The sequence below is a fragment of the Patiria miniata genome, unplaced genomic scaffold (genome assembly GCF_015706575.1).
Source record: "Patiria miniata isolate m_02_andy unplaced genomic scaffold, ASM1570657v1 HiC_scaffold_19, whole genome shotgun sequence".
Classification (NCBI taxonomy): Eukaryota; Metazoa; Echinodermata; class Asteroidea; order Valvatida; family Asterinidae; genus Patiria; species Patiria miniata.
In genome coordinates this window covers 4,229,283-4,301,371 of record NW_024037057.1, presented here as the reverse complement: position 1 = coordinate 4,301,371, position 72,089 = coordinate 4,229,283, and the positions used below count along the sequence as shown (strand labels likewise).

Below are 72,089 nucleotides of genomic sequence, written 5' to 3'. Positions count from 1 at the left end.
CTAAGCACATGCAAAGTCTCAAGTTAATTGCCTTTCAAACCAAAAAGGCAGCAACAAGTTCATACTTATAATTACATACTGAAGAAAAAGTGTTTATTTTTGTTTGGCAGACAAACACCCTCTTGATGATCAGCTCTTCCGCGTCTTGGCTTGGGAAATTGTATCTTCCTGGGAAGAATTGGCAAAATTACTAGGATATGAAGAAGCAGAAATCAAAGAAATCCAAACCACTTCCCAAGAAAACAGAGAAAGGAGCCTACAGATGCTGCTTTCTTGGTGGAGAAAGCAAACAAATCGAGAGAAAGGATTTCAGGGTTTGAGAGATGCGTTCAACTCAATCGGGCGTGCTGAGCTTGCCTCAATGATTCCTGAGCAACAGGAGCTGAAACAGGAAGAACAATGTTGCAGACCTCAACCAGAGAACAGAGCAAAGAGCAAAGAAAAAGGAACTACATCATTTGAAGACCAAACACCAGAACAGAGGGGAGTTGGCCACCGGGACAAACGTAAGAAAACGTCACAAATGGGAGGGGCTAAGAAACGAAGACAACAGAAGGACACTTCATCATCTGAGGGCCAAAGACAAAGACAGGAGGACGTTGCTGAGCAAAGCAAACGTCAAACACCGGGACAGGGAATAGTTGTTAAAGACCAGGACAGGCAGAAGCGGGCAAGACCGTCTAATGAGGAACATAGTCCGAGTCAGGGGCTCCTACAGAAAAAACAAAAGCTTGGTCAATTCGAGAAGACTGCTCAAAAGGGGATGACGTCACCTGAAGTACCTGAATCGAGACATGGGCAATTAGAGTGTCATCGAGACCAACCTCGACCAGAGGTTCAGGTAGGAGGGGCCAAAGAACAAAGCAAACAGGAAGAGACTACATCATCTAAAGACCTAATACCGAGACAGGAAGAAGTGGCCCATCGAGACAAACCTCGACCAGAGGTTCAAGTGGGAGGGGCCAAAAAACAAAGCAAACAGGAAGAGACTACATCATCTAAAGACCTAATACCGAGACAGGAGGTAGTGGCCCATCGAGACAAACCTGACCTGGATAAAGAGGAGGAACGGGCAAAAGAACAGAGTAAGCAGAAAGGGACTACATCATCTGAGGGACAAAGACAAGGCCAGCAGGAGTCATTACAAAGCCAGCAAGAAGCAACCGGAACAGATCCTAGAATTCAGATGTTGCAATCATCCGAGGACCAGGGACTAAAATGGTCGACACTTCAGAAACAAGGGGGTGTTGCACCAAGAAATCCTTCAGCGATCCAAGAGACAGTGGTCGGAGAAGGGACATCACAAGACCGACAGATAATGCAGGGTCCAAGCTCAGTTCAAGACATTGCACCTGTAGGACTCCAACTTGAAGCCTCATCCCCATCACCTGCTGTCCTCAGATGTGGACCTCTGCAACAGGTGTCAGTGGGATCCATGCATATTGGCGGTACAAATAATCCGATCTTCTTGGGACCTGTTTATGAACCAACTGTGATTTTCAATCAGAGCGTGGGTACGACAGAAAGCAGTCCAGGTAAATAATTGTACACAGAGTCCAATATTTCGTATCTTTCTCTCGCTTGCTATTTTCACTCTTTTCCCCCTCTTTATCAGAGTCGAAAATTGTTTTGAAGATGCACTGTCCGTGCCCAACAAAATGTTCTCCTTTTCTACCACCGAATACTCAACTAAAATTCTATAGATATATTTTAAAAATGCTATAATTATAGATAACACAGCTGCGTAGCCAGGACATTTTGATTTTGAATATCCCCGAATGCTACGCCACTCCACTACAAAAAACTACTTTATGTCTATTTGGTCAGCTGCAATCCTCCGGGAAAAAAAATCCTTTTTTTGGTGGAGGGGGGGGGGGGTTCTTGCAAATAGACTTGTTTCCGGTCCCTACATTATCGACACCTAAATCATTTTTTTAGTTGAAGGTGGGATCTTGTTTTGATGTCAAAAACTACTGTTTTTATTGCAAGAAAATATTTAAAAATAAAGTGAATTATATGGGGTTTAACTGGCAAATATGACATCTTTAAATAATAGGCTACAAAAAGTGACGAAGACACCAATTGTGCCACTAACTGATAATATGGCTGAAAAACGGCTTTTACGAGTCAAAAACATGAAGTGCGATTGTATACTGTTTGCTTCAAAAGAACTGGTTTTAATGGGATTCATTTAATGTTTATAATGGTGGGGACACTAAATTTTAGTGAATCATTAAATTTTGTTTACGCCGGTGCCGCTGCAAGATACACCAGTAATGTTGCCTCTTTTATTTCAACAGCCGATACGGGAAGAGCTATATCCAGAGCGGGTGATGCTGCTGATCAGTGCAGGAGTGAATTAAAAGACCGGTATACTACCACAGGTAGCTACGTCCAGTTAATACCCTGGGTCGATGACGACATGAAACATATTAGGAATATATATACAGAGTTGCAATTAGAAAAGGGTGACCAGGATGATATAGCGGGGCATGTCAAAGAGTATGGGGACATTTTCCTCATTAAAACTACAGATGGGAATGTGATTAATCGCGCCGTTTTGTGTGGGTCAGCTGGGATGGGGAAGTCAACCATTATTGACAAAATTGCGTACGACTGGGCCACAGGTGTTGCAATCGGACAGTTTTCCCTTTTATTTGTCTTGAAAATGTCCGCTCTCAAACAAACGTCGGATCTTGTTGAGTCAGTGTTTGATCAACTTTTACCAGATGATACAGCTGTAGATAAGGATGATTTGAAAGCATTCATTAAAGACAATGGTGGTAGAGTGCTCATTCTGATAGATGGTTTTGATGAATTTGGGACAACTAACCTCGAACCAGAGAAATTTGGTCCCATTCTAAGAATGCTCAATCGAAAATATGGCAAAAAATGTTTTGTAGTTGTAACAACACGGCCTTCACACTTTGCTAAATTGAAAAGCAAATCACTCATTGAGAAACCTTTCACCCATGTGAAGGTTTTGGGATTTAGGATGGAAGATATTGGGCAGTATGTGAGAAAGTTCTTTCCTGCAAAGCTTGATGTGGCTGAGGGACTTCTTGATAGGATTCAGTCATCGAATGTCATATCTGATTTGGCAAGGAGTCCTATGCTACTTCTGCTAATATGCTTGCTGTGGAGAGAAGAGGGAACACTACCCGATTCTCTATCAAGATTGTTCAGTGAGGCAATTAGATACATATTTCGGAGAAAAATGCCTGAATTATCAGAAGAAGCAATATCGGAAGTGGTGATTTCAATCGGCAAAGTTGCTTTAGATGGGCTTGTTTCCCCAGAGCAAAGACTTTCATTTCAAGAGGGAGAGTTTGAGAAGAGTGTACTTGATAAAGCAATACAAGCAGGTATTCTCACTAGCCAGAGGGTCATGAAGTGGCGCGGCACGCACAATAACGTGCAGTTCATTCATAAGACACTTCAAGAGTACTGCGCAGCTATGTACTGTCAGAATATTTTAAGCCAAGGCGATGGGGAATTTGGGAAGATTCTTGATAAACTTGGCGACCCTGTGAATTTTGAGTACATGTTGCGCTTCTGTTGCAGCAATAATCAACAATGCACCAGGCATATATTGCGGATGCTGCACGAGAAGAATCTGGGTTGGCCTATCGAAAGCAAGCCAATGAAGGAATTGGCCTTAAATTGCTACTTTGAAAGTCAAGCAAGAGATTTGTTTGATGAATCGGTAGATTTCATTGAGTCTTTCTTGACTGGAGACATACAAATAAGTAGCAACGACTGCGTAAACTCACTCGTGTGGTTGCTGCAGCAAGTTGCCGAGCGGACAGAGCTCTCGGGAGTAGATTACTTCTCTAAAGTAAGCGAAATTCACTTACAGTGGTGTAATCTGTCAGGGTTGAGTGACATCGTAGCTTTGCATTTGCCAACAATGAACAACTTGCGTGTATTGCATTTCGATGGTTGCACACTAACTGGTAGCAATGCTAATACACTTTTGTCATCATTTCGAAATGGCGGTAGCTTGACTGAAATAAGTCTTGAAGGAAATAATTTTGGCGGCTCAGCCAAAGACTGGGCGGTCCACTTACGAGGGATGAAATATCTCAAGACACTCAGTTTAGATGGATGTTGCTTAGACCCGCACGATGTGATAGACATTGCATCATCGGTGGGGGAGATGCCAAACTTGGCCAAACTTGGCCTTTCAGACAATGAGGGATTGGGTGGTAACGCCGAAACGTGGGCGGCAAGTTTGCAGTCGATGATTCACCTAAAGAACCTTGACATGAAAAAATGTAGCATTAACAGTCGCGATTTGAAATATATCGCTGAATCAGTAAGTCGCATGCGGAATCTGGTGGATTGTGATTTCAGCAGTTACCCTAAGGAGTGGTGTGTACAGTCATGGGGTAATGGCATAAAGTTGAGCATCAGGAGGTTCTCACTTACTGTCAAGGATTTGGCGGATGTACTGCAGTCATTGGATAATCGGAGAGATTTAGCCATTTTGACCCTTGATGGTGTTTGCGGTTTGGATGGTTCCGGAAGTGTCTGGACTCCACTCTTGCAAAACCTGACGGTACTTCAGAAGTTAGATTTACGTGATTGCTCACTGCAAAGCGCTGACATTGAACACCTTGCTGCAGCATTAGGTCAAGTACCAAATTTGGCCGATCTCAACCTTTCACAGAATTCGAACTTGGGTGGTAAAGAAGGAACGTGGGCAGCTAGTTTGCAGTCGATGATTCACTTGAAATCACTCGATTTATCGGAATGTGGTATAAACGAACAAGATATACAACATGTTGCATCATCGATTGGGGAGATGCCAAACTTGGCTAACCTGAAACTTTCGGGAAATATTAACTTGGGTAGCAATGCCGAAACGTGGGCGGCTAGTTTGAAGGGGATGATTCACTTGAAATCACTCGGTTTAGCTTCATGCCACATAAATGAACAAGATCTACCAAATATTGCATCATCCGTTGGGGAGATACCGAACTTGGTCGATCTTAACCTTTCATGCAATAAGGATTTGGGTGGTAACGCCAACACGTGGGCGGCTTGTTTGCAGAAGATGATTCACCTGAAAACACTCAATTTTTCGGTATGTGCCATAACGGAGCAAGATCTATCACATATTGCATCATCAGTTGGGGACATGCCAAACTTGGCTGATCTTAACCTTTCGTTCAATGAGAGATTGAGTGGTAACGCAAGAATGTGGGCAGCTTGTTTGCAGAAGATGATTCACCTGAAATCACTCCAATTATGGGAATGCGACATAAACAAACAAGATATATCACACATTGCATCATCAGTTGGGGACATGCCCAACTTGGCCGATCTTGACCTTTCAGGCAATGAGGGATTGGGCGGTAACACCAAGACGTGGGCGGCCAGTTTGCAGCAGATGATTCACCTAAAATCACTCAAATTATGGGAATGCGGCATAACTGAACAAGATCTACCACATATAGCATCGTCTGTTGGGGAGATGCCGAACTTGACCGATCTTAACCTTTCAAGAAATTTGGACTTGGGCCTTAGCGCAAAAACGTTTGTGGCACGTCTCTTTAAGAAGTTTGTACGTGTTCCGAGAAATTATGGCATTGACAGTCGCGATAGGTCCGATAAAGAGTGTCGTGTTGAGCAATTCGATAACGGCATACGGCTAAGTATTCAGAGGCTCTCACTTACCGGCGAGGGTATGGCGGATATATTACAGTCATTTAGTAATCGGAGAGATTTAGTCAGGTTGACCCTTTGTGACATTGATGGGTTGGGTGGTTCCGCAGAAATATGGACTCCACCCTTACAAAACATGACGGAACTTCAGGAGCTGGATTTGAATAAATGCTCACTGCAGAGTACTGACATTGAGCACCTTGCTGCAGCAGTAAGTCGAATGCCATCCCTAGAATCCCTCAGCCTTGAGGGAAATGAGTCTTTGAGTGGCTCTGCACAAACATGGGCTCGCTGCCTAAAACAGATGAAACATGTTAGAAGCCTGAAATCGGGCGATTGTTCGTTGACAGAAGAAGATAAGAGACACATATCTGAGACATGGGGAAGTGGAGTTTTTTGTGGGTCTTCTGAAGATGACTAGATGTCCAATGAATATCTGTTATGCGCATGCCCAAATAGCCTATAAGATGAATGCGCAAGAGTATATGATGCAATTTAAATGTCATTTGGATCGAGTCAGTCTCGAACTCACGTCTGTAATTCAAGTAAATCCCAAGTGACACGTAGTCTAGCTGGAGTCAGAGTCACAGATAGGGGTCACTTGAATCGATCCCTGGGCCAATTCACGAATCACCTGGATCGAGTCAGGCTCCAAGTCACGAGTAACGTCTCGAGTCACACGTCATCCAGTTGGAGTCATAGTCACGGATAGGAGTCACTTAAATCGATCCCATAGCCAATTCACGAATCACCTGGATCGAGTCAGGCTCCGAGTCACGAGTAAGGTTCCGAGTCACAGGTCATCTAGTTGGAGTCAGATTCACTGATACGAGTCACTTGAATCGATCCCTGGGTCAATTCACGAATCACCTGGATCGAGTCAGACACCATGTCACGAGTAAGGTCCTGATTTACACGTCATCCAGTTGGAGTCAGAGTCACGGATACGAGTCACTTGAATAGATCCCATGGCCTATTCACGAATCACCTGGATCGAGTCAGGCTCCAAGTCACGAGTAATGTCCCGAGTCACACGTCATCCAGTTGGAGTCATAGTCACCGTACGGAAACGACGAGTCACTTGAATCGATCAAACAATCCCAGGAAACGAAGCACTCTATTGGATCCAGTAATTTTGTAGGAGCGATGTTATTTACATAATAATTGAAACGCGCGGGGAAACAAGCTAAGAAATGACGCAATATTCTTTCGAAATCAAGCTACCCAATATCTCACAATAATTAATAGGTAAAATATAAAGCGGGTATTCTTATTGATATAAAAATACGCTTTAATGAAATTCACGCTAATCTGAAAGCGCTTCTCCTTATTTTTCAATGATTTGTAGAATTTTGGAAATAGTTGTTGCATCGGATCATTGAAAATTGTTCAGAGTTGATCATGTAGTTACTGAATCATCATAGCAATATTCAACTTCATAAGTCAAAATATTGAAACCTGTCATCCACGGGTGAAGCATTTTTTTTCCAAAAAAAATTAACAAAATACAAGTAACAGTGAAAAGAGATTCTGCTTCTTGAATGGGCAAAGCCTTGTTGGTGAACAGCCTAATAGAAATACTTTCAGCTGAATAAATGTATATGCATGTGTATCTCATCACCGGGTCATGTCCCCGCTGAAATGTTGTAAGCCTGGTAAGATTTGACTCAGTATGAAATATAAGGTAAGATTTGACTCAGTAGGGAATATGTTAGAATATTCACCCGTGGAACAATGAGAGTATGGCATGGAATCAGTAACAAAGCTCAAGATTTTTTTTCATGAGAAATCGAACTGCAAGATGGAAGTGTACGTATTTTTGTACATTATGTTTATAACTTGTACATATTTTTGTGTCACCCATTTTTTTTTCATGAGAAATCGAACTGCAAGTTTGAAGTGTACATATTTTTACCTTTTATATTAGTTTTAATACCTCAACCGTTTATTTTTGTATGCGACTGATTCTAACTAAGAAAAGTCTCTCTGATTTAAATATTTACATACCATTCAATGTGTATTTTTATTTATTGGACAGAGGCCGACTGATTAATGCGGTCGGTCTTCAATGTATTATTAGTCAACTCCCTTTGACAGTATCCCATTGCAGCCAGTCATTTTGATGCGTAAACCGCGCATGTCCTGTTTACCTGTGCCTTCGCCTCGAAAGTTATATACTACAATGCTTATATCAGATATTTAATATTGATACCAAATATGTTTTCTGAAACATCTACTGTTAAAGTTCCACAGTTTCTGTTATAGTAACCAATTGTGTTGTTTAAGTGCATCTGATGTCACTGAGATGTCATTTTTACTTCAGAACAAGTCCGATTTTGTTTGGTTGACACCAGGTTTTGTGAGAAATCAATAATGAAGAAGGTGACATTGATTTTGTTAAAGGGAATATACATCATTTGCTTTTGCTGTAGTTTTCAGAAATGGGTGGAATGGGGAGTTGGAAATATATAGCAAATATAGTTACACTGACTTTTTTGAGGTTTTGGGTTCGAAAATGCTATAAAAACCAAGAAAAACGATCATTTTCCTGTAGTCTGGTTCCCTGACTCCATATAAGAAGAAACAGAGCAGTTTACATACATTGGGGAATTGTAAGGCCACGGAACCAGTCTAGCTGGCTCGTACCCGTTCGTAGGTTTGTAATCGATTGCAAACAAGTGCAATGGTCAATTGGGGCCAGTTTTTGAAAAAAAGCCAGTTGTTTCCAACGCTGATCGACCAATCAGCGTTGGATATTGATATAAAAATACCACTTTTCTTGAAAATGACAGTATACCAGGTGCCATGATTTTACAGGATGCTTTACACTGTCATTCACTAACAGTCCAGCAAGGTATTTCAAAATGATTTGGTATTTTTATTTTTTGATGTTTGCAAATGTTGTATTTTCCCTTTAAGCTGTTACAAGTTATGCAATTTCTATAAGATTTCAACGGAGCTGTGTCAGGGTTAAATTATTTTTTTCATGGAAGTTGATTCAAACAAAAACACTTGTGCGAATATATCGAAATCTTTCTGTAAGCTTTACTAAATACACGTATTGAACATGATATTATATTAATCATTTGACTTGTCTGATAGTGATCATATTTTCATTCACACAACTTTTGATATATATATATATATATATATATATATATATATATCCAATGAAATCGTCTTCTATCACAATTCACAGTGCTCGATACATCTCTGTAGAGCTATAAACATGCAATAAATTCAGAATATTCTCTTTCTGAACAGACTGTTTCGTACCATAAGGCACTCATCAATACTGATGAATTCTGCTGATGAGTGCCTTATGGTACGAAACAGTCTGTTCAGAAAGAGAATATTCTGAATTTATTGCATATATATATATATATATATATATATATATATATATATATATATATATATATATATATTATCAATCACTAAACTCCATCCATATTCAAAGTTATTGAGAAGACGAATGATGATGATAACTGAATAAGAAGCACGAACCACGTGAACGTTTAGTCATGATTGTAAGAGTCTTAAGTCCAACAACGCTAAGCAAGGTTAGATTGTGTGATGACATGGGTAATATCTGTGATCGCTTTAACCACGAAATACTGGGTTTATCGAGTTAAATTAACATGTATTGACGAGACAAAGACATTGGAAGTGTACTTTTGACAGGTTAATTGTTGTAACTTTTTGCAGTAGGAAATAATTGTTTTTCCTCCTTTTATCTGACACAAATGACAAAGTGTAAAAAGGTTCGATCCAGTTTAATACTGAAAATCATCAAAAAAAGTTGATTTTAATTTGTTTAAAACAAAATAATGTGTGAATATATCGCAAACGTTCTGTAAGCCTTGCTACTTTTACACATATTGAACTATTTGAACATGATGTTGTATTTATCATAATTTTATCATGACTTGCATGATAGTGATCGTATTTTCATTCACACAACTTTAAATATATAAATATATTTTTATCAATCACTAAACTCCATTCATACTCAAGGTTATTAAGGGGACGAATGATGGTGATAACTAAATACAAGGCACAAACCACGTAAACGGTGAGTGATAATTGAAGAGTCAGTAGATCCTCCAAAATCACTGAACAAGGTTAGATGGTGTGATACATGGGTAATACATGTAATTGTAACTGTTTTAAGTACGAAATACTGGGTTTGTTGAGTCTAAGTAATACATGAATTGACGTGAAAACAATGGACGTTTACTTTTAACAGGTCTGATAAATTGTCACTTTATTTTCAATGGTGGGAAATAATTGTTCTTTTTCCCCCTTTATTCGCAAATAGCAAAGTGAAAACCGTTTTACTGAAAATCATCAGGTAATGTTGATTTTCATTTGATTACAAATGTGTCTTTTTATTTGTCACGCCGAGCTTTTCTCTCCCGAGAATCTGGGAGTAATTGTTACAACAGGTTTATTCGTTAGTTTGATATATCATTTATAACAGACATCCGTTTGGGTTTTGAAATAAACTTTTAGTTATACCGTACCCACGTGTTCTCTTCTTTGTTGTATTTCTACTGTCACCACGTTTTGTCGTCTCGCTTGTTTATACATTAGTTGGTCGTTGAAATGGGGTGGTTGAGCTTTTAGTATTCGTCATTTCTAGTTATTATGATTAATGATTACATCTTTCTTAACCCTTCATCCATATTCAGAGTTTGGTTTAACAACTGGTAACAGTCGTCTGCATCAGAGTGGAAACTTGATTGGACAGTCCGCGGTCACATGAACAACATTCCACATGTCAATACGCGTTATTTTTGGATAATTCCCCCGGTAAATTCACAGAAAGTATTACTGATCACGACAATTATACTGACTATGAGAACTTGTAGTCTGTGCAACAAAACCCGGGTCAACGACTCTGTTTGGCTGCTACGGCAACGAGGTGACAGGTAGACTGGTTTCCGCTCCGTTGGAGGTAAGAATCGTTGATGGGGGGCTTGGGAACTAGTCTAATTGAAAGGCCCGTACAACCCACGAGCACTGTGACGTTGCCCCTATTGTTAAACTATTAGTATTTCAACAGGTGAACTCTAACAGCGGTATGCGGAAATATTAAATTTGGCCCTTGCACTTATACCCGTCCAGGATTTCGTGAGTTTTTCATGACTGTTTTTTTTTCTCTCTGCGATCTCCTTCGTGCAGTCTTGATAAATGTGTTTCTTCTGAATAATGTAATTTGGATGAAGTCAACTCGCCAAGTCTGGTAGAGGTAGAATGGAGATGGAACTTTACAAGACATGACGAGGATTTGTCGTTACACAGTGAAGGGTGCAGTATTGCCGTGAACCTGGCCGAAAGAGAGATAACAGGTAAGAGATATTAACAGGGGTACATCAGTTCCGGGTTGGGATTGTGGTGGGGGCCGGGTGGATGAGGTAGACACTGCGCTTCTGAAGGGATTTTTCTGAAGTATTACTCGGACAGCTTCGAGTATACAATGATCATGAAATAGCGGCACTGAAGGACAGACCCAATGTTAAATTTGCTGAATTACGTGCCGTTAGAAATGTACATGAGAATGGAAATGCAAACATATGTTAATAGATGTATTTATATCGGTTTAACATAATGCCAATTTGCAAACGTTTGTTTTGATTGACATACCGAGGAAGCCAGCCGAAAGGGTTGGGGATTGTGAAACTCCTAGATTAAAGTTTATGGTCATAATACGTAGTTATAAGAATAGAAATGGTTTCAGAAGAATATCTCTATAATAACTGAGCATATCAACCTCATTTTTTTCTAAGTATAATGTTTAACCATTTTAGAGGGTATTCTGGTACTTTGTTTTTTTTTATGCTCATGTGAATGTTCATATCCAGGAACAAAATTGTAATGTCATTTCAGGTACAAAACTTACGGTAACAGCTATTTCAGCTCCAAAAGTTGCCACAATTTTGGAAATGTATTTTGATGTCATACATTTTTTTCTTTAGTGATTCATCGTTGTGTCAGTATAGTACATGGCAGTAAGCCAGTGACCAAACATTTCTCACAAACATTTTTAACAACCATTTTTTTGGTTTATAATTTCAAGAGAAAACCCTAAACTGGACATTGTCTTACTAAAAAAAATGACACCACAGCAATAGCGCCCTTTGTTGTATGGTAAAACAGGTACAATTTTGAATGATTGAAGAACTTACTTTTCAATAAAATTAACCAAAAGGAATGTTAAATACTTTTCATAAATTTAAAACGAGTAAAAGTTTGCACAAAATATGCTCCAGACCTAGCTACGACAAATTTACTTCATGGAGCCTTGAAACAATATAAATGGTTCAACAGAATAATTTTAGAATAATTTGGCATAATTGTTTTGTATGTATTGGGGTTGGTCTTGGTCTTCCAAAGATATTGAGTTTTGACCCCTTGGTCTAATGTCAAGTTCATTATGGTTCAAACAATACAGATTCTTTGACCAAGAAATCTGAGGAACTACCTTGTATAGCAACTCATATTGTTTGCCTAAAGTGACAGAAAGTATTATTAATAAAGAATATTTCACTATTATGAGAGCTTGCAGTCTGTGCAACAATCGGGTCAACGAGTCTGTTGGACCGTAACGATCAGGAGGTGAACAGGTAGACTGGTTCCCGAGCTGTTCGAAGTCATAATCGACAATGGAGGGCCCGGTAACCAGTCAAGTTGACAGGACGGTACAGCGCACGCGCACTGTGACGTCGCCCCATTGTAAAAATGTATTAATAGTAGTATTACATCAGGGGAATTTTGAAATCGATATGCGGAAATATGGAACTAGGCGTAGTAGGGTACTACGTTGCACTTGCAGCATCGTGTCATTCCAGGATTTTGTGACTTTTTCCACGACTGTTTCTTCCCTTCCTCGGTCTCGATTGTGAAGTCTTGATAATGTGTTTCTTCTGATTAATTTACTTTGGAGCAGTTAACTCGCACGGAGATGGGAGTTTTACAAGACATGATGAGGATTTGACGTCACAAAGTGTAGAGTGCATGTTCACCGTGAAGCTGAACCGAAAAAGAAATGACAGGTAAAAGTTATGAACGGCGGTATTTTAGTTCAGGGTTGGGGAACACCTCGCTCTTAAAGAGGATTGTTTTCTCTGAATTATTACTTTGACAGCTCTGAGCATACAGTACTCGTGTGATAACGGCAGTAAAGGCCAAACCCAAATGCTGAATTTTCCGAATTACCTGTCCTTTGAAATAGATGTACATAATATGATGTATTTTCCAAAATGCCGGTGTAGAGTGAATTTTGGTTTTGTGAAATACGGACTCATTTGTGGTATTGCGCATGCTCACTCAAAGGCAGAGATAATTATGAGAGGGTGCGGTCACGTGAGAGGGATTCACCAATAAAAGAGAAAAAGAGTCCGATTACTACACGAGTCCGATGCAAATTTTGAAATGAATGTCGGTAATTTGCTGGGTAAAATTCAATATTTGTTTTCTTTTGAAAGTGCGCCATATGATGTAAACAGTAGAGTTTCATTTTATTTTGAGTGGAACATTTCCCGGGACATAAGGGCTGGATGACACTCTTTTGTGTGTGATCCCAGAAGTCATAGATTTGACAGTCAGTTGGTCGTTTGAGTAAATATCGTTTTCACGGTCGTTTGGATAAAAATGAAGCAAAGGCTTTTACTGAAAAGCATGAATTAAATAGAGTGAGTGCTTCAGACGGCAATAAGGAACTGAACGAAATGACATAAACGTCCACTTTATTCAATAATACAATAAAAAAAAATTTTTCAACATCACATTTTTTTGTATGATTTTAACGAGCTGAAATATATTTCTGGGTGAACAAATATAGGCAAGTGTAACTTCATGTACACTGCACTTTACGTTTGTTTTAAGAAAGTACATTCTGCACTCTGTAAATTGTGAAAAAATATATCATTTGGGTAACACCTTGTTGATGTGGGCTCAGTCGTTTACCCCACATGTTGAGCCTGTGTGTGCGTATTCATTCACACCCACAAGAGACCCTATTGTTGACAACCATTTGTCCATGCATACTATCCAATAAGTTAGCGTTTGAACCTGCTACCTGGATGCTAAACAGCAAAAGAAATTGTACTCATATGTAAATGCTTCTCATAGGCGTAGCCAGCGGGGGGGGGGGGGGAATTTACCCCCCAATATTTTGTAAAGACTGCCTTTTTCCATTCAAATGCCCTTTTTTCAAGGGGCTTATCCCCAATAATTTGTATAGAGTGCCCTTTTCTACAAAGTGCCCTTTTTCTGAACAAGTGCCCTTTTAAAAAAGAAATGTTGCCCTTTTTGTGGCATCTGCCGTTTTGGGTGCCTCTTTCTGAATTTTGCACATATCGCCCTAAAAACACCACATAATGGCCCTTTGTGTGCATAATTGTCGGTTTTGAACAGCGCTCCCATCGACAGATGGTCCGTCACAGTTCCATCACAGTCCATCCCAAGTCCATCACAGGTCCATCACAAGTCCAACACATTTCTATCACAAGTCCATCCTAAATCGATTGCAAGTCCATCCAAAGTCCATCACAAGTCTATCACAATTCCATCCCAAGTCCATGACAAGTCCATCCCATTTCCATCCCAAGTCCATCACAAGTCTATCACAAGTCCATCACACGTCCACCACAAGTCCATCCTAAATCCGTCCTAAGTCCATCACAAGTCAATCGCAAGTCCATCACAAGTCAATCCAAAGTCCATCACAAGTCCATCACAAGTCCATCCCATTTCCATCCCAAGTCTATCACAAGTCCACCACAAGTCCATCATAAGTCCCTCATAATCAGTCCATCATAAGTCTATCAGAAGTCCATTACAAGTCCATCAAAAGTGCATCACCAGTCCATCACAAGCCCTGCAGTCTCAAGTCAACTCATTTGCTCGTCAAAGTCGCAAGCATGCCGTGTACATGTAGTGTCATCTACGTGCTGGGACGTGATTGAATTGCCCACTGAACACAAATTTAAAGATGGTGGTATCAGTGAAACGGCTTATGTCCAGCAATTTAAAAACGGTGGATAGCATTGCTCCGGTTGTAACAGTGATCTTTTTTTTATGTTCTTTCAGTAAGGATACCTTAACTGGTGCTGATTACTACCAAGATGCCGCGAAAGACCGTTCAGCAGTTGGATGCATACATTAAGGCAACAGCCGTCGTGTACGACCACTCCAACACCAAACTCCTCAGCAGGAAGACTAAAGTCAAACCAAGGAGGAAACAAGCTTTCCTGTCTGTACTGCATTACATGAAAACGTCTTCTGATGATTGCTGTGCAAAGAGGAGACCATCGAAACGATGGATTCGAAGACAATCAAAGCAGACACATGAAAGTCAGAGGTAAACAGCAATGACATTATTCATGTAAAATGAGAGTTATATGATAATTGTAACTTATCGAAGGATTTGTTGTATCATTTACTCTTTCCAGATTCTTGTGTAAAAGTTGAGCAAACGTGTGCAACACTTTTACTAGACTCATGACAGTGGATCCTTTGACTATAGTTTCCAGGTGAATTGTTCACAGATCCCGTTCTTTTTTAGAATAATGCATTTCTAAAACTAGGCAAGATTTCTCCCTATTTTCACAGTAATATCAAAGACGTAAAACAGAAACTGCAGGTCTTTGTCCGGACTCCCACCTCACTTAGACCCAAGACACTTTATTTCGAACTCCACCCCGAAACATCCGTCTCATCTCTGAAAGAGGTAATCCAGAAGAAGATCGATGTGGAGGCACGACATCAGCGTCTGTACATCAGGGAAAACGTCCAGGTAGGTATACTTTCATTAATAATACCAGTACTCCGTTCAATTTGAAATATCCAAACCTAAATTGTCACATTGTAGGAGTTTTAAAAAAATGGTAATATAAAATGCAAAATCTTACGTTTTCCCGTTTTAGGCCTAATCAATAATTTGTTTATTTATATGAGACACTCAGAATCCATTCATTCCGACCAAGGTTTAAACAAACGTAATTTGCTAGATGTTTGAACAACAAACAACTAAAATCCTTTCTGTTTTTGTCCTGATCAGGTAATTTTTTTCATATATAATTCACTTTAATTTGTTAGCTCTGTGACTTGCTTACACTTGAGGAGAATGGCGTCGACAAGGATGAAATCATCTCTCTCCAGCTTTCAGTAGAAGACACAAATGATGACGATGTACCAAAAGGTAAATCATAGAGTTTAGGAAGAAATGCTTAAGTAAATAAGCAATCTAAATTTGAGCTATTGATAAAGAACAAGACCAGCCTGCACACGATTTTATTTCAATGTTAAATATTGGCTGAAATAATGTCTTGACGTCGAAATACCACAAAAAAGTTCTATTTCAGCGTCGCTTTGCGACGTTCGGATTTTTTGTTACAGTTGACGTTGTTTTAACGTTGGATAACTGTTTGAATTGCGCCGCCTTTCAACCTAAATTCAATGTATATCCAACGTCGGTTTGGTAACGTTGTTACAACGTCCACATTTCGACATTAATCCAACGTTGAATGTTGGTTGAAATTGCGCCGCGATACTAACAAGTTACAACCTAAATTCAATGACTATCCCCCGTCGGTTTGGTAACGTTGTTTCAACGTACAGGTTTCAGCATTAATCTGACGTCGAATACAAGTTTAATCTGCGTCACGATATTAACAACCGAAATTCCATGTCTATTCGACATCAGTTTGGTAACGTTGTTCCAACATACAGATGTCGACATTAGAATCTGATGATGAATAAAAGTTCGAATTGCGTCGCAAAATTAACAACCTAAATTCCATGTACATTGTATATCCATTGTCAGTTTTGTAATGTTGCTCCAACGTATTTTGAAATTATTCTAATGTTAAAAATAGCGTTGTCGTTGATAACTTATACCGTTGTGGACGCATTTGAAAATGTTTCACTGAAGTTAAAATGTTTTGACAGACAAAGCCAGCATTGACGATGAGTACCTCAAGGACTTGTCATCAAAAATCGAATCATCATGGAAGGAATTGGCCAAACACCTAGGATGTGAAGAATCGGAAATTGCAGACATCCAAACCACCAACGATGGCAGCACTGAAGAGAGCCGTCACATGCTACTCACTTGGTGGGAAAAGACGACAGATCGCGACGAAGCAGCTCAGAAGCTGAGACGAGCATTGGAGGCCGTCGGAATGACTGATTTGGCCCAAAATGTACCGGGTGAGCTAAAATGTGGACAAGCAGATTTGTTATGAATGGGAGACTGACAGTAACACAATGTGAATATCTCTTGATATTTTTTGTGGTTTTAAGAAGATCCAGATATTATTCAGGAGTGATTTTAGACAAAACTCACATTAGACGCTCTATTGTCAGGACAAAATATGATTCACTCAGTCTGTTTTCATTCTTTCATCAGTAACGAGCGAATCGAGAGACGAAGCAGCTGGACCCGAGCCAGAAAAGCGTCCAGATGCAGGAGTAGACGAGAAGAGCAAACAAAACGGGGTGGCATCAACCGAGGAAGAGAAACTGAAAAAGGAACAAGTTGGCGATCGAGACAAACCTCGGCTAATCTGGTAAAACATGTTTGAAATATTTGTGAAGAGTTATAAACATCAATTCTTTTTATTGTGGACAGCTTCAGTCGCTTGGAAAACAGTCTTTTCCCACCTTACCTTCACTCTTATACTCAAATTTATATATATTTAAATTATATACTTATATTATCAAATTATTAAAAGTGCCTTAACGCGTAAAGCTCCTTTTTGACAGTTTCAGAAACGTGCAACTCTTCATCCGATGCCACTTGGCACACAGACCAAAGATACTATGTTTACAAATGGATCCAGAGACATCTGTCACAACCTTGAAACAGATAATAAGTGAGAAAATGTATATCCAGCCTCAACACCAACGACTGTACATCCGAAGAAACTTTCGTAATTTTGAGGTAAAGATGGCTTCAAATGTTACATTTTGTAAAGTACCATTCAACGTCCCATCAAATGAAAGGCCATCATTGGAGGTTTTAGTGACAACCTCTTCCGTTTCAAAATTACACGTTTATCAAAATATTGCAGCTTCTGATGCAGGTTCATACAATATTCTTTTAGCACTTAAGTTCAAGAAACGATAGACGATTTATTGTTGTAAGATAATGACATGACGGTGGCATCATGTGACAAATCTCTTTGTTTCTTCGTGAGGTTCTAAAATAGATTAGTTGGTTTTAGCCCCACTGTTTTATTCTCAGGGTAAAAAAATACACCACGGAAAAAGTTGTGTAATCCCAACCACCAAACCTTACTTTTGAAAACCTTTGTTCCCAAAAGTGTGTGTTATATCAGGATCTTTACATTGTTTTGGCAGCTCTGCAACTTGCTGACACTTCACGACTGTGGAATTCATCAGGACGAGAACATCTCACTCCGTCTGTGTACTGATGGCCTACTGGGCGGTGGAATAAAAGGTAAATGCTTATGGGAATCATTACCTTTGAAGGTGGGACAAACCGTAGGGTGTATACCCTCACAATAAACCTCTGTACTGATGACGTCACAAATTGTATACACATGTGCTTTCTTATGGGAGCCTGGCGGGGACGACGGTTTCGTAGTCCCATGGAAAAGCGCACAAGTAAACAAAGTGTGACGTCATCAGGCTTATTCAATCATTCGGCAACAACATCAAACACAACAAAATGACGGAGACACAAGTGTGCCACAAACTGATAATATAAGTTTAAAACTAACCACCAAAGAATAATTCCATAGGAAAATCAAACATAGTGTATAGTACGATTACACAGCGATCTTAAGGAGAACAACCATATTATTTCGCTGGGCACGTCTTTTGCGATACAGTTGGAACATAATAATCGGTATATCGTCAGGGATATCCACATTATAAACGCAGTTATTCCCAATGTATACATTGTTACAATACTTATGGCCTCAAATAAACTGTACCGCTTTATTTATAAGGCCATCAGCCTGGGGGTTTGGTCAGTATCAAATCAGGGCATAAATGATTCAAGTCCGCAAGGTATACCGCCCCTAGAGTGGTAACAAGCATTTCGATGGACATTTGGGAAAAAACAGTGATAGCACCCAAAAAGCTGCCACCGCTGCAATGCTATCACATCTTCCAACTCTGGAGGTGTAAACTTTGCCAAAAATCGCTATGGCGATTATCCCCCCCCCCCCCCCCCATTTGATACCGGTGGCCAACATTTTGGACCGAGACTGATGGCCTATATGGTGAAATTACATGTTATTCATTTATAGATACTCGACCTGCCGACAGATCCATTTTGAGACAATCTAAGAAGATTGGAAGACACTGGGAGGAATTGGCCGTATTCTTAAATTTTTCTAAAGAAGATATTGGTGTAATTAAGGCTAATCGTCCCAACAATATCGTATGGCAGTGCTTTGAGATGTTAAGCACATGGTGGAGAAAGCAGCAAAATTACCCACAAGCATGGCGGACGTTGGATAAAGCTCTGATTGACTTGGGCAGAAGCGACTTAGTTCAGGGCACATCAGGTATGCTTAGTAACTGAAGAAAATGTGTTAAGTCGTACACTTACATTTCACACAAATTCACAAATGATTCATTGTACGAAAAAAATACATGGTTTTCATTACACAGTAACGCAGCCTTATCAAGTGTAAAAATAACCAATGAAACCCAAGTTGCAAGGGGGAATTCAAATGTTTCTCATCAGGGATATCCCCTATTGTTATGGTTTGAAATGCAGAATTAATGCGGTTTTTGTGTAAGAATTGTGCGTGACGATGTTTTATATAATAAATTAATATTCAATTGCAACATGAAACAAGACACAAACTTTGCAGAAAATTTACATTATTTTACAGTCAAGATTTTTTTTGTATGAACCTTTTAATTAAGAACATCATTGGGCATTTTCGCTATTGGTTTTACATGGAACCACCACCTCTAAACGTGTATTAATTTGTTAACAGGCGAAATAGGCACTGGAAACTCTAGTCTACAAACTACAGGCTAAAACTGCAGTGTTGTTCCTTCCTTTGACTTGTTTTTATTTTGTCTGGGTGCCACCACGACACACATGATTCAGCAAAATGTCGTGTCCTCTATCCTACAAGGAAAATACCCCAAAGAATCGCAGACAAAATTCATTGTTTACGATCAAATTCATGGGTTCGCGGCATCGTTCCTGCATGCAACAAGAAACTGTAGTTGTTATGATTTACATTTTTAGCAAGCGACTTGGAAAAGAGATACTTAGTTCGCAAAATTGTTCTAGTCAGTGCAAGATTATAATAACATTAAAACTTTAATGGATGAACTAAACAGAACCTTTGCATAGCAGCCATCTTAAAGGTGCATTAATTTCTTGCTCAGCAACGCGCCGGGGTATATACCTCTTGGTGATTGCTACTGAACTAGAGTATAACACAAAGACAAGCAAGTGGGTGCATACTTCAAGCCTTAAGTTCTGTTAAACGATTGCTATGACGTCACGCTATTGTTAAAAGTGTGGATTCGGATCTACGAATCTCTTACACTGGTCACAAAGTGTGGATTCGGAATGATGAATCTTTAGTAAAGTGTGGATTCGGAATTACGAATCCACACTTTGAACGTCGGACAATTGTCTCCATAATAAGCATGAATAGGACCGGCTGCGTGCAAATTAGCTTTCCGAAAATTTTCACTTTGCAATTTGCATCTTCACAGTCAGATTCTCTGCCGTCACTGCAAAAACTACTTTAGTCAGAAAGAAATCGTCGTCTGAACTATCCATTTTGACTTGAGGAGCCTGTACACAAAAAATGACTTGGTTGTACGGTTGTGGCGAAAAATGTTGCAACCTGACGCCACTTCCGAGCTTTTGTACAAAGTCTATGGAGAGTCATTTCAAGTATTTCCTAACAAAATTGGAAACATTTCTCAGTCCAAGATTCATGACTTATCATCATTTTTGCAACGAATGACCTACATTGAGATGATATATGAAAAAAAAGTGGCGTCAGGTTGCAACATTCTTCCAAAACCTCTATTGATGCAATGGTTTAAGTCGAAGAATACACTCGCAAGTGTGGATTCTCAATTAACGAATTCACTCGGCGCTTCGCGCCTCGTGAATTCTTAAATTACGAATCCACACTTTCTCGTGTATTCTCCTTAACCTAGCCTCCTGTTATTTATGTTAGTGGATGATACTCAATTGAGGACTCGCTCCCAATCGTGGAACCTATTGTCCTCTATATATTCACGGTATGCGTACATACTTTACAACAAAGGGTCTATTACTGCTTGTAGATGACCCAAACGTCTGCATTCTTTCACCTTTTACCAACAGACAAAGTTCTATATAGATCAAAGGCAAACTCATTTCTGGATAGACCACCCTCGAACTTTACTGAATTTACATGCAAAGGCACTGATCGGAAAGAAATACTCACCAAGAGCGTTTCTCGGAAAAGATATCAAAGACTTAATATTTTAGCACAGCAACAATGTTAACAAATGACGTTTTACAAAAGAGACAAATCAAGCCATTAAAATACCCTAAAGAAACTTCAAAAGGTGAAAAATCATGAAATCTTTTTTACGCCATTGCCAATGTAAAATACGTTACTGATAGTACATCTTCTTTTTACAGCAAGGATGGGAAGAGCAAAATCCAGTCTGAGTGATGCTACCAGCACGGGCAGGAGTAAATTAAAAACCCAGAGTACTAAGACAGGTATGTATATACATCACGAGAAGCCATAATTCCCCTCATAAAAGAGGCATCGCACCAAAAGCTCGAATACGCACAACTATCTGGTGAGCACTGTTTCATTTTGATATTTCACATTTTCTATATACAGGGTGACCCACAACAAAAGCAACTCTAAAACATTTGCCTTTAAAAAAAAAAAGGATCGGTGGATTTTTATGTTTTGGATATTTTCAGATATAAAGCAAAGAGATTTTTATTCCAAATACTGAAGAAAAAAATCAAGAAAATAGTTGCTGAGAAAATTCCAATTATGTACAAGTAGTCATTTTTTATCCTGTACACAAATACTTCAAGCAGTGAAACATTTTACTGCAAGCCTACTGTGCAATTATCCTTCTCTTGTGCAATGTCTTTAATTTTTCGATTAATATGTATGATGCTGCAAAGATTTAAAAACGTTTAAAAGGACTATAAAGGATAAGATACCTGTTCAGGTGGAAAATAAAAAGGTATTTCCATATTTGTACTCTTGTCATATCATGTGCCGTGTTGTTTGTAAGGATTAAGACATGCATAAATAGGTACATAGTGGAAATCCCTTACTGTGGTTATTTTTGTGTGCAGTGGATAAAAAATGACTAAAACATTTACATTTACATCAATGATTGCCGATGTAAAATACGTCGCCGATGTTGCCTCTTTTCTTTTTACAGTCGAGATGGGAAAAGCGAAGTCCAGTAGGGGTGATGCTGCCAGAGCGTGCAGACGTAAATTAAAAAAAAAATAAGAAAATAGCATTTTGGGTTGTTGAGAAAATGACAATTATGTAAAATAGTCATTTTTCATCCTGTAAACAGCCTAGTGTAAGCCTACTGTGCAATTATCCTTCTCTTGCGGATTGACATATTTATGATGCTGAAGAGGTTTAAAATAGAACTAAAAAGGACAAAATACCTGTTCAGGTGAACAAAAAAAGGCATTTCCATCAAGTTCATTTGCACTCTTGTCATTTAATGTGCCGTGTTGTTTGTAAGGATTAAGGATAACTTCTGCTAGCCTCCTGTTATTAAATGTTTGTGGAATATACTCAATTGAGGACTTGCACCCAATCAATGAACCTATGGTCCTTTATATTCACGGTATATACGTATAATTATACTTTACAACGTGGTTGTTATGCAAAGGGTCTATTATTGCTTGTAGATGACCAAACGTCTGCATTCTTTCATCTGTTACCTTGCGACAAAGTTCTATATAGATCAAAGGCAAACCCATTTCTTGGTAGACCACCCCCGAACTTGAATAAAATTACATGCAAAGGTACTGATAGGAAAGAAATACTCACCAAGAGCACTTCTCGGAAGGGATACCGAAGACTTAACATTTTAGCACAGCGCCATTGCCAAACGACGTTTTTACAAAAGAGACAGTTCAAGCCATTAAAATACCCCAAAAAACTTCAAAAGGTGAAAAAAATCATGAACCATTTTTACGCCAAGGCCGATGTAAAATACGTTGCCGATGTTGCCTCTTTTCTTTTTACAGCCAAGATGGGAAGAGCGAAGTCCAGTAGGGGTGATGCTGCCAGAGCGTGCAGGCGTAAATTAAAAACCCCGTATTCTAAGACAGGTATGTGAATGTGCATCGCACCGAAAGCTCGAATACTATCTGGTGAGCACTGTTTCACTTTTGCAATTCACATTTTCTATAAACATGTATATCATATAAATACACACAAACGTTTGTTTATGGTTTAAATAGAGGATTTTCTATTGCTCCTCCTCGTCGATATTTTGTTCAAACTTAATTAATGCAACAGCTCCAATTGGTTTTGTACACGTTTTCCAATCGAGTACGTCCTCGATTTGACTACTGTCCTCAATTATACAAGAATAATAATAATAAATAATAATAATCGGTATTTAAGAACGCTCTTATTAGTAAACTAAATCTCAGCGCTTACAGTATTATTATTACCCCTGATCATTGGGCCAATTAAACATTCCAAATACCATCTCAGCTCCCTTGGGAGTATACAGCTCGATGCTGCATGCTTAGGCGCAAGCAAGGTAATTCAATCACAATAACCATCTCTGCCCTCAGGTACCAATTTACTCCTGGGTGGAGAGAAGCAATGAGTGACAAAGTGCCTTGCCCAAGGGCACACGCACCATAACCCCTGGCTGGACTGGAACCCACAACCCGCAGAATTACCCGCAGACCACGAATTCAATGCCCTTAACCACGAGGCCACGGCACTCCACAAACCTCCTCATGTCTCCTTGTATGGTGTAAATACTAGTAGAGATGAGGAAGTTTGTAACTGAGACAAACCTCAACCAGATAGTCAAGTAGGAGGGGCTAAGGCTAGGGACGGAGTAAGCAGAAAGCAAATTCTTCATTTAGGGACAGAGACCGAGACGGGTGACAGTCGGTCATCGAGACAAACCTCAAACAGACTTACTAAAGATTAGAGCAAGCAGAAAGGGACTGCATATATACATAATCTGAAAGACAGAAACCGAGACGGGAGGAAGTTGGTCGTCGAGACAAGCCTACAGCCAAGGTACTAGTGGGAGGGGCTAAAGAACAGAGCAAACACAAAGGGACTACAACATCTGAAGGACACAGACATAACCAAGAAGACGGCGTAAGAGATCCGAACGTTCAGAATGAGAAGACAGAGTCATATGAGGATCATACACTTAAAAGGTTGAACACATTATAAACCAGGTCAATGACAAAGGGCTATTTCTGCCAAAAATTAGTTAGATATAAATGACATCACCAGACCAACAGATCATGCGTGGTCTTGGTTCTTGGTTCTTGGTTGGTTCTTCTCCTAAATACTCCACGTGGGAGTTCATACAGGAGGCCAGAAACAACGGGGCAAACCCCTTCTCTTAGCGATAAGTGTTTACTGGGTTCTTCTACGTGCATTGTATAACACAAGGGACCTACGACTTTACGTCCCATTCGAAGGACGAAGCAATAATGGTTAAGTGCCTTGCTTAAGAGCACAAGTGTCCGCCGTCGAGCTCGAACCCACGTCACTGTTGCCTCTGAAACACCAGCTCTGGTCCAAGCTCTTGTCAAGACATGGTACCTGTAGGACTTCAACTGGAAACCTCATCCCCATCACCTGCTGTACTTAGACGTGGACCTGCGCAACTAGTTTCTGTGGGTTCCACGACTTTCGGTGGAGATTGTCTTGATTTCCTAACTGTAAACCAATCAACTTTTAACTTTACTTTCAAAGCTTGAAAGTGACATAAAGCTGTTCCGGTAAACCCTGTTCACAAAATCAATGCGTCATGTCTTTCTCACTGCCTATTCAGTAGAAAACAATCACTTAAAGAACCGTAGACAAAATTCATTTGTAACGATCAAATTCTTGGGAATGGTGTATTTTCGCGGCATCATTCCTACTGGAAAAAAATGTAGTTTCAATGATTTATATCGATTTCCCTTTTGCTTTTCAGCAAGCGACTTGAAAAAGAGTTACTTACAGATCCTTTGCATAGCACCCATCTTGGAGGTGCATTAATTTCTTTCTTAGGGATGCGCAGTGGTTCTTCCTTAGGGATGCGCAGTGGTATGGAACGCTTGGTGATTGTTACTGAACTAGAGTATAGCACACAGACAAGTGAATGCATACTTCAATCGCTAAGTTTTGCCAACCTTTTTTTATTAAATGTCCGTGGATGACACCCAATTGAGGAATCGCACCCAATCATGCAACCTTTGGTCCTTTATATTCACGATATGCACATCTACTTTACAACATGGTTGTTATGCAAATGGTATATTACTGCTTGTAGATGACGAAAACGTCTGCCTTCTTTCATCTTTTATCTGAAGACAAAGTTCGATAAAAGGCGAACACATTTCTTGGTAGACCACCCTCGCATTTTAATGAAATTTACACGCGAAGGCACTGATCCGAAAGAAATACTCACCAAAAGCACTTCTCGGAAAGGATATCAAAGACTTAACATTTTAGCACAGCGCCAATGCCATCAAATGACGTTTTACAAAAGAGACAGTTCAAGCCATTAAAATACCCCAAAGAAACTTCAAAAAATGAGAAAAAAAATCATGGACCCTTTTTACGCTATTGTCAATGTAAAGCACGTCGCTGACAGTACATCTTCTTTTTTTTTTACAGCAAGGATGGGAAAAGCAAAATCCAGTCCGAGTGATGCTACCAGCACGTACAGAAGTAAATTAAAAACCCAGAGTACTAAGACAGGTATGTATATACACATCACGACAAGCCATAATTCCCCTGATTAAAGGTGCATCGCACCAAAAGCTCGAATACGCGCAACTATCTGGTGAGCACTGTTTCACTTTTGCTATTCACATCGATCTTTATACATGAATATCATATAAATACACAAACACGTTTGTTTATGATTTAAATCGAAGATTTTCTGTTGTTCCTCCTCGTCGATCTTTTGTTCATACTTTGTGCAACAGCTCCCGTTGGTTTTGAACACGTTTTCCTTGGTTCCTTGGAGCTGTAAACCAATCGACCTCTAATTTCACTTTCAAAGCTTCAAAGTGACATAAAGCCGTTCCGGTAAACCCTGTCCACAAAATCAATGGGTCATGTCTTTCTCACTCGCTTCCTATACATCAGTCTAAATCAACCCCACAGCCAAATAGGCATATTCAGTAGCAAACCAATCACTCAATAGCCAAATATTTCTTTAAATGGTTACCACCTAAATGAAAGAGACAGATATCCAGATGTTTGTACAATATGGATCTGTATCTACAAGCGACAGGTGCATTTTACAGGTGCAAAAAGAAATCCTTCCTTTTTGGCAGAATGCAGCCAGCGCTGCCTGAGCACTGCATAGCACCCATCTTGGAGGTGCATTAATTTCTTTCTTAGGGATGCGCAGTGGTTCTTCCTTAGGGATGCGCAGTGGTATGGAATGCTTGGTGATTGTTACTGAACTAGAGTATAGCACACAAACAAGTGAATGCATACTTCAATCGCTAAGTTTTGCCAACCTTTTTTTTATTAAATGTCCGTGGATGACACCCAATTGAGGAATCGCACCCAATCATGCAACCTTTGGTCCTTTATATTCACGATATGCACATCTACTTTACAACATGGTTGTTATGCAAATGGTATATTACTGCTTGTAGATGACGAAAACGTCTGCCTTCTTTCATCTTTTATCTGAAGACAAAGTTCGATAAAAGGCGAACACATTTCTTGGTAGACCACCCTCGCATTTTAATGAAATTTACACGCGAAGGCACTGATCCGAAAGAAATACTCACCAAAAGCACTTCTCGGAAAGGATATCAAAGACTTAACATTTTAGCACAGCGCCAATGCCATCAAATGACGTTTTACAAAAGAGACAGTTCAAGCCATTAAAATACCCCAAAGAAACTTCAGAAAATGAAAAAAATCATGGACCCTTTTTACGCTATTGTCAATGTAAAGCACGTCGCTGACAGTACATCTTCTTTTTACAGCAAGGATGGGAAAAGCAAAATCCAGTCCGAGTGATGCTACCAGCACGTACAAAAGTAAATTAAAAACCCAGAGTACTAAGACAGGTATGTATATACATCACGACAAGCCATAATTCCCCTGATCTGGTGAGCACTGTTTCACTTTTGCTATTCACATCGATCTTTATACATGAATATCATATAAATACACAAACACGTTTGTTTATGATTTAAATCGAAGATTTTCTGTTGTTCCTCCTCGTCGATCTTTTGTTCATACTTTGTGCAACAGCTCCCGTTGGTTTTGAACACGTTTTCCTTGGTTCCTTGGAGCTGTAAACCAATCGACCTCTAATTTCACTTTCAAAGCTTCAAAGTGACATAAAGCCGTTCCGGTAAACCCTGTCCACAAAATCAATGGGTCATGTCTTTCTCACTCGCTTCCTATACATCAGTCTAAATCAACCCCACAGCCAAATAGGCACATTCAGTAGCAAACCAATCACTCAATAGCCAAATATTTCTTTAAATGGTTACCACCTAAATGAAAGAGACAGATATCCAGATGTTTGTACAATATGGATCTGTATCTACAAGCGACAGGTGCAATTGAAAACAAACGATGCAGCAGATAAAAAGCGAGTTGTTGTTTGTGTAACTGCACTTCAAATTCAACAAAGGCTAATATTTCCCCTAAAATCGTCAGGTTATTACATGAAAGGTTAATGTGTGTTATTCGTATGACGTAATTCTAAGCTTATTATGACTTGGGGCCTGTTTGTATGGATGTTTAAGGACTTAATTGGGGTCGGAACAGAGCCACATTCGGAGCCCTTAGGATAAAGATTGAATTAGAATGAGCAACCGCATCGTCATAAAGGGGTAATACAATTAAATATCAAGTTTTACCGTCTAGAAAAAACATCTGCCAGGATTCAAAGTTTTATTTTTTATTTAGTAACCATTCTAACATCGAATTGGTTATAATTTCGAGGTGTCACGTTGTCATTTGTTTTCAGAGTTTCCAGAGTTGCCAATAGACGCGGACGTTACGACGGAGGGAAAGCAGGACGATGCCATGACAAAGATGTTATATAAAGTGATTTCTCGCCTGTGCCGAACTCGCGGAGTAGATGATACGATGGACAAAGTCTTGGCTTGTTTCGAATCATGTGACGGACAGCTTGAGCAAGTAAAAGATGGATCTGTGACATTTGTCGTTCGTATCATAAGTCGGGAGGGTCTGAAAAAGCTCTGGAGTATGTACATCACTGGGGAACTCGCCAAGACACTGACAGATATTCTCATCACGGATGAGCTTACAAAAGAGGATAAGAGTGACCTGGCTATCCAGGTGACTATACAGGAAAGCGACTACGAACAGGCCTGCCGATTTTTTGATGAGTTGGAAAAAGCCCAGCAGAAAGGTAGCCTAATGCTGTATAATAAAAACTTCAATCAACTCCTTTTCTAAAATTGTATATAAAAATAAATTAACGCTTTTGTCGTCGACATTTCCTCTTTTTTGAAGCGGCATGACAGAGGCACAATACGCTGCTAATAGATGTAAAGAAACAATTGTATTTGACCACGAATACATATTCGCAAGTAGTTAAATGGGTACATGGTGACACCAAAAAGTTACAATGCCAAAGGTAAATATTGTTACGGCTAGCTTTGAAACAGAGAAAAGGGTAATATTATATGGTGATGTTTTCCTCGTGGAAACACGAGAGGGCGATCCGATTAAACTGGCCATTCTACTTGGACCAGATGATGAGCAAAAGTCCATTATTTTGGAAAACATTGCGTAGGATTGGGCAACTGGCTCCAGTCCAACACCAAATAATTTCAAACTATTTAATGCCTGAAATATGCTCAACTGTTGCGTCAAGACACAGATATCGACATCAATTAGGTGCTGTTTGAGGTTTTAGTGGCTTTCCAGATGAAATTTAACTGTAATGACTAAAGTTTCGGATAATTTTCGAAACAAACGTGTATATATACTTTGTTTGACATGACAACCGAATATTTCCTAACGCGATATTGATGAAGATTAATTGTGCTTAATTGATTAAGATCGGTAGAGGTGTGCCAAGATTATGGCGTTTTGTTTCTTCCCCTTCCAAGCCTAGTGCTAAGAAAATGCATGTCAGCTCAATCACAGGCGGTTCAAATAAGTGGCCTCCTGAGAGAGTGCATCCCTAAATTGTCAGTGTTAACATTTTTCCGATTGGAGATATGCCAAGGATTAAAAAATACCTGTAGCAGTGGGTTCTCTGGGGGAGGGTGCACTTAGACCCCCGTAGCCTACAGACTAAATGCCGCCCTCAGGTCGACCTACGATTTGCTTGCGCCACGACGGGAATGGCAAAACCGCGTTGATTCGCATTGTATGAACCGTGAAAAGTCAGAAAATCCTATTTTGTACCGAAAACTGTTAGGAGTACAGAAAAGGGGTCGTTAGGACTTAAAAGAAGTCTGCTTTACGTTGCGGAAGTCATTTTGGGTAGAATGATGAATTCCAAAACACTCGACTCTATTAACTTGATAAAAAAAGATATGGGCCCGTCGGTACGCACATGATGTTAGTCATGTCAGTGTTACAGGCGATCATCGCGGTAACAAATGAAAACAAAAAGGTCATCACTGACGAAAAAAAGGAAAACACAGACGTCACTACGTCTTTCTCAAGCCCTTTTTTCTAGAAGAAATCCTTCCTTTTTGGCAGAATGCAGCCAGCGCTGCCTGACATGAAAGATCGCCGGCGTCGCGCAATTTATGGCGATTTATCAACGCATGATCCAGAGTGCTCATATGATGGGAACAAAATTGATCTGAAAAATTACCAGGTGAACAAGACAGAAAAACTCTTCTTATTCGTTAAACGCATCAATTATCATTCAATAGTTCACGAATGAGCGGAAACACAATTGAGCATTTTTACCAATAATATTGTACGATCTAGAAACTCACTCTAATCAAGTTGAATTTGTTTCACGTGTCAGTTACACTGAAAAAAAAAATACTTTTAGGAATTAGGAGAGTGTAATTTCTCACCAGATAAACAAAGTTTGGCACTGATATTTAGCGCGTCTGCAGGAAAGCATATCAATAATATGCCTGTTCTTCAAACAAAGTCCATGTAATGCCTCTTTTTCGAAAGAGTGAAATTCACACTATTTGAGTAAAAATTCATCCTAGCGATAATCATTGAAATTGGATGAAATTCATTCAATCGACTTGATCGAGTTTCAGTCAAGTTTCTACTAGATTTATTAATAAAGAGTATTTCAGTCATTAAACTTACTTTCAGTCTAAATCGTCATTTTCGTACTAGTCAAACTCTTTGGAAATTGGAGTTTTTAATTGCCTTTCAATCCGAATATCCACATATCCTAATAATTATGCGCGTGAAAAAAACATTTTTTTTTCTTGGCAGACAAGCACCCTGTTGATGATCAGTTCTTTCGGGACTTGGCTTCGAAAACTGAATTATCCTGGGAGGCCCTGGCCAAATTCCTCGGACATGAAGAAACAGAAATCAAGCAAATCCAAACCACCTTCAAAGACGACAAAGAAAGGAGCCTACAGATGCTGCTTTCTTGGTGGAGAAAGCAAACAAATCGCGAGGAAGGATTTCAGAGTTTAAAAGATGCGGTAAATTCAATCGGGCGTGCTGAGCTGGCCTTATTGATTCCATCTGAAGAGCGACAGCAGGTGAAACAAGATGAACTTGGTCATCTAGGGGAGCCTAGTCCATCGGTACAATCAGGAGACGCTAAAGAACAAAGTAAGCAGAAAGGGACTATATCGTCTGAGGGAGAGAGACCGCGTCATAAGGAAGTTGCTCATGGAGACAAACCTCAACAAGAGGTACAAGTACGGGGGGCTAAAGAACAGAGCAAGACGAAAGGGACTACACCATCTGAAGGACAGAGACCGAGTCATGAGGAAGTTGCTCATCGAGACAAACCCCAACCAGATGTACAAGTGGGAGGGGCTACAGAAAAGAGCACGCAGAAAGGGACTACATCATCTGAGGGACAAAGACCGAGTCAGGATGATGTTGGTTATCGAGACAAACCTCAGCCAGAGGTAAAAGTGGGAGGAGCTAAAGAAAAGAGCAAAGAAAAAGGAACTAAATCACCTGAGAAACAGAGACAGAGTCAGGAGAAAGTCGCTCATGGAAAAAAACTTCAACTAGAGTTTCAAGTGGGAGGGGCTAAAGAAAAGAGCAAGGAGAAAGGGACTCCATCATCTGAGGACCAAAGGCCGATTCAGGAGGAAGGTGTACATCGAGACAAACCTAAACCAGAGGTACAAGTGGAAGCGACTGAGACTGAAAGCAGTCAAGGTACATATTACATTGTTCAGTTAAAGGGTATGCTGTTCAAATTGTGAATCCACAATTTGCTCATTTCAAACATTTTGTCAGAAAGGTTTGCTCATTGGCTTACTGCCATGTACTGACACAACAACAAATCACCAAAGCGAAGAATATTTACAACAGCAAAGTATCCAAAATTCTAGAAACGTTTTGTGCTGAAACAATTTGCTCATGAAATAATATGGAAATTTGCATTAGCATAAAAAAAATCAAAATATCCTTGAATATGGCAAAACGAACATTGAAAAAAAGGCTTAATGGGACACAAATGTGCATTTTCAAGGATTGATTCAAAATACAGTGCATGGGCCCATTTAAATAATCAGGATATTAATTTTAACTAGTCCTTTTTAATCTTTTACCTTTTTGGTGATGGGTATCCCCCGCGACACCCATGAACCAGTACAACGGGGTACTCTCCTACCTTATAAAGGCCATAAAACCCCCAAAAGATACATAAAGTCGTTTCATACGATCACATTCCTAGGAATGGTTTCTTTGACGGTGTCTTTTCTGCGGGAAATAATTATTGTCGTTATTTACATCGATTTCCTTATTACTTACGAAAAGGGAAAATAAAATAAATTCTTCAGTCATATCCTCTAGTCAGTTCAAGAGGATAATGACATGAAACATTTAAAGGAAGAGTACATCATTTGTGATTTGTGCATTTTATTTTCGTTTGGAGCAACAAAAGTCTTCAAAATCTATAAAGACGGCTGATTAATAACTAAAGCACAATGAAATTGTATCTCTGTGAATGCTGTAAATTCCAAGAAAACAATACTCTAGTATCTCGATATCAATTTAAAAGTTGTCGAGTCATGTTTTGAATTGCGTCCGAAATCAGCGTCCTGTGCAGCATAAATTTAGGTTTTATGAAAAACGGACTCATTGGTGGTATTGCGCATGCTCATGCATAGATAATTAGGAGAGGGACCGGTCACGTGAGAGGGTTTAACCGATAAAAGGGGAAAAGAGTCCGATTTTCATACGAGTCCGATTTTCATATGACACCGGTATGCGTAAAACGAACTACTAACAGAAATTTCTTAAAATGCGTCTTTAGCAGCTTTGGAAATGACGGTCTTTCATTGTTTTCTTGAAAATAACAGCATCCCACAAGCCATAATTTCTTAAGGAGTTCCATTTTTTAGGAGTTCCAGGAGTTGCTTTTTGAATATCTGCAAATTATGTACTCAACCTTTAATGGATGAACTAAACAGAACCTTTGCGTAGCAGCCATCTTGGAGGTGCATTCATTTATTGCTTAGCAATGTGCAGGGGTATAGACCTCTTGGTGATTGTTACTGAACTTAAAACACACAGACAAGTGAGTGCATGGTTCAATCGATTATTTTTGCTACCCTCCTGTTATTGAAAGTTTTACATATGATACCCAATTGAGGACTCTCACCCAAGCGTTAAATGTTCACGGCCCGCTACTCAGTACGTATACTTTACAAGATGGTTGTCATGCAAAGGGTCTTTATATGTAGTTGCTTGCAGATGACCAATACGTCAGTGTTCTTTCATCTTTTACCACGTAAAAGACAAACTTCTATAGCAGACCACCGTAACACTTAAAATGAAATAGTTACCAAGAGCATTGCTCGGAAGGAAATTGGAGACATAACATAGCGTAGACACATTTTCAAACAAAGACGTTTTACAGAACATACAAATTAATGCCAATAAAACACATTTAAGAAATTTTCACATGAGGTTTTCATGAACCCCCTTTTAAGGCATTTCTGGTGCAAAATACACACCTGATGTTGCCTCTTTTCTATTAACAGCCAAGATGGAAAGAGCGCAATCCAGTCAAAGTGATGCTGCTGATCAGTACTGGAGTGAATTAAGAGCTTGGTATACTACCACAGGTAACGTTCGGTTAATACAGTGGGTCGATGACGACATGGAACATATTATAAGTAATATCTCTACAGAGTAGAGCGGAATGACATACAGGGGGATGTTCTCATTCAATCGATTATTTTTGCTACCATCCTGTTATTGAAAGTTTTATATATGATACCCAATTGAGGACTCTTACCCAAGCGTTAAATGTTCACGGCCCGCTACTCAGTACGTATACTTTACAAGATGGTTGTCACATATGTAGTTGCTTGCAGATGACCAAAACGTCAGTGTCCTTTCATCTTTTACCACGCAGAAGACAAACTTCTATAGCAGACCACCGTAACACTTAGAATGAAATAGTTACCAAGAGCATTTCTCGGAAGGAGATTTGAGACATAACATAGCGTAGACACATTTTCAAACAAAGACGTTTTACAGAAAAGACAAATTAATGCCAATACAACACATTTAAAAAAATGTCACACGAGGTTTTCACGAACCCCTTTTTTACTGCATTTCTGCTGCAAAATACACACCTGATGTTGCCTCTTTTCTTTTAACAGCCGAGATGAGAAGAGCGCAATCCAGTCCGAGTGATGCTGCTGATCAGTGCGGGAGTGAATTAAGAGATTGTTTTACTACAAGAGGTAACTACGTTCGGTTAAGACAGTGGGTTGATGACGACATGGAACATATTATAAGTAATATTTCTACAGAGTTGCAATTAGAGCAGGAAGACATAGAGGGGGATGTTCTCATTGAAAAACCTTTCACCCATGCGAAGGTTTTGGGATTTGGGATGGAAGATATTGGGCAGTATGTGAGAATTTTTTTCCATGCAAAACTTGATGAGGCTGAGGGAATCTTGATGGGATTCAGTCATCGGATGTCCTGTCTGATTTAGCAAGGAGTCCCATGATACTCCTGCTAATGTGCCTAATATGGAGGGAAGTGGAAACACTACCCGATACTCTATCAAGATTTTTCAGTGAGGCAATTAGATACATATTTCAAAGAAAAATGCCTGAAATACCGGAAGAAACAATATCGGAAGTGGTGATTTCAATCAGCAAAGTCGCTTTAGAAGGGCTTGTTTCCCCAGAGCAAAGGCTTTCATTTCAAGAGGGAGAGTTTGAAAAGAGTGCACTTGATAAAGCAATTCAAGCGGGTATTTTCACTAGCCAGAGGGTCATGAAGTGGCGCGCCACGCACAATAACGTGCAGTTCACCCATAAGACACTTCAAGAGTATTGTGCAGCTAAATACTGCCAGAGTCTATTAAGCAAAGGCGACGGGGAATTTCAGGAGATTCTTGATAAATTTGGCGATCCTCGGAATTTCGAGTACATGCTGCGCTTCTGCTGCGGCAACAATCAACAATGCACAAGTCAAATATTGCGGATGCTGAACAAGAAGAATCTGCATGATGAGGATATCGAAACCGAGACAGTGAAGGTTTTGGCTTTAAATTGCTACTTTGAAAGTCAGTCAAGAGCTTTGTTATCAGTAGATTTCATCGAGTCGTTTTTCACTGAATCCATGCGGATAGATGACTATAGCAACGACTCAATGAACTCGCTCGTGTGGTTTCTGCAGCATGTTGCCCAACACACAGAGCTCTCAGGAGTAGATTACCTCGCTAAAGTAAGTGAAGTTCATCTAGAGGCGTGTAAACTATCAAGGTTGAGTAAAGTCGTAGCTTTGCATTTGACCACAATGAAAAATTTGCGGGTATTGGATTTCGATAAATGCACACTAACTGGGAGCAATGTTAATACAATTTTGTCATCATTTCGTAATGGGGGTAACTTGACTGAAATAAGCCTTGGAATGAGTGATTTGAGAGGCACGGCAAAATACTGGGCGGTCCAGTTGCGAGGGATGAAATGCCTCGAAAAACTCAGTTTACATAGATGTCGCTTAGGCCCGCGAGACGTAGAAGACATTGCATCATCAATTGGGAAGCTGCCAAACTTGACCGAGCTGAACCTTTATGGGAATATCGGATTGGGTGGAAACGCAGGAACGTGGGCGGCTTGTTTGCAGAAGATGATTCACCTGAAATCACTCGATGTATCTGAATGTGGCGTCAATGGACAAGATATACCATATATCGCATCATCAGTTGGGGAGATGCCCAACTTAACCGATCTTAACCTCTCACGCAATGAGAGATTTGGTGGTAACGCTGAAACGTGGGCGACTAGTTTGCAGTCGATGATTCACTTAAAGAAGCTTGACATGAAACACTGTAGCATTTACAGTCGCGATTTGAAATATATCGCTGAATCAGTAAGTCGCATGCGGAATCTGGTGGATTGTGATTTCAGTAGTTACCCTGAAGTGTGGCGTGTACAGTCATGGAGTAATGGCATAGAGTTGAGCATTCAGGGGTTCTCACTCACTGTCAAGGATTTGGCGGATGTACTGCAGCCATTCAATAATCGCAGCGATTTAGTCGGATTGACTATTCATGGCATTTGTGGTCTGGGTGGTTCTGCAGCTATCTGGACCCCACTCTTGCAAAACCTGACGGAACTTCAGGAGTTAGAGTTAAGTGATTGCTCACTGCAAAGCACTGACATTGAACACCTTGCTGCATCATTACGTCAAATGCCAAACCTGACCGATCTCAACATTTCAGAGAATTCGAACTTGGGTGGTCACGAAGGAGCCTGGGCGGCTTGTTTGCAGAAGATGATTCACCTGAAATCACTCGATTTATGGGAATGCGACATAAATGAACAAGATCTACCACAAATTGCATCATCAGTTGGGGACATGCCCAACTTGGCCAATCTTAGCCTTTCATTCAATGAGGGATTGGGTGGTCACGAAGGAACGTGGGCGGCTTGTTTGCAGATGATGATTCACCTGAAATCACTCGATTTATGGAAATGCGACATAAATGAACAAGATCTATCACATATTGCATCATCAGTTGGGGACATGCCCAACTTGGCCAATCTTAGCCTTTCATTCAATGAGGGATTGGGTGGTCACGCAGGAACGTGGGCGGCTTTTTTGCAGAAGATGATTCACCTGAAATCACTCGATTTATGGGAATGTGACATAAATGAACAAGATCTATCACATATTGCATCATCAGTTGGGGACATGCCCAACTTGGCCAATCTTAGCCTTTTATTCAATGAGGGATTGGGTGGTCACGCAGGAACGTGGGCGACTTCTTTGCTGAAGATGATTCACCTGAAATCACTCGATTTATTAGGATGCGACATAAATGGACAAGATCTATCACACATTGCATCATCGGTTGGGGACATGCCCAACTTGGTCCATCTGAGCCTTTCAGTCAATGAGGGATTGGGTGGTCACGCAGGAACGTGGGCGACTTGTTTGCAGAAGATGATTCACCTGAAATCACTCGATTTATGGGAATGCCACTTAAACGAACAGGATCTATCACATATTGCATCATCAGTTGGGGACATGCCCAACTTGGCCCATCTTATCCTTTCAGGCAATGAGGGATTGGGTGGTCACGCAGGAACGTGGGCGGCTTCTTTGCTGAATATGATTCACCTACAATCACTCGATTTATGGAAATGCGGCATAAATAAACAAGATCTATCACACATTTCATCATCAGTTGGGGAGATGCCGAACTTGGTCGATCTTAACCTTTCACGCAATAAGGAATTGGGTGGTAACGCCAAGACGTGGGCGGCTAGTTTGCGGAAGATGATTCACCTGAAATCACTCAATTTATCGAAATGTGCCATAAATGAACAAGATCTACCATATATAGCATCATCTGTTGGGGAGATGCCGAACTTGACCGATCTTAACCTTTCAAGAAATTTGGACTTGGGTCTTAGCGCAAAAACGTTTGTGGCACGTCTCTTTAGGAAGTTTGTACGTGTTCCGAGAAATTATGGCATTGACAGTCGCGATAGGTCCGCTCAAGAGTGTCGTGTTGAACAATTCGATAACGGCATACGGCTAAGTATTCAGAGGCTCTCACTAACCGGCGAGGGTATGGCGGATATATTACAGTCATTTAGTAATCGGAGAGATTTAGTCAGGTTGACCCTTTGTGACATTGATGGGTTGGGTGGTTCCGCAGCAATATGGACTCCACCCTTACAAAACATGACGGAACTTCAGGAGCTGGATTTGAATAAATGCTCACTACAGAGTACTGACATTGAGCACCTTGCTGCAGCAGTAAGTCGAATGCCAGCTCTAGAATCCCTCAGCCTTGAGGGAAATGAGTCTTTGAGTGGCTCTGCACAAACATGGGCTCGCTACCTGAAACAGATGAAACATGTTAGAAGCCTGAAATCGGGCGATTGTTCGTTGACAGAAGATGATAAGAGACACATATCTGAGACATGGGGAAGTGGAGTTTTTTTTGGGTCTTCTGAAGATGACTATATGTCCAATGTATATCTGCGTTGAGATCTGTTATGCGCATGCCCAAATAGCCTATAAGATGAATGCGCACGATCCGAGCATATGATGCAATTTAAATGTCATTTGTATCGAGTCAGTCTCGAACTCACGTCTGTAATTCAAGTAAATCCCAAGTGACACGTAATCTAGCTGGAGTCAGAGTCACAGATAGGAGTCACTTGAATCGATCCCTGGGCCAATTCACGAATCACCTAGATCGAGTCAGGCTCCATGTCACCAGTAAGGTCCTGAGTCACACGTCATCCAGTTGGAGTCAGAGTCACGGATACGAGTCACTTGAATCGATCCCATGGCCAATTCACGAATCACCTGGATCGAGTCAGGCTCCGAGTCACGAGTAAGGTCCGGGGTCACACGTCATCCAGTTGGAGTCATAGTCAGGGAAACGATGAGTCACTTGAATCGATCAAACAATCCCAGGAAACGAAGCACTCTATTGGATCCAGTCATTTTGTAGGAGCGATGTCAACTACATTATAATTGAAACGCGCGGGAAACAAGCTGAAAAATGACGCAATATTCTTTCGAAATCAAGCTACCCAATATCTCACAATAATTAATAGGTAATATATATATCGGGTATTCTTATTGATATAAAAATACGCTTTAATGAAATTCACGCTAATCTGAAGGCGCTTCTCCTTATTTTTCAATGATTTGTAGAATTTTGGAAATAGTTGTTGCATCGAATCTTTGAAAATTGTTCAGAGTTGATCATGTAGTTACTGAATCATCATAAGAATATTCAACTTCATAAGTCAAAATATTGAAACCTGTCATCCATGGATGAGGCATTTTTTTCCAAAAAAAATTAATAAAATACAAGTAATAGTGAAAAGAGACTTCCGCTGTTTGAATGGGCAAAGCCTTGTTGGTGAACAGCCTAATAGAAATACTTTCAGCTGGATAAATGTATATGCATATGTATCTCATCACCGGGTCATGTCCCCGCTGAAATGCTGTAAGCCTGTTAAGATTTGACTCAGTATGAAATATAAGGTAATATTTGAGTCAGTAGAGAATATATTAGAATATTCATCTGTGGCACAATGAGAGTATGGCATGGAATCAGTAACAAAGCTCAAGATTTTCCTGAAAAAAAAGGTTCATGCTGTTTCTAACTTGTACATATCTTTGTGTTACCCATTTTGTTTCATGAGAAATCGAACTGCAAGTTTGAAGTGTACATATTTTTACCTTTTATATTAGTTTTAATACCACAACCGTTCATTTTTGTATGCGACTGATTCTTCATTACTGAGATAAGTCTCTCTGATTTAAATATTTACATACCATTCAATGTGTATTTTTATATATTGGACAGAGGCCGACTGATTAATGCGGTCGGTCTTCAATGTATTATTAGTCAACTCCCTTTGACAGTATACCCATTGCAGCCAGTCACTTGGATGCGTAAACTGCGCATGTCATGTTTACCTGTGCCTTCGCCTCGTAAGTTATATAATTTAATACTTTTATCAGATATTTAATATTGATGATACAAATTGCTTTCTGAAACAGTTACTGTTAAAGATCCACATTTACTTCTCAACCAATTGTTTTGTGTAAATGCATCTTATGTCACTCAGATGTCTCATTTTCACTTCGGAACAAGTCAGATTTTGTTGGGTTTACACCAGGTTTTGTTATACATCAATATTGAAAAGAAGCTGAGATTGATTTTTTTTAAAGCTGTTACTAGTGATGAAGATTCTACAAAGATTTCAAGGGAGCTGTGTCAGAGTTGAAAGTTATGCTTTCTTGGAAACTGATTTATACAAAAACACGGTGTCTGCATATATCGCAATATTTCTGTAAACCTTCAACTTTTACACGTTTTGAACATGATATTATATATTTATCATATAGGCCTATTATAACTTGTATGATAGTGATCATATTTTCACTCACTCAAGGTTTTAATATTTGTTTTATCAATCGCTTAACTCGATCCATATTCAAAGTTATTAAGGGGACGAATGATGATGATAACTAAATAAGAAACACAAACCAAGTGAAAGTTGAGTTATGATTGATGAGTCTGTAGATCATCCAACATGGCTCAGCAAGGTTAGATGCTGTGTGATACATGGAGAATATTTGCACTTAGTGTTTTAACTACGAAATACTGGGTTTATTGAGTTTAAGTACCGGTTACATGTATTGACGAGAAACATTGGACGGGTATTTTTGACAGGTCTGATGAATTGTTGTAATAGATTTTAATTGTGGGAAATATTTGTTCTTTTCCCCCTTATATCGGACACGAATAGCAAAGTGTAAAAAAAAGATCAATCCAGTTTAATACTGAAAATCATTTAATACAGTTGATTTTAATTTGATAGGAATTGTTTTCACGTCCAACTGTTTATCGCCCGAGAGTGAGTGTCAGTGCAGGAGTTATTGTAACAACAGGTTTCATTATCTTTTAATCAGTTGATGGACATATGTTTGAGGTATGAAATAAAGTTGTAATAAATATTTTGTATCCACTTTTGTCATCTTGCTTATTTATACAGTATTTGGTTGATGAAGTAGGGCTGTTTGAACCTTTTGTAAGAAAGTATTTGTTGTGTTGATTTCTGGTTAAAAATAAGATGCATGACCCGCGCGATTGCAGAAAGTACACCACTTGTCTGATCTGGGCATCCCCCTGGTTTCTTCTCCATAAATGTATAGTCAGACGGTTAAGGCGGTTGGTCGTTGCAGCATGTTGTCGCAACATGACAGCTTGCTGCTTTATCAATTTGTCTAACATCGAAGTGATGGCCTTTTGGCTTTCAACCAAGTTATTAAGTACCTTTATGTTAATCGAAGCCTTGGCTACCACCTTGTTAAGGTCATATTCAGCAAGCTCTACTTCTCCATAACTGTATAGTCAGACGGTTAAGGCGGTCGGCCGTTGCAGCATGTTGTTGCAACATGACAGCTTGCTGCTGTATCGAGTTGTCCAACATGGAAGTGGGGGTCTTTTGGCTTCAACCAAGTTATTAAGTACCTTTATGGTAATCGAATCCTTGGCTTCCACCTCGTTAAGGTCATATTCAGCAAGCTCGACAAATCAAACCTGCTCATGCCAAACTTTATCTACAGAGGGTATATTCACATCTTGGAACAGCTTGAGGGCAAGGTTTCCAATTTCAAAGAAAGATGATTTAGGGTGATCGACCACTAATCTACGTAATTCTCTGCGCACTGCCGCGTCAGTAGCCCCCCCCCCCCCCCCCCCGCACAAACCGTTCTTTCAGGGCCCCCTCAACCGGCCTCTCGAAGTTGGGACAAGGCTTCCTTTTCCTTTGGAAATGTGGCTACGGCCTCCATCCGATCATACCCTCGGATGATGGATCTACTGAAATCAGTCAAACTGTATTCAACGCTCCCGCATGCCCCCCCCCCCCCGCCCGCCCCGCCGGTCTGCAAAATCATGAATACACCAAGCTACCAAAATATTTTATGATTTGATACGGAGCATATCTGACTTGAATTTGGAGCTCATGGTTGCCACGCGTGTGACCGTCTCTGCGCGTTTGGCGTCGAATGCGCTTTGCGCGGGCGTTACCAGTTCGATGTCTTTTTATTCGATATCTATGGTCTATGGGCGTTACACGTTCGCTCACGCAGTCGAGCCAACAAGTTTAAACTAAGAGATGCACTGAAGCTGGTGAAAGGACTGGTTTCAACTTTAAAGACACAATGGAAAGCATCCTAATGCGAAGATCGAAGAGTCAACTGAGACCGAAAGAATACCATCTTGGAATGCTTCTCGCAAACATTGTCATCATCGTTTCTACGATCTGCTCTGCCAGTGTAATCAATGACAATGAGTTGAACATCTTGTCGAGTGAGCTATCTGATGAAGGTCAGTTGTTTTGCGTTTGTTTATGGTGTAAATCGAGGACACACACGTGCAACATCATCGGTGAATCGAGGATAGGAACCAAATTGAGGACGACCTCGATTAGAGAACGTGTACAAAAAAAGTGGCGTAGCACGGTCATTTTTATTTGGGGGTAAATTTTTTTTGAAAAGGGCACCTGCACATTCGTCGATGGGGGCGCTGTTCATAACCGACGATTATACACGCTAACGGACAATATTCAATTCAAAGGCAAAATTTATTTCCATACTTTCCATAAATAAGTCAAACTAAGTTTTCAAATAAAAAGAAGGTAATTGTATAGATTAAATAAATAATAATACAACGATGTAGTACAATGACTAAATATATTAAATTAGGGTGAAGAGTATGGGCTGTTCATATAAACCTAAGCTTGTAGAGAACAGCCTAACACATAAACGTAGAGAACAGGATCAGGGAAAGACAGGTGTGAAATAAAAAAAGGCACCCGGAACGAAATATGCCTTAAAAGAGGGCACCCATTTTTTTTTCTAAAGGGCGCTTGTTCAGAAAAAAAGGCACTTCTTAAAAAAGAGGACGCTCTTTACAAATTATTGGGGGGGGGGGGGTAGGCGGTGATGAAAAAAAGGGCATTTGAATGGAAAAAGGGCAGTCTTTTCAAAACATTTGGGGGGTGAATACCCCCCCCCCCCCTTACCTCCCCCTCCTTGTTCAGAAAAAAGGGTTCCCCCCCCCAACGCTGGCTACGCCTATGTAAAACCAACGACAGCTGTTGCGAAAAAGTTAGGGTACGAACAAAGGAAAAAAGGGAAAAGGAACAAAAGAATATCCTTGATTTACACCATAAACAAACATGCAAGTGCTCTTACAAATTGACACTTATGGGGTACCGGGAACAAGGGGCAACAATAGGGACAATGGTACCCCGCAAGTCTGTCTTTAGAAATTGAAGTACCCCATATCCATAAGTGCTATGTGTTTTGAGATTTCTAAGGGGACAAAGCAGAACAAAAGAAGGAAATTAGGGTCGAGCAATAGTGGTACTCCATAAACCCCAAGGTGCTAGAGACGTGTACGTGTATAAACACTGCCTTATGGGGTACCGGAACAATGGGAGGTACCCCACAAGTCCATTTTGTGACCTTGTGGGGTACTACAGTGGTACCCCACAAGTTTTAACGAAATAGATATATGGATTTTACTCCAAAACTAGAAATTTCAAAGGTGGGTTGATGTGTCGCAAATGGACAAGTTTTAGAAAAGGAATTTGAAGTCCAAATTTTAGCCCAGGAAATTAATTCTGGTAAAAATAAGAGCATTTTGAAATTAGTGAGCGAGATTGCAAAATTTTAGTGCACGAACAAAGGAAGTACCCCACTTCTTTGCCTGTGTACGGTGCGTGTGCGTGCTGGTGAGCGGGCCGTCATCGGGTCGTGGAGAGGTCTTTTATTGATAAGGCAATGAAGACCAAGTTATGGGGACTTTCGGTTACCCCATAGCGTCTTTGGTCCCCATATTACCATTTGACAACACGTGTGTAGTTCCCGAAAGTAACGGAACAAGAATGCGTGTGCTTTTTTTTTAATAAGGTTTTACGTTTAATCTGGCAGAAGTTAATTAAACCAAAAGTCAGCATTGGACCCATTCAGAAATGCGTCACCGCATGCGTTTGCCTGCTTTCAATGGTGCTTTGCAAACCAATTTTTAATTAATGCCAAATCTTTGACAGAATGTCGTAAACTGTTGTCCGTTCTCTACGAGCGTCGGCAGTCTCTGCCAGCGAGGAGTCGTCTCCAGCGCACCCGGGACATCACGGGGGCGATGTGTGCTGGACCTGGAGCGATGGTTGGACAGCGAGGCCAAGGAGGGTCTAGCGCTGACCGAGCTGGATGAAGCCCTCCGTGACATCGGAAAACCAGCACTTGGTCACCGTTAGCAGTAGAACCTTTCTTTTATTATTCATCATCATCATCATCGCAGTCGCAAACGAGATCTCGTTCACAACGCCACATCAGGTGTTTTTATCCCTCATTATGTACGGAAGGTCTTCAATTTCACATTGTGTGTATCTGCCAATCACACCAATGTAGTTGAAAAGTCTTCGTACCAGTGGTGTATCCAGCGGGTGGGGGGGGGGGGGGGCACTTTGCCCCCGCTGGCGGATTTGTTGACATTGTTTTTGTCAGCAATGATTTAAATAATTGTTTATAGAGTTTTTCTGACATCAATCCCATCAAAGAAAACCCGCTCAACAACCATAACAATGCGCCTTGATAACGTCCATATAATATGCAGTATGCATAGTAATGGTCAGTTTTGAAGACCGCTCTATTTGGAAGATGAATACTCCCCCCCCCCCAGCTTTTTGACTTGCGGAAGGAAAGTGTCCGGAGAAAACAACATGTCTACATTTCGGGCCCGATGTGCGGTCCCCCCCCCCACATCAAAAGCTGGACAGGCTGCTGCTTCGTCCTCTTTTAGGGCATGGAAGTCTCCCACATAATACATCAGATATGGCCTGGTCTACAGCACGGTAGCCAGGCCCGGATTAAGTGTTTCGTAGGCCCTAGGCACCAGTGTTCCGAAGAATGGAGAAGGAAGGGGAAAAAGGAAGAGGGAATCAGAACAAAGTGGAGAATGTAAATAATAAACACCGCTGCTCAAAAACTCCGCGTAGCTTAAATCAGGTTCTGAAACCCATGGCAAAAGATTGTACATTCTGTCATGTCGGCACAAGCTGCCGCGCGAAGTCGCTTTATATACGGGGGTTGACAGCTACAGCTGTGCAAATCACAAGCACGTGCTCGCTCGCACGCAGTTACGAATTGACTCTTAGTGACGACTCAAAATAACGAGGGCGTATTTCGATAGAGAGTCAAGCTACAATTTTTATATTTGCGCTACAGAGCATCTGCAATCCAAACATTTCCCGGGGCTCTTAAGCGTTTCCGTAACCCACGCCTTTAGGGCTTCGCGCTCGCATATACAAAGATCCACACTATAGGATTTATAGACCCCCCCCCCCCGCAGTCTGGGATCTGGGAACAGGCCTGAACAAGGTATGCGCAAAGGTACTGAGCATGTACATGCAGTTTTGCGACAATGAAATAAAAATATTATAGCTGGATTGAATTTTGTATTTTTGAGCAATTTAAAAAAATCAATTTCGAACGATTACAGTACAAGCTCTCAATATAACAAATTAACCATTCTTAGAAAAGACAGAAAATAAAACAAAAAGTTATGTGACGATGGCCAAGTCTTCAGGAGTCGGACTTATGACCCTAACTCAATGAGCCCCTTACCGACTTCCATATAGAACTCTTCCGGGACTCGGTACCCGGCCCACCACACCTCCTTCCCTGTCCATCCATGTAACTCGAAAGTCAGGCACCATAAAGGGAGGAAACGAGGTGGCACCCTAAGCCTTGCTGCCGAGTCAGCAAAAGAACCCCGTACCTATACGCAGACGCCAACCTGGACTTCGCAGACAGTCCCAACTTGTGAGTCAGCTTACCGACCGACCGAGCTAACTGCTGTTGGTAAATGACGACGGGAAATTAATACTCTTAAATGACAGAACAGCAGGCATCGAAACCCAAAAAATGACACCAAGCGGATTCGAACCCCTAACCCTGGGTCCGCTGTCAGACAGCTTAACAACTAGGCTGTTTCAGTGTTTGCTTTTCTCTTTGCGTTTAAACATAATCCTTATTTCCGCAGTGGGAGAGTTACTTTGTGTTTCATAGCTGCACGAAAGACGCACCAGCATAGCGCTATACACATGAATGCTGTTACGTAATTCTTTTCAACAATCATTCTTATGTACGGAGCAGTTGACTATTCAGAGTCAGTGCGAGCAATTAACCTTTATATACCAAGCTCGTCCTTATTCTGTCTCATCAATTGTTTCGCGTCGCGCGTCTTTCGGCCGGCACTGACATATCGAAAAACTTGAAATTCTAGCAAGTTTCCACCACCTCATTATATTTATATCAAACTACAGACCCGTTTACAAAATATTTACGAGGGAATATTGTTTGTCTGATTCTAATTCAGCTCCTTTAGCTAGCGTGGGAAAATGCATTTTTTCTTGTACTTACGCTTAGTCTAGAAAATGATACCATTATAATACAATGTCACATTAACGTCAGCCGGTGGCATGATTAGAATCGTGACCACGCGAGTGCAATGACGGCCAGTGTCGTAAATCTGTAATGGCGAGTGGGGGGGGGGATGGGGGATGACCCAAATCCTACAATTTTGGCGATTCACAATGCAGAGCGCCACTAATAGTTTGCCATGGAGAGTCAGTTTTTCAAATTACGGTCGACAAAACCAGGCCCATTTGAATGAGAGTCATTAAACAACTTTAGCTAAGTGGTTATAAGTCGAGTATAGCGTCCTAAAAAAACCACCATATTGATACAAACAAAAGAAAAAAAGCAATTTTATATTCGAATCATACGCTTACGAACCTACTGACCGGAAAAAAACTAACAAATTCAAATGTCCCGCGCTGTGAATTTGTCGACCATCTCCCACGATGCACTAGGAAAAATCGACTTTCCGTGGCAAACTCTTGGTGGCACATGAAACGCCCGAATTGCCCGGCCGTAGACATTCGAAAAAAGGGGGGGGGGGGGGGGCTGGACACCACATTATACTCGGACGCTCTTTATCAATTATGTATACTTGCGCTTACATTTTTTTACCGTGAGCAGTATATCCTTTCTTTTCTTACTAGGGGAACAGAGCTAGCCCAGGTGGACTCCCCTACTGCACTACGTACGTAGGGAGAATGCAATGAAGTCTGGGCGTCCAACCTGGGCTACGAGCTCACCATAACTCCCCGAGGCACACACAATAAATCTTCCTCTTAAAAAAAAAAGAAGAAAAAACCCACTCTCACAGGTGATCAAGGCATTCATCAAATCCAAGTTCGATTCATCCAATTCACACATTTCTGTTCAAAGTTTTGTTGGTTATCAAATCCCTCAAAACATTATCACCCCTGAAAGCAATCTTGACGCCCATCGCCATAGTCGAAATGATGCCTCCACTCCATTGCAACATAGAGCAACTTTCAGGAGGACGTTGCTATACCACTTTCAATTCGCTCTTTTTACACTCCGCCATTGGGCATTCACAGCCTCAATCTTGGCAACTTTACACAATAACAATAGCCGGTTCAGTGAGATGAACCCCGACACGGGAATCACTGAACCGGCTATATTTATTGTGTAAAGTTGCCAGATCGAGGCTCTGCATGCCCATGGCGGAAGTGTGAAAAGAGCGATTTGGGGTTGGGTTGGTTGACTACAAATTTGCCGACAAGACATGCCTGTTGAAAGGTAAAAAGGATTTGTCACCCGGTCACCCTGGCCTCTTTAAAATCGAAAAGTGTCTCCCTGATCCTATAGGGTGCGCTGTTCAAAGCGGACAGTCAAAGGCATTAGATCAGACAATGGGTCATCCCTGCAAATTTGCCGACGGACGCATTACTTTTCCCGACAGGAGGACAATGCGGCTGACAACATCGATTTATGTGGGGGTTAACATCCCATCTGTGCATGGACGAACACGGCGAATGTCCAATCTAATTTAATTCCTGTGATAATAAATATTGGATTCATGTCTGCTTGTTTTCATATGTCTTTCTTTTTTTTTTCCCCCAGAGATCACAAACGAAGTTTTCGCAGAGAAGACACACAGCCTCCGGAATCTGTTTGGCCGAGACGGGCGTCTGGCCTCCAAAGACATTTTCCAAAAACGCCATCATTAACAGGAGCTTCCCCAGAATGCATCAGACAATGCATCGTTTGTTTTGAGGATGATAGATAGGATACGACATGGGCCCTACAATGTCACGGACTCCCACAGAAACTAACTATGAGCACTGTCCGACACTCGTGGCGCTGTTCATTGCAGACACCCGAATACAACCAAGTTCGGCAGACGACTATGAGCTCCATGCAACAGCACCCACTCAACGGTTAGACTTGGCCCAAGTCTGAGTTACGAGTGGTCTGTCAGTAAACGCACTAGTGACTACTGCACGGTTAACAACCTTAATGGGCAGAGCTTAGAATTCAGCCTTGCTCCACCCACATGTGGAGCAGTAGGGCCCACCCGGAGTCACGCCTCATATTCCTTGCCTCTATAATTATACAATAGCACCTCGCTACATTTAGGTTTACGTATAGGCTAGTTTCATGTGAGTTCAGAAACCCAGAGTTGGTTAATCTTACCTGGTGCTTGAGCACAGTCGATGAGCTTTGCATAATATTCATTCTTAACACTCAATCAGCGTTGTTTGCCCATTCGCACAGATAGAGCGTGATTCTTCCTACATGTATCTTACAACTCATCTTAGGACATATTAGGCGATAAAAAAAAACCAAGACTTGGGACAAGTCTAGAGATAGGATATGATATGATATGATAGGATAGGATAATCTATGACAGATATATTAAAACGAGTCCGACTGTGTTGCATAAAAAGTTATGACGCATTGAACACATTTTACGCTTAGTACAATTGTTCCTTGGACAAGTACAATGTTCCTTGGACAAATTGCGATTTAAGACGCGTTTTAGCATTTCTTGAAATCGGCCCAGGTTTTGCGTTCGGGACGGGAGCAGAATTGGAATATTTGTTTTAATTGAAAAGGGTCCCCAATTTTTTATGTCGTTCATAAAAATACTTGGCCGGTGCATAATTAAAATGAGGGTGGTAAGACCGTGGTAAAAAAAACATCTCAGAATTTAGAGGCGCTGTTCAAGTAGGATGCTTTTGGACCCCCACCCCTCTTTGACGGTAGTGTGGGAAGGGGACTACTATTATATGTATTGTCGGTTGTGAAATTTTGATTTCCCTACAAAATGTCAAAAGTGGACCATCAAAATTACCCAGAATCCCTTTTGGGTAACATGTATATATGACGTAGTCAAGATGGCCGACTATAATTTATATTGCCCCCTGAATATACCACTAATTTCATTACATGTAATAAATATTTAAAAAAAAAATAGAAAATATGTTTCTTTGAAATCGTTGATTTTATATTATTTCACCTAGGATCATTTTCAACTGTATATAGCACGGGCCTGCTGTCACAGTCGTTTTGATTTTGTTAATGCCAATGCGGTCTTCCAAACGTTTTACCTGATACACAGGTTTTTTTCTAAAATGTTATTCCTCTTTGATTTTTTATTTTAATAAACTGCTCTCCCGACATGTTCTACAAATACATGTCGCTGTATAGTGTCTGGTAATACCTGGCTGTGGTCGTTGTCGTCCATGTATAAAGCAGCATACGTGCGGTCTGACAATGCCCATATTTTTCATGGCCGCTTATCTATTTACACAATGTTCCAAAAGTCCAAAACTTAAGTGTTTACGGCACCTATGTTTACTGATTACCTTTCTAGATAAAGTCAAATAATCATGGGTTTCCAGTACACGGCTTCGGTTCCGTTTTGTCTTTGGGAGAGTTTGAATCCCCTTGACTAAGGAGAATCAGCCTCAATCCGTGCTCTTGTTCTGCTTCATCATCAACAACAAAATATTAGAATACGAAGCCAAACTTTGAAGAATATCCATTTGCCGTTGACATTGAAAAAAAAATCCAAAAATGATTTTCAGAGACGAAGCTGCAGCTGGAGACGACATTCGTGATTTGAAAATCCACCAAAGATAAAGGTCAAGTGTAGTCTGCTCTACCTTTCAATGGTTCATTACCGAAACGATAAGTACATCTTAGTTACAGTGAAGTGTGTTTGCTTATGAGGCGTAGGTTCTATAGCTAATTTGCATACAATCCATCGCAGTAGGGCACTGAATGCCACTACATATGGACTTCTTACAACGTCTGGTTGGTTTTCCTTTCTGTGAGTCAACACGGTAAATACCGAAGATGTCGCAAAAGACGATTCAAGATTTGGATGCTTACATTAAGGCAACAGCCGTCGTGTACGACCACTCCAACACCAAACTCGTCAGCAGGAAGACTAAAGTCAGCAGGCGTAGGAAGGAGGCGTTTCTTTCTGTGCTTCCATACAGGAAACCGTCGTCTGATTACCACTCCCCTGAGAGAAAGACATCATCATCATTGATTACCCGCAAAACAAGAAGTAAACCTGCGACAGAAAGGTATGGGATTTCTTTAAAGATCTTCATAAAAGAAAACTCAACCTGTCTATACAAATGTATTCTGTGATCATTTTCCAATAAACATTCAAGTCGGCTGACTTTATAAAGAAAACAAAATTAAAGACCCTAACTTTTTGTCTCCGGGACTGGCCCACAAATAGAGATATCGTTTCAATATCATTTAAATGTGTTCAATTTGTTGACAAACTTTCAACGCAAAATCAGCGTGTCTTTCAGGCTGTGCTTTCGTATTTCGTATTACACCCAATTTTCACTGCCAGCATATTGCATCCAGCATACCATATTTTACATTCATAACATAGGCCTGACCTAAATAATTGTTCTTATTCTTATATTATAATTTCAAAATCGCAAGAGAAACACTTTGTTCTTCTCGTTCACATTAATAGCACATTCCCTTGATGTCTTGCTACATTGTGTATGTCATAAAATCATCTCGGAATTTCGGCTTACATATTTGATAACAATTTACAATTGTCCACTTATCCAATCCATTTTACATTCCACAGAGTTGTACCAACTTAACTGACACAACATTAACCTTTATACCAAATAAACCTACTTGATTTGGATAACTCCTGGCTTGCTTACGACAAGTACTAATAAGGGAATAAATGTGTGCGTATCCGGTTTAAAACACTTTGTTTAAGACCGGTTGGAGTCTGGATGGGTAATTATCTTACATTAACTAAAACTTAGGATAAATATCAGTGTTGAAGGCCTCGAGACCGATTTTCATGGCCTCGGCCTCGGCCTTGGCTTCGGAGGTGCAAGGCCTCGGCCTTGGCCTCGGAGCCTTCCAGCCTCGGCGAATCGGTCGAGCCCGGCTCGAGACCGCCCATTTTGATGTGTTTTCTATTCTAATTAATTTAAAAAATTTTACCGTATCAAACCCTCGAGATTCTGCCGTAGTGGGTTCCGTGAAACGAACGCATATACAATGTACGCACGAATGAACTGGAAATGGTTGCATTGAACGTACTCACGTACGTAGCATCTTCGCCTAGCCTGCGCTTCAGCAAGCGTTATAACTGTTCCCGCGTGTCAGACTACATAAGTCTGGCACCAATCCTATTTGCGTACAATAACATGTGGTAGTAGACAAGTCTGGTTGCAGTGCTGTACAACATTTTCTCGTTTCGCCTCTGTACCCAACCTTTAAAAATGATTTGCGGCAAGGTGCGGCAAGCTTAATCATTTCTTTTTATAGGCCACTGTTTCAGTAAAAGTCTGAACTTTCTGGGTACGATCGAGTGTACTAGACCGTACCATTTTTTTCCTAAAGATATGATAAAACAATTACGATTTATCAAGTAGATTTATTTTACAAGGTGATTTAAATGAAAGTTCCGGCTCACACGGTAATGTTTGGCGCAAATGGTCGATATGGAAAGCGCGATTTCAGAATTCGTTTATCCATCGAAATGAATGCAAAGTTCTGAATGAATGTTTTAATATTCCTCGTGGTACCAGGATATATTTTTTTATTTTTAGAGCCATGTGGATACTTATTACATGTATTAGCACGGTTAGAAATTGACTACTTTTGCGTAGTTACAGATATACGGCCCAAACCTCTGGACTCCCTACCTCTTGCCATGATCTTAACATTTTCGAAGCCATTGGATTCAAATCGGATGATCCTAGAATTCATGGTCATTTTGATGAACTGAGTGATATCATGCACGCATGTTCCGTGTTGCCGTGTTGTTTGGAGCGGGATTAGCCATTGCCAGACTTTGTCTGGTACCGCGGTATTAACAGTGATAATGCGTGGACACTTATCCCGTTGTGTGGAGCGGAACTATGCTTTGCCCGTGCGTAACGGCGGAACGTCTGGCATTGTCTGGTCGCATCGCGGTGTTTGCTCGGCGCGTCCCAGGACAGTGCAAAGGTCGGGTGGGGGGGGGGGTACCTTTTTAGTTATGAGTGGTAAAAACCTGATTCAAAAAATCAAGTTGTTGTTTATTTAATGGGGATTCCTATGATATTAAGCATTTCGATAGGTTTTGAAAATAAGATTTATAAAACATGCCAAAAGTAAATGATGTAAATCTTACAGAATAGAAACTCAAAATTTGGCCATTTAAATTGTTGTATCTCCAAAGGGCAAACACCTATGAGCCTGATTCAAACGCCATTGATTTTGTGGTGTAATTTGCTTTCAGTGATACAAAACTTGAGATTTCTTTCTTTAGAAAAAAAATTTGCCGGACTCCCTACAAGAGGAAACCCATTGCAAGCTGTAAATCTGTAAGCCAGGCACTCCAAAACTCAGTGAATTCAATTAAAAAGATGTAAAAACTCCAACATAATCTTAGCCTTGTTTTAGTGATTTATATTTTATTACGTGTTTTGATAGCTAGCCTCAGCCTCGGCTATATTTAAAACTGCTCACTGCTGCATGCTTAACGTGGTGCGTTTTTCTGCATTACCCAAATATCGGGACATTTGCTGGGCAATAATTCCAAACGTTTAATACTATTAATCTGGTCAAACTGATGTGCGTCACTACCAGCAGAATGCGTTAGAAGTAAAATCGAGTGACTGTCCATTAAATGGACATCGTTGAGCAGTTGTATCATTTAATGCTTTTGCAATTTATTTTCCTCTTAAAATTATTTGATACCAGTCGTCGACGCTGGCCGCTGCCTCTCATCGAAATATCTCACAGATAATCCTCGTAATTCCATATTTGTTGCGCTTTTGACTCGAGAAAAATATTCCAGGCGATGCTGCATAACTTTAATTCTACGAAGTTGGTATGTGCCTTCAGATACAAAATAAATGTAAAAAGTAAATACGCTAAACCAATTAATAAAGTCGACGACTGGGGTCGACATAATTTATGTAGTTCGATATGTGACAGAGGACCCCCCCCCCCCTCTTTTGTGTTGGTCATTGTGTTACCAGAATTCTTTTCAGAAATCTAGGGGGAAGTGTTAGGTAAAAATGGTGTAAGGTGTGCAAACGGTATAGGGAGATGGGGGGTCCTCACTGTCACAAATCGTGCTGGACGCTGTAATATTACTTTCTAGATATGGTTAAGCGTACAGGAAAAAATACATTTTATTTTTCTCAACTTCTACGTTTAACGCGAAACAGAAATGTATTCCACACGAAGTGATTGAGCTTGTGTCTATTATTTCAAAGTAATTTAAATTTGGAAAATAAAAACATTACTCTTCTACTTTACCCCTTGCTAGCTAATTAATATCCAAAACGACAGTCATCAACCAATATTTAAGCAGTTTTACACAATGAAATGTCAACTCTTGTCATATGTTGTGGCGTTATTTGCTATAGTCTTTGTTTTTTGCTGACACTAGTCTTATCCTACCAGTTGCCCGAACGTCTGCTTAAGAAATATGCTGCATTTTCAGGTTTCAGGTTAAGGCTGAACTTATTTCCTCCTTAATAGCATACACTATAATCATTGGAAGCTTCAAGCATCACGAATTGTATTTGTAAGTTGAGGATCATTCAGAAACCCAATGGGACTTGTTATAGAATGATAATTCTAAAAACTAGTTAACTTTAATGTGAAGATTAAGACACAGAAAAAAATACGAACAGACACTACAAAGAAGAGAACAGAGTAGTCATTGAACTATAGTCATCTGTGATTCCAAAAACGAACTCACCATACCTTAGGTAATGGGGCCATCTGGAGAAACATCAAACGTGCCTTTGTTACTAGCCTTGATTATTCTGTTTTAATCTTTGTTTGGATATACGACATTCACTTAGAGTAATTGTGGAGAATTGTGCTTCATAGTACGTTTAAAAATAAAAATTGAAAAAATATATCTGCTAAGGAATAATGGAAGACTATTCCAAGTTTTTTAGACCTGAAAAAGAAATGGGTAAAGGACGTTTTTACATTGGGAAGATGATTTACAGATCGAGGACTTTCCACGAAGATTGAAGATCGAAGAGTAATTGGATTACAAAGTTTAAAAGTCTTCAGATATTAATCGAAGGAGACTAATTATAATCAACTCCGACATGAATAAAGGAAATTAGTTTTGATTGCTTTTCTAAATTTCGAATACTTCAAGAAAATTAAATAAAGTGTGTTCTGTATGGGCAGTGGCGTCGCCAAGGGGGGGGGGGGGGGGGGGGGGGGGGGGGGGCACGTGCCCCCCCCCTGGAAAACCTAGTGCCCCCCCCCCCCCGAGTGCCCCCCCCAATCAAATGCTGGTGTCCCCCTATCCTCTGCAAAATTCTGCGCGTTGTTAAAATCATTACCTAAAAAATAGCAATTTCTTGACATATCTTCAGATCGAATTTAGCATCAAATGTGGCACCATTTTGCATCTAGCCCATCCTCCGTTACGAAAATTTTCACCCCCTCCCCCTTAGACCCCTCCCCCAGGACGGCGATCCGTATCCACCTAAGTGCCCCCCCCCCCACATCAAATGCTGGTGCCCCCCTGTTCCCCCCAGACTGAAAAGTCTGGTGACGCCACTGTGTATGGGATGAGTTCGTAAGAATTCTTACGAGTCGTTTCTGGTGGTCCGTCACGTAGGTTAAAGTCTAGTTATAAAGTTCGAGGCCAATAAATAAGATTGGAATACAGCCACACTAAAATGGTCAGAGGGCATAGTGACACACATGATATATCATCAATCACCACCCCTAAAGAAGTAGTGGATTTAAACTGTGTCTATTAAATATCATTTGTTAATATGAAATGATCTGTATTACTTTTTGGTTTTAGTAATGCTAAAGCTGATCTATTTAATAATTAAAGAAAGTTTAACGCACCTAATAAACACATTTATACCGCACAATTCAGGGTGAATGTTTTGAAACAGTTCCTGAATAATGTAATGATCAAAATATTGCATGTGTATAGCTCTACAGAGATGTATCGAGCACTGTGAATTGTGATAGAAGACGATTTAATTGGATATATATGTATGATCAGCTTTTAACAAAGCAGGTGGTAATGCTTTTTATAAAAAAATAACATTTGTTTTTAAAACCTAACAATAATTAACTGTAATCACATTGAAAAATGTTGACCATTAAAACTCTCATAGGAGCCAAGGTTCTGATATATACCCGTACTGGATAAGATATCCTGAGCATTTGTACTAAAGAAGATGTTATCTATCGTCCTGGTTGGTTTTTCTAACAACCGAGTGACCAAGAAGAGTTGTTTAAATTTGTTTGTCGGAGAGTGAGTATTTATAATGCAATAATACTTGTCAACAACGCCGAGTGATCTTTCTTCCGCTCGGGAATCATACCACTCACAAAGACATATGTCGCGCGACACTCTGTATATTTTCGGCCAAATTTAATTTGTATCGGACAATCGATGAGTTTACTTGTGCTGAGCTTCCCGGCCATCACGGTATCATGAGCCCGACCTGTTTGTTCTCAATTTTGGATAATTGTTCCACTATTTCCTACAGATGGTGATTTCAATTCCCTTAACAGCATACCATCGGATATGGAATACTTGACTCATTTGACTTACCATTGACTATACCTTCTAGTACAAGTTCCTAGCATTTACTCAAAGTTTTGTCATTTGCGCTTCTAGGACTCTTCAGTAGTTGTAAGCCAGCACGTTTTACCCTCTGAGCATTCGTGCCAAGTGCGGCCGACGCGTCGTCAACGTCGCATGATTCCGGCGATTATGACAGTCATTGCAAAGAAACAGTAACCATCGATTTTCCCCAAACAACTGACCAATGAATGAGGCCGAGCGTTGTCCCGATGCCCAACGACGTACATTGAGAATGTGTAACGATACACGGTTAATAAATCATTAGTCATTACTTTAATAGCCCTCGACCCATGGTAATGTGTACATAATTATGCACCCTCTGCTCTTGTTTTTATCCCAAAACAGTTATATTTACCTTAAAAGCAACCGTTTGATTTCAACTTGGGCGTCTGTTCTATTTTTTTTGTGTTGGTCAGCCAGAAAATAATTCGCGATTTATGATCAATTATTAGATGCTAAAATTCGATTTTCTTTGTTAGATGCGTAATATGCAATGTAAACAAATTTTATGTTACAAAAAGAAATTTAAAAAAATTAATCGCCGTGAAACTCCAAAATCGCTGAGAGTGAACTTCACACCTTCCTTCAACTTGGCAAATACCAAAATGCTGCGAAGGACCATTCAGTATTTGGATTCAGGAAGAGGGCGTTTTTCTCTGTGATCCTGTTCAGACAACCCGCCTTCTCATTACGCGAAAACCAAAAAGTAAACCTTTGAAGGAAGAGCTTTTTTTTCTTAAAAACATCTTCCTGAAAGAAAACTCCAGCCACACAAATGTAATTTAATGTTGTTGCCTCGCAGGTGTTGTGGTCGGTTTGACGTACACACTTGAGCAAAAAAGGAGGTCTTTTCCTTTGCTCGCCACGCCAAACCATTTGTAGAAACTACTGAACTATCGACGATTAATGTGGTAGACGTCAGTCGGTTTTTTTTCTTGGAAAAGGAGACCATCGACACGATGGATCCAAAGACAATCAAAACACATGAAAGTCAGAGGTAAACAGCAATGGCATTTATTCATTTCAAATGAGGGTCACTATTGTAACTTAATATCGAAGAATTTGTTGAATCATTGACTCTTTCCAGCACTTGTGTAAAAGTTGAGTGAACTTGTGCAATACTTTTCATAGACTCTTGACAGTGGATGTGACTTTGACTATAGTTTCCAATTGTTCACAGATCCCGTTCTATTTTAAAATAACGCAATGCTAAAACTATTTATTCTTCCTATTTTCACAGCAATACCAAAGACGTAAAACAGAAACTGCAGGTGTTTGTCCGGACTCCCTCCTCACAAAAGCCCAAGACACTTTATTTCGAACTCCATCCCGAGACATCCGTCTCATCTCTGAAAGAGGTAATCCAGAAGAAGATCGGCGCGGAGGCACGATATCAGCGTCTGTACATCAGGGAAATCTTCCAGGTAGGTATACCGTCATTAACAATACCGGTACGGATAATTTGTTCAGTCTTAAATATCAACACCTAGAGTTTCGCGTTGTGGTATTTTAGAAAGGGTATATGTAGAATGCAAGATATCATATTCTTTTCACGTTTTAAACAGTACTTTCAAAAAATCACAACCCCTCCCTTTACACTATGAAAGGCTTCAACGAACGTAATTTGCTGGAAGTTTGAATGATTAACATCTTATATCCTCCCTGTTTCTCCTGATCATGTAATTTACTTTCTTACATTATTCACTTTGTTAGCTCTGTGACTTGCTCACACTTGAGGAGAATGGTGTTGACAAGAATGAAATCATCTTTCTCGAGCTGCCCATAGAAGATCCGAATGACGATGATGTATCAAAAGGTAAATGAAAGAGGTTAGGAATACATGTTCAAGTAAAAAAAAAATCTAAATTTGAGCTATTATTAAAGAACAAGAGTCTAGTTTGCTGCAGCTATAGTACATAAGTTAACTGGTACGATATAACTTAAACCGTGGTGAAAGCATTTGAAAAATGTTGACTGAAACTTAACATTCATTTTGGCAGACGAAGCCACTATCGATGAAGCGTACGTCAAGGACTTGTCATCGATAATTGAATCATCATGGAAGGAATTGGCTAAACACCTAGGATATGAAGAAGCAGCAATTGCGGACATCCAAACCACCAACGAAGGCAGCACTGAAGAGAGCCGTCACATGCTACTCACTTGGTGGGAAAAGACGACAGATCGCAACGAAGCGGCTCAGAAGCTGAGACGAGCATTGGAGGCCATCGGATTGACTGATTTGGCCCAAAATGTACCGGGTGAGCTAAATTAATGTGTACAAACAGTTTTCTATTATTCAAAAGTGCTTTCTAACTGCATTTAGATTAAGACGATGTATTTTCAGAACAAAATATATGGGTATGGTACTCATACTTAGCTCTTTAAACAAATAAATAGGCCTGAGCAATTAAAACGGCCTCGTTGTATGTCAAACAAAAACTAGACAGTTTAAAAACAATTGGTAAAAAATAAAATGATGGTCACTCTGTTTTCCTTCTTACATCAGTAACGAGCAAATCGAGAGACGAAGCAGCAGGACCCGAACCAGAAAGGCGTCAAGATGCAGGAGTTGACGAGGAGAGCAAACAAAACGGGGCGGCATCAACCAAGGAAGAGGAACTTAAAAACAACGAGGTACCAAAAGGTAAATGACCAGGTTCGGGAAACGACTTATGTTCAAGTGAACAAACTACCTTCTATGGAGATTTTGCTATCTTTAGTTGAGCTGTTTATGATGAACGAATGTCTGTCTTTGTTGCGGCTGTAGTTAATAATATAAGTTAACTGCTATACATTGATACCATAAACCCCTGTGGGCCATAGAAAATGTTTCACTGAAGACACACTTTAAAATTCTTTTGGCAGACAAGGCCGCCATTGATGATGAGTACCTCAATGTTTTGTCTCCGAAAATTGAATCATCATGGAAGGAAGTAGCTAAACATCTAGGATATGAAGAAGCGAAAATTGCAAACATCCAAACCACCAACGAAGGCAGCACTGAAGAGAGCCGTCACATGCTTCTCACTTGGTTGGAAAAGACGACAGATCGCGACGAAGCAGCTCAGAAGCTGAGGCGAGCATTGGAGGCCATCGGGTTGACTGAAAATGTACCAGGTGAGCTATTAGTGAAAACCTGACTTTGTATCAGACGCCTTGTTTTCAGGATCTCAAAAAAAACTCATTTTACGACAAATAAGTCATTAGAAAACAATGCAAATGTTAGCAATGTTAAACACATTAGTTCAAACAGTTTGTAAACAATATGACGCACTCGGTTTCCTATCTGTAACAGTAACGAGCGAATCGAGCGACAAAGCAGCTGGACCCAAGCCAGAAATTTGTCAAGTTGACGAGGAGAGCAAACAAAACGGGGCGGCATCAACCGAGGAAGAGAAACTGAAATGGGAACACGTTGGTGAGCAAGACAAACCTCAGCTTGTCAGGTATTAAAACATCATTGAACACTTGGCCGCGTTGAAAAATTACCTCAGTAAATAAAGCTAATCAAATCTGTCATTGTTTATTAATGCACTTTTAAAAACAATCGTATCTCCTCACATTTTAAGCAGTGCACAGGCATGTTTCCATTAATAATTGATGAACCTTACCTTCACCTATTAACTTTAAAATGTCAGTTAAATATATAAAAAAAATGCAAATCCTCCATTCTGACAGTTTCAGATATGTGCAGGTCTTCATCCGAAGTCACCTGTCACATAAGCCTACGACACTGTGTTTGCAAATGGACCCAGAGACACGCATCTCGACCTTAAAACAGATAATAAGCGAGACAATTAGTGTCCAGCCTCAACAACAGCGACTGTACATCCGAAGAAACTTTCGTAACTTTGAGGTAAAGATGACTCGAGATTTTTCAAAGTAACCATGGTGTTAATTTTCAATCAACATTCCATCGAATTAAAGGCCATGCATTGTGGGTTTAAGTGACAACCTCTTCTGATTCACATTAAATCAGTCTTGTATTTTAAAACAGTGCTTCTTCTGATGTCGGTACAGTGGTACTTCAGCACTTAAGTAATCGATAGACAACGATTATAAAAAGAGTTGGTTTTAGGCCCACCGCTTTATAGTCTCACGATTTAATTATACGACAGAAAAAAAGTTAAAATTACAACTTTTTGGCCGGGTTGTGTTATCCCAGCCACCAGACTGGCACCGTTAAACCCTTTTTTTCAAAGAGTGTACCGTGTGTTATATTAGGATCTTCTATTTTTTTTGCCAGCTCCATAACTTACTGACACTTCACGACTGTGGAATTCATCAGGACGAGAACATCTCACTCCGTCTGTGCACTGATGGCCTACTGGGTGGAGGACTTGAAGGTACATACCCAAGGGAAACATGTTAAGTATCTTTAAAGATGGGAGAAAACATATGTCCTTATACCTTTACAGTTGTAAGTGTGGGGATGCCACTTCCGCCTCTCTTACTAGATTCATGTCACAGGGAAAAAAACCCCTGACATAACCAACATTTCTAAATGACTTTTGGAAAGTCCAGAAATAACAAGTACCAATTGGTAAAACCCACGGCGGCCGGGTAATGTGTATTAAGACGGCTATACGGCACCGTCCGTGCACCCACCACCCGGGCCCTACTGGTACCTCGAGAGTACAACGAAGAGAATTGGGCGCGATCTAATATGCAAATAGTATGCAAATTAGACGCATGCGCAACAGTGTTTGCAAAACCGGTCTTCGAATGCAAAGCTGTAATACTTGCAAAGCTGTAATACTTGAGTTGTATGAATACAATATATGGCCGAGTAAAGTGTCCACCTACCCACCTATTTCAAGCCCACGGCGTGTTTCTAACCGCCGTGGGAAAATCATGATCATACTAGCATTTAAGCAGTGAAACAAGTACTTATTGTTAAAGAGCGATTTAAATTAATGTGCTGTAGCGCCTCCTCCTTCGCTGTAACTTCTTACCACTTCCCAGCATTTCCCACTCACAGATATTTAAAATACATCTGATTAAAACTAGCTTTTACTTCAACCAAATGGTAATATCTAAAATTCATTTCCTTTAAATCCAAAAAGGCAGGAACCAATCACATACTCATGTACTTACGAAAAGGTTTATTTTTGTTTGGCAGACAAACACACTGTTGATGATCAATTCTTTCGGGACTTGGCTTCGAAAACTGAATCATGCTGGGAAAAATTGGCCAAATTCCTGGGATATAAAGAAGCAGAAATCAGACAATTCAAAACCACCTTCAAAGAAAACAAAGAATGGAGCCTACAGATGCTGCTTTCTTGGTGGAGAAATCAAACAAATCGCAAGGAAGGATTTCAGAGTTTAAGAGATGCGTTACATTCAATCGGGCGGGCTGAGCTAGCTTTAATGATTCCATCTGAAGAGCAGCAGAGAATGAAACAGGAGGAAGGTGGGCATCGAGACACACCTGGACCATCTGTACAAGCAGGAGGGGCTAAAGAACAGGGTATAGAGAAAGGGACAACACCATCTGAGAGACAGAGACCGCGTCAACAGGAAGCTGCTCGTCGAGACAAACCTAAACCACAGGTTCAAGTGGGAGGGTCTAAAGAACAGGGCAAGAAGAATGTGACAACATCAACTGAGAGGCAGAGACCGAGACAGGAGGAAGTTGCTCGTCGAGTCAAACCTAAACCAGCGATTCAAATGGGAAGGGGTAAAAAACAGGGCAAGGCGAAAGTGACTACATCATCTGGGAGACAGGGACCGAGACGAGAAGAGATTGCTCACCAAGACAAACTTAGCCCACCTGTTCAAGTGGGAGTTACGGGGACTGATTGCAGATCAGGTAAATATTTACAAAGAATCCAACATATGTTTTATCCTTCTGCCGCTTGCCATTATCGTTTCTTTTTTCCCCTCAATTTGTGTTAAAGGTGCACTGTATTTGTTCGTCCTCTTGAACAAATTTCCTCTTTTTCTTTTGCCCAAGTTATCAACTAAATATTTTAAATTTACCAAATATGTTATAAAAATTATGTTTGAGATAATTACTATTTTAAATAAATATAAGTGGATTTTATCGATGTCTCATTCAGAAGCAATCAGTTAAAGTAAACATTATTATTCTTATCCTAATATGAGTTCAAAACTAGCGAAGAACAATTCCATAGAAATCAAAATACAATGTGGTACTTTTGCAAAGAGAGATTGTCATCAACACAACCATCTAAAGGTACGCTTCGTGACTTTCGCTATGCTCGTATCTTGCGTTGGAACGCAAGACCGTTCCATATGGATATCCATATAATATAAGTGCAGTCTATTTCAAAACAAAAATTCGTAAAATAATTAAGTCTGCAAATTAAACTGTACGCGCTTTATTCATAGTGAAATGACTTTTTTTTTTATTAACAGACACTCTACCCGACGACAGATCCACTTGGAATCACTCTAAGAGGATTGGAACACATTGGGAAGAATTGGCCTTAAACGTGGATTTTTCTAAAGAAGATATTAATATAATCAAGGCTAATCATTCCAACGATGTTGTAAGGCAGTGCTTTGAGATGTTAAGCACATGGTGGAGAAAGCAGGACAATTACACAGAAGCATGGCGGACGTTGGAGAAGGCTCTGATTGATTCAGGCAGGAATGATTTGGTTCGGGGTGCATCAGGTATGTTCAGTAATTTAAGAAAATTTGTCAAATTGTACACTTACATTTTACAATGCTTACAATTCAGGTTTTACAAACATGGAGACAAATCGAGCCATTAAAATACCTGTGCGAAACTTCCACATGAAGAGAGAAACATTAACCCATTCAACCGCTGCAACTACACACCTGATATTCGCTCTTTTCTTTTAACAGCCGAGATGAAAGGAGCGCAGTCCAGTCCGAGTGATGCTGCAGCTAATCAGTGCAGGAGTGAATTAAAAACCCTGTATACTACAACAGGTAGTTACGTTCAGCTAATACCCTGGGTCGATGACGACATGAAACATATTAGGGATATATAAACAGAGTTGCAACTAGAAAAGGATGACCAGTATGACATAAAGGGGCATGTTGGGGAATATCGGGACATTTTTCTCGTCAAGTCAAAAGATGGGAATGTGATTAGGCGCGCCATTCTGTGTGGGTCAGCTGGGATGGGCAAGTCAACCATTATTGACAAAATGGCATACGACTGGGCTACAGGTGTTGCACTCGGGCAGTTTCCACTTTTGTTTGTATTGAAAATGTCCGCTCTCAAACAAACGTCGGATCTTGTTGAGTCAGTGTTTGACCAACTTTTATCAGATGACACAAAGGTTAACAAGCGTGATTTGGAAGCATTTATTAGAGACAATGGTAGTAGTGTGCTCATTCTGATAGATGGTTTTGATGAATTCGGGACAACTAACCTCGAACCAGAGAAATTTGGGTCCGTGTTAAGAATGCTCAATCGAAAGTTTGGCAAAGAATGTTTTGTTGTTGTAACAACACGCACCTCACACTTTGCTAAATTGGCAAGCAAATCACTCATTTCCAAACCTTTCACCCATGTGAAAGTTTTGGGATTGAGGAAGGAAGATATTGGGCAGTATGTGAAAAGGTTTTTCTCTGAAAAGCTTGATATGGCTGAGGGACTTCTTGATAGGATTCAGTCATCGGATGTGCTGTCTGATTTGTCAAAAAGTCCCATGTTTCTTCTGCTGATGTGCTTATTATGGAGGGAAAAGTCAAAGCTACCCGAAACTTTATCAAGATTGTTCAGTCAGGCAATTAGATACATATTTCGAAGAAAAATGCCTGAAATATCAGAAGAAGCAATATCGAAAGTACTAATTGAAATCGGCAAAACTGCATTAAAAGGGCTTGTTTCTCCAGAACAAAGACTTTCATTTCAAGAGGGAGAGTTTGAGAAGAGTGCACTTGATAAGGCAATACAAGCGGGTATTCTCACTAGTCAGAGGGTCATGAATTGGCTTGACACGCACAATAACGTACAGTTCATTCATAAGACTCTTCAAGAGTACTGCGCAGCTATGTACTGTCAGAGTCTTTTAGGGAAAGACGATGGGGAATTTCAAGAGATTCTTGATAAAATGTCGAACGATCCTAGGAATTTTGAGTACATATTGCGTTTCTGCTGTGGCGACAATCAACAATGCACAAGGCGTATATTGCAAAACATGCACGAGAATCCACATCACGGTGAAGTGGGGAAATTGGCCGTACATTGCTACTTTGAATGTCAGCCAAGTGATTTGATATCAGTTGATTTCATCGAGTCGTTTTTCACTGAATCTATGCGGATAGATAACTATAGCAACGACTCAATGAACTCACTCGCGTGGTTGCTGCAACATGTTGCCGAGCAGACAGAGCTCTCAGAAGTAGATTACTTTGCTGAAGTACATGAAGTCATATTTACTGGGTGTGACCTTTCAAGATTGAGTGATGTCGTACTTTCACGTTTGAACAAAATGAACAATCTGCGCGTATTGCATTTTAATAATTGTTCACTCAATGGTGGCGATCATTTGGAACGTTTATTTTTACCAACAGTTGCAGGACAGAAAGACTGGGCGGTCAAGTTGCGCGGAATGAAATCCCTCACAACACTCCGTTTACGCAGATGTAGCTTAATCCCGCGCGATGTAATAGACATTGCATCATCTGTTCGGGAGATGCCAAACTTGGCCGATCTTAATCTTTCAGGCAATTACTTAAATGATTGGAATGCTGGCACGTGGGTATGGGCGGCTAGTTTGCAGTCGATGATTCACCTAAAGAAACTTGACTTGAGTGATTGTTGCATTTACGGTCACGATGTAAACAGCATCGCTCAATCGGTGAGTCGCATGGGGAATCTGGTGGATTGTGATTTCAGTAGTAGATCCGCTGGGGAGTGGCGTGTAAAGTCAATGGGTAAGGGAATACAGTTGAGCATTAGCAGGTTGTCACAAACCGGCGAGCATATGGCGGATATTTTGCAGTCATTCAGTTATCGAAGAGATTTAGTCAGTATGATCCTTTATGGTGATCATGGTCTGGGTGGTTCTGCAGGTATGTGGACCCCACCCTTACGAAACATGACGGAACTTCAGGAGTTGGATTTAGGTCAATGCGCACTGCAAAGCACTGACATTGAACACATTGCTGCAGCAGTAAGTCAAATGCCAAACTTGGCCGTTCTTAAACTTTCATACAATAAAGACCTAGGTAGTAAAGCAGAAACGTGGGCTGTTAGTTTGCAAAGGATGATTCACCTAGAGAAGCTCTACATGAGTCAGTGTAGCATTATTAGTCGCGATGTCAAACACATCGCTGAATCAGTAAGTCGCATGAGGAATCTGGTAGAGTGTAGCCTCGGTTTGTTTGGGACGTATCATGTACAGCCATGCGGTAATGGCATACGACTTATCATTACTGGGTCTTCACTAACTGGCGAGGATATGTCGGTTATTCTGCAGTCGTTAAGTAATCGGAAAGATTTAATTAGTTTGATCATTAATGGCATCGATGGTCTGGGTGGTTCCGCAGATATCTGGAGCCAACCCTTACAAAACCTGACGGAACTTCGGAAGTTGAATTTAAGTGATTGCTCACTGCAAAGCGCTGACATTGAACACCTTGCTGCAGCATTAAGTCAAATGCCAAACTTGGCCAATCTCAAAATTTCAGAGAATTCGAACTTGGGTGGTCACGCAGGAAAGTGGGCGGCTAGCTTGCAGTCGATGATTCACCTTAACAAGCTTGACATGAGACATTGTAGCATTAACAGTCGTGATTTACAACGCATCGCTGAATCAGTCAGTCGTATGCCAAATCTAATGAATTGTGATTTAGGTAGTCACTCTAAAGAGTTTCATGTACAGCCATTGCGTAATGGCATACAACTGACCATTAAGAGGTTCTCACTGACCGCTAGTGATGTAGCCAATATACTTCAATCATTCAGTATTAGGAGAGACTTGTTCAGTTTGAATTTTTTTGACATTGATGGTCTGAATGGTTACGCAGGTATATGGACCCCACCTTTACAAAACCTGACGAAACTTCGGGAGTTAGATTTAAGTTTTTGCTGTTTACAAAGTGCTGACTTTGAACACCTTGCTTCAGCATTGAGTCAAATGCCAAACTTGGCTAATCTTAGCCTCCCTCAGAGGGGGAACGTGGCTGGTAAAGTCCAAAGGTGGACGACTAGTTTGCAGAGGATGATTCACCTAAAGAAGCTTCAAATACGATATTGTAAAATTCACAGTCGCGAAGTTAAATTTGTCGCTGAATCAGTCAGTTGCATGGAGAATCTGGTGGATTGTGATATCGGTAGTTATCATGGGGTGTTACGTGTGTGGAAATGGCGTAATGGCATACACCTGAGCATTAAGGGATTCTCTCTTACCAGCGAGGATATGACGAATATATTACAGCCATTCAGTCATCGGACAGATTTAGTCAGTTTGAACCTAGAGAACATTCGTGGTCTTGGTGGTTCCGCAGGCGTGTGGACCCCACTCTTCAGATACCTGATGGAACTTCGGGAGTTAGGTATAAGTGATTGCTTTCTACAAAGCACTGACATTGTACATCTCGCTGGGGCTGTAAGTGAAATGCCAAACTTGGCCGTTCTCAAGCTTTCAGAGAATTCGCACTTGGGTGGTAACGCCGGATTGTGGGGAGCTAGTTTGCAGAGGATGAGCCACCTGAAATCACTCGATTTATCTTTTTGCGACTTAAATGAACAAGATGTACCACACGTTGTTTTATCAATTGGGGAGCTGCCAAACTTGGCCGATCTTGATTTTTTGTGCAATGTGGATCTCGGTGGAAAGGCATGGACGTGGGCGGCTAGTTTACGGAGGATGATTCACCTGAAATCACTCGATTTATCGGGATGTCGCATAAGTGAACAGGATATGCTACATATTGCATCATCGGTTCGAGCGATGCCAAACCTGGCCGATCTTAAGCTTGGGAGTGAGAGATTTGGTGGTAACGCTGGAACGTGGGCGGCTAGTTTGCAGTCGATGATTCACCTGAAATCACTCGATTTATCTTTATGCGGCATAAATGAACAAGATGTACCACATATTGCATCATCGGTTGGGGAGATGCCAAACTTAGCCAGTCTTAACCTTTCCTGGAATGAGGTATTGAGAGGTAAAGCAAGAACGTGGGCGCCTAGCTTGCAGAAGATGATACACTTAGAGAAACTTGAAGTGAGAGGTTGTAGATTAAGCAATCGGGATGTAAAATACGTCGCTGATTCAGTTGTTCACATGGGGAATCTAGTGAATTGTGATTTCGGTGGTTTTAATACGTTCTCTATTCAGCCCAGCGGTAATGGCATACGTGTAGAACTGCACATTTATTGTGACTCAGGCAAGGACATGGCAAATATTTTACAGTTGTTCAATCATCGGAGAGATTTAGTCAGCTTAAGGCTTTCTTACAATCGTGGTAAAGAACGATTCGATTTCTGGACCATATGTACCCCACCCTTACAAAACATGACGGAACTTAGGGAATTGCAGTGCTCAGTGCAAAGCCCTGACATTGAAAAACTCGCTGCTGCATTAAGTCAAATGCCAAACCTGGCCAATCTTAACCTTTCATGGAATTCGAACTTGGGTGGTTACGCCGGGACGTGGGCAGCTAGTTTGCAGACGATGATTCACTTGAAATTACTCGATTTGTCCTCATGCGGCATGAACGAACAAGATATACCACATGTTGCATCATCAGTCGGGGAGATGCCAAACTTGGCCGATCTTAACCTCTCACAAAATTGGGACTTGGGGGGTAACGCCAGAAAGTGGGCGGCTAGCTTACAGAGGATGATTCACCTCAAAAAGCTTTCTCTGGAAGATTGTTACATGAACAGTCGTGATATGAAATATATCGCTGAATCAGTAAGTCGCATGAGCAATCTGGTGGATTGTCATTTCGGTAGTTCCGGTGAGGAGAGTCGTGTTCAGCCATGCGATAATGGCATACAGCTGGACGTGGACAGGCTCTCAGTAACGGGCGAGGATATGGCAGATATTTTACAGTCATTCAGTAATCGCACAGATTTGGTCAGTTTGATCCTTCGTGACATTGATGGTCTTAGTGGTTCCGCAGAAATCTGGACCCCACCCTTACAAAACATGACGGCACTTCTGGAGTTGAATATAATCAATGGCTCACTGCAGAGTACTGACATTGAACACATTGCTGCAGCAGTAAGTCGAACGCCAACCCTAAAATCCTTCGGCCTTGTGGGAAATCGTTCTTTGGGTGGCTGTGCAAAAATATGGGCTCCCAGTCTGAAACAAATGAAACATGTCAGAAGTCTGATTTTATGCGGATGCGCACTGACAGAACAAGATAAGAAACACATATCTGAGGCATGGGGAAGTAGAGTTGAGGGAAGTGGAGATAAGACATGGGAAGTTCTTTTTGAGTTTGATGAGACAAGAGGAAGTGGAGTTGTTAACGAGTCTGATGAATCTTCGGAGGATGACTAGATTTGTGTCTGCGCTGAGATTTACTACAGTATATATAATGCCCAAGTAGCCAGTAACTTGAGCGAGTCACAAGTTATCGTCAGAAACCCAGAAAACGGAACATTCTGTTGAATCCAGAACCAAGCTGAGAATTGACACAAGGGGGGGGGGGAGGGATTCACATTATCTTTAATGTATTTATATAAACAACACAGTTTTTGTCAGAGCTGGGGGGGGGGGAACCTCACCCCGGATCCGTGCATGCTGCGGCTTAATCAGTCTAAATATTTAAGTCCGTTTGCAACGGATGCCAGATTTTCGGATGTAATATGTTTTGGGAGAAATGTTGTGTTTTTTTACCCATATTTAGGAATTTCTGTTTCCAAGACTCGCAAAATATCTCAAATATGCTTAAAATGGACGGGCTAGGTGACGGAGCTGATCACTTTCAGCATAAAGACACACTAAGTGCATGTCATTCCACACTTCAGAACTCTCTTCAGTTTCTAACAAGGAAAAGTGGACCACTGATAATTTCTGGGAAGGGGATCGTAAAGCATAATTCGCCGCTCTCCTTTGTATTCGGGTTGAATATTTTGTTCCCGCTTCACAGATTTAACAGTAATAAATATCCAACGCGCACGGACATTGTGACAATTTCACACCAGTTTAATTGAGAGTTTAATCCCATGCAGGCTTTAATCGTGTAAATGGCATCATAACAGAATGGAAGACAGCTTATTTACATCGGTTCTGTTGCGTGTAAGAAATGTGAACCGTGTGGAAAATGTTTAACTTCAGAATAAAACTGTTTTAATATTGTCGACAGAGACTTCATTTCATAAACGTCTGGAACAGCATCCAGTTCGATCAGAATTACACATCAAATGTATTAATATATTCAGTGCAAAAATATAAAGAATCGATTGAATATGATACAGTAACAGTGAAAGAGAGGCTGGGGCTGGTCAAATGGGAAAAAACCTCATTGGTAAACAGCCTTATAGAAATACACCCTGTTAAACAAATGTATACATCTCAAATCATCGTGTTATTTCGCCGGTGAATTACTATTTTCGTAGGCCTCGATAAGATTGTTTGTACATATCTTTAATTACCGTAGTTTTGTAAGAGACTTTGAAATTGTACATCTAGTGTGTACCGTTTGTATTATGCCACATTACGGCCTTACCTCAACTGATTATTTGTGGGACTGATTTTAAATGACTGAGAAAGTCTCATGGATAGAAATGATAACATACCATTCAATGTGTGTATTTGATGAAGTCGGCAGAGGCAACCTGTGTAATGCGACCGTTCTCCAAAGCCCAACTATATTACTCATGTACAGACAGTATAACTAACCTGTATAATGCGGCCACTTTCTGCCATTCCTCTCGGTGGGTGATCACGTTGTGTTTAAAGAATCTTGATATGAGCGTTTGCTTCATTGACAATTTTGAAGTGAAATTTACCACGAAATCAGTCAGTCGCGTGGCAATTTGTTGGTTTGTATTTTCGGTAGTTTCTCTTTACGCGAGTATCGTGTTCAGCCATGCAAAAAATGCATACATTTGAGCATTAGACGGTTCTCACTTACTGGTGAGGATATGACGGAAATGTTTAAGAGTCATTCAATAATCGAAGAGATTTGGTCAGTTTGTTCCAGTGGGGCATTGATGATCTGGGTGGTTCCGCGGATTTATGGACCGAACCATTACCAAATCTAACTCACCTGGAGGAGTTACGATTAACAAATTGCTCATTGAAGAGTACTAACATTGAACACCTTGCTGCAGCAGTAAGTCAACTGCCAACCTCGAATCCCTCAGCCTTAAGGGAAATAATTGTGGCTCTGCAAAAACATGGGCTCCCAGTCTAAAAATAATGAAATATGCCAGTAGGCCGAAATTGGGCTGATTTGCACTGACAGAAAAAAGGTTAGAAACATATACCTGTGGCATGTGGTAGTGGAGTTGATTTTGACTTTATTTTATGACTGCAATCCGAAGGATATAAAATACACATCCACGAGTAGATGATGCATTGTTCAGCCTTTTGGATCGAATCAGTCTCGAGGTCACAATACAAGTTATTGTGGAACAAAATAAATAAGAAACCAAATATTGTGTTGAATCCAGTCATCTTGTTTGAACGCAATGTTTTACACGATAATTTGAATGGGCAAAATCTCTTTGGTGAACAGCCGAAAAGAAATACATCCAGTTGAATAAACTAATGTATCATCTCTAATCACCGGGTGATGTCGCCGTTGAATATATATTATATTATATTTGTAGGCCTTGTAAAGATTTTGCTAAAATGGAATATATGAGAATATTATTCTGGGGAGCAATGGGAGTATCGCATGCAATCAGCTGACTATCTTCCTAAGAAAGTGTCATGCTCTTTATACCTGGTACACATCTTTGTTTAAACCAACTTTGTATGAGAAATTGAACTTTAATTTTGAAAGTGTACATATTAATAAGCGTGTATGCAATCAGTTTGAAAGCTCAAGATTTTCCTGTTAATGTGCGATGCGGTATATCTCGTATATATATGTTTATCTTGTGCATAATTTGTATATCTTTTCTTAGCCGAACTTTGTACATGTTTGTTTAGCCTAACTTTGTACGAAAAATCGAACTGAAACTTTGAAGTGGTCATGTTTTCTTTATACGTTTTGTATTGTGCCATCAAATGAGCTTATGAATCTGAATGTCTAAGACAGGTATCTCACTTATTGCAATGTGTGCATACCATTCAAATGGTGTACCCGTATTTAATTATTAAAGTGGGCACAGAAAACCTGTCTAATGAGACCAATTATTAACATGTTTCGATAGACAGACACACATACGTACCTCTATAATGCGGCCACTACCCGCCATTCTTCTTTGTGGGTGTTCACGTGATGCTCACGTTGACAAAGTTAGAAAAGTTAAAACAGATGCATATTGCAATAATGTTAAATGCTGTCTTATGGAGAAAAATACTCGAAATGTCGTTATTTTGCCAAAAGCCCCAAGCCTTAAGACACCGAATTGGTGACAGTTTAATATAAAAAACCACAATTTCTGAAGTTTGGGTCTTAGCTGCCTGTAGTTCATAAGAAACTAAGCCTAATGTCGAGAAAAAAAACAATACGATTTTTTGTCACTCGCTAATGAAAAAAAATGGTCTTCATTTTTTTTCAGTTATTGTTCAGAATTTTTCGCTAATGAAAAAAAAAAATTCGCTAATGGAAAAAAATGGTCTTCGTTTCTGACATATTGGCCCTTTCTGTTCAACGTGTATTTCCATAGGCGCGCGTGAGTACGCGCGCGCGCCTGAAAATGTAACAAAGATATGTGGCTCTTCGTGAAAACGCAAATCTCATTTGACCTACTTTTACGTATTTCCGTGCAATGGGTTTTGTACGCGTTCAAAGGGCCAAAATGTATGTGGCTCTTCGTGAAAACGCAAAATGCAGTTATCGATATTTCTGCCCCTTGCAACATTCATGTAACTTAGAAATTAATGATGTTTTGCTTACAGAAACATGTCAAAATGGTTAAGTACATTGTTTTAATGCGAAATATCGAAAAAAATCAAAATCGAAAAAAAATGTAATTTTGGAGATATGTGGCTCTTCGTGAAAACGGTGACGATATGTTAGTAGGCCGAAATTGGGCTGATTTGCACTGACAGAAAAAAAGATTAGAAACATATACCTGTGGCATGTGGTAGTGGGGTTGATTTTGACTTTATTTCATGATTGGCAATCCGAAGGATATCAAATACACATCCACGAGTAGATGATGCATTGTTCAGCCTTTTGGATCGAATCAGTCTCGAGGTCACAATACAAGTTATTGTGGAAAAAAATAAATAAGAAACCAAATATTGTGTTGAATCCAGTCATCTTGTTTGAACGCAATGTATTACACGATAATTTGAATGGGCAAAATCTCTTTGGTGAACAGCCAAAAAGAAATACATCCAGTTGAATAAACTAATGTATCATCTCTAATCACCGGGTGATGTCGCCGTTGAATAATTATTTTTGTAGGCCTTGTAAAGATTTTGCTAAAATGGAATATATGAGAATATTATTCTGGGGAGCAATGGGAGTATCGCATGCAATCAGCTGACTATCTTCCTAAGAAAGTGTCATGCTCTTTATACCTTGTACACATCTTTGTTTAAACCAACTTTGTATGAGAAATTGAACTTTAATTTTGAAAGTGTACATATTAATAAGCGTGTATGCAATCAGTTAGCAAGCTCAAGATTTTCCTGTTAATGTGCCATGCGGTATATCTCGTATATATATGTTTGTCTTGTGCATAACTTGTATATCTTTTCTTAACCGAACTTTGTACATGTTTGTTTAGCCTAACTTTGTACGAAAAATCGAACTGAAACTTTGAAGTGGTCATGTTTTCTTTATACGTTTTGTATTGTGCCATCAAATGAGCTTATGATTCTGAATGCCTAAGAAAGGTATCTCACTTATTGCAAAGT

General features: G+C 40.3%; 1 pseudogene; it reads left to right on the top strand.

Annotated features, from left to right (window-relative positions):
* Nucleotides 1-14,770: 14,770 nt before the first annotated feature.
* Nucleotides 14,771-43,363, top strand: LOC119726039 (annotated as a pseudogene).
* The last annotated feature ends 28,726 nt before the right edge of the window (nucleotides 43,364-72,089 follow it).